At 37.2% G+C, this 72,089-nt stretch overlaps 4 protein-coding genes across 5 annotated transcripts; 1 reads left to right on the plus strand and 3 right to left on the minus strand.

Annotated features, from left to right (window-relative positions):
* Nucleotides 1-9,635: 9,635 nt before the first annotated feature.
* Nucleotides 9,636-12,940, minus strand: LOC145032896 (cucumisin-like). Its single transcript, XM_078981855.1, has 10 exons — nt 12,848-12,940; nt 12,622-12,716; nt 12,387-12,478; nt 12,027-12,267; nt 11,437-11,947; nt 11,257-11,354; nt 10,941-11,162; nt 10,593-10,704; nt 10,297-10,510; nt 9,636-10,220 (listed from the first exon to the last, which is right to left on the minus strand). Exons 1-10 carry the CDS (start codon nt 12,938-12,940, stop codon nt 9,697-9,699), a joined length of 2,202 nt encoding a protein of 733 aa, XP_078837981.1. The 3' UTR covers nt 9,636-9,696.
* A 13,758-nt stretch (nt 12,941-26,698) lies between these two features.
* LOC145030406 (cucumisin-like) lies at nt 26,699-29,987 on the minus strand. Its single transcript, XM_078978779.1, has 9 exons — nt 29,898-29,987; nt 29,698-29,786; nt 29,474-29,568; nt 29,149-29,389; nt 28,503-29,060; nt 28,074-28,295; nt 27,773-27,884; nt 27,386-27,599; nt 26,699-27,302 (listed from the first exon to the last, which is right to left on the minus strand). Exons 1-9 carry the CDS (start codon nt 29,985-29,987, stop codon nt 26,782-26,784), a joined length of 2,142 nt encoding a protein of 713 aa, XP_078834905.1. The 3' UTR covers nt 26,699-26,781.
* Nucleotides 29,988-57,028: 27,041 nt separating this feature from the next.
* On the plus strand, nt 57,029-58,480 carry LOC145032902 (ras-related protein Rab2BV-like). Its single transcript, XM_078981862.1, has 3 exons — nt 57,029-57,168; nt 57,309-57,501; nt 57,748-58,480. Exons 2-3 carry the CDS (start codon nt 57,337-57,339, stop codon nt 58,225-58,227), a joined length of 645 nt encoding a protein of 214 aa, XP_078837988.1. The 5' UTR covers nt 57,029-57,168; nt 57,309-57,336; the 3' UTR covers nt 58,228-58,480.
* A 118-nt stretch (nt 58,481-58,598) lies between these two features.
* LOC145032899 (protein DA1-related 2-like) lies at nt 58,599-61,989 on the minus strand. Of its 2 annotated transcripts, none has more exons than XM_078981858.1 (12): nt 61,588-61,989; nt 61,219-61,385; nt 60,911-60,998; nt 60,710-60,824; nt 60,500-60,620; nt 60,296-60,379; nt 60,063-60,182; nt 59,774-59,986; nt 59,612-59,674; nt 59,421-59,536; nt 59,280-59,338; nt 58,599-59,214 (listed from the first exon to the last, which is right to left on the minus strand). In XM_078981858.1, the coding sequence occupies exons 1-12, from the start codon at nt 61,634-61,636 to the stop codon at nt 58,910-58,912; spliced, it is 1,500 nt and encodes a 499-aa protein (XP_078837984.1). In that variant the 5' UTR covers nt 61,637-61,989; the 3' UTR covers nt 58,599-58,909. The 2 variants fall into 2 exon arrangements, with proteins under 2 accessions (XP_078837984.1, XP_078837985.1); XM_078981859.1 differs by having other exon boundaries at nt 61,219-61,361; nt 61,588-61,985.
* Nucleotides 61,990-72,089: the final 10,100 nt, after the last annotated feature.

A 72,089-nucleotide genomic window follows, 5' to 3' on the forward strand; every position in this document is an offset into this window, starting at 1 on the left:
TTCTATCTTACCAATAAGTAACTAATTCATGTTAAACCATGTATGTTCACACATAATTAAACACAGAACTAATTATGAATGTAGATATGCTATGTAAGATTTGTTGTATAAACGCAATTATGATCACAATTCACGTTCTCTAGCACAGCTAAGATTTATTTAGCCTAATTACTAACTAAGATTGGTCAATCCTAGCTCTAACAATTCAATGTTCACTAAATTATTAGGTAAAAAAGTTCATGTAGTTTCATGGTCACTAAGCTACACAGAACATGCAATCTAGCAATTAGATAAGCAAATAATAACATGCTAGGTTATACAAATCAAACACAAGCAACTCTTACCAACTTAAATTAATCCATAAACATATAACTATTCATAAGTTCAAAGCTTCATCTAGCTAAGCAAAAGTAGCTAGATTTAGCTGCTCATCATAGTAATTAAACTAACACAGCTAAAACTAATGAAAAACATGTTTATAATCAACTAAATATAAAACTTTACTTCTTTTGGTGTTGAAATCCCTCTTCCAGGACCTTCTTTCCTCTCTGAAACGTCTCCTGGAACTTCTTTTCTTCTGCCAAAAGTTCTCTTATTCGTAATAATAGAAGAACTTATATAATCCTTAAAAACCTGCGCCACGTCATGGGCTTTAAGTAATACGTATCCTTCAAGGAAATCCTCCGCGTCACGATGTTTATCTTCGGGAACACCCATGCCATGTCGTGGGCTTCACCACCACGTCGTGAATTAAGCTGAAATTACAAAATTATTATTTTCTTGTCTTCCAAGCCTCCCATGTTCCCCAATTTGTCACCTCTGGTCCCTCTCTTCGAAAATCCTTTGTATTGACTGAAAATATCAATTAAAACTCATAAGTATCACTATTCTGCTCATATTATCAATTTATTAATAAAAATGCACTCAAATACTGCCTAAAAATAAGTATAAATATGGCAATATCACTTGGTTTTCTTTAGTGAAATCGGCTAGCCCTTCTTAGTGTACCCACACTAGTGCCCATTTCACCAACCAAGGACATCTTTATATAATATGGAGACTAGGGTTAAACTCATGACCTTTCATTTCATATGATCCATGGGTTAAATACTCTATGGACTATCCATGAAAGCTTAGCCCAACCTAAATGAACTTGGCTCATTCCATATATATAAGAGTCCATATTTAATTAGTTCATTTTGATCACTTAATTAATTCTAAATTAAGTCTTGATCAATACTAATTAAATAATATGGTTCCTTATTAATATATTAGAACTTATAATATATTAATATAAATCATAAATATACTATTCTCAAAAGACTATCCATATAAATTATGTCGATGAAGTGCAACCCAAATGGACCATGCCGGGTCGGGTCAAGTACATACCAAATATATTTATGGACTTAGACATTAATCCAACAGTCTCCCACTTGGATAATTCTAAAACTATTATTGAGTATGACTTCAAAACCTAACTGGAAATCGTAGCTCTTAAAGCCGCTGTCGAACTCTGATCTTGTTAACGAACTTATACATTAGATAAGGGATCATATATTCCTCCATTCTAGATATCATATGGACTGAGACATGGATTATAATCATTCTCTCTGTCCATTTGTTGTTTCCCGATTTTCGATTCATGACGACTGACTAATTGAACAAATCAAATCAGTCATGGCCCGACCGAGCACTTCCATTTGTCATCATTAAATCATCGAGAGGCCCACAAATATCGTTTTTATCCCGAAGGTAAAAGGAATGGATAAACTTCGACTCATATGGCTTGTTCTACTACTTGTTGAATCATACACAAAGGCACGTTTTATAACACCGAGTTACCAAATGCGTTTTCGTGCAATCAATGTACAACCAACTCATAGTAACAACTCATATCTCTAGGTTTGAAGAATATAAGATATTATCATCTCATGATCACTCGTGATAAAATCCATGAAGTGATTCCAATGAGCGCAGATTGAATCCAATACTCAGAACTTATGAGCACTCATGAGTGTTGTAGCCCTTTGTCCAACACCTTAGACCTCTACAAGCTAACCCATGACAGTCTTAATTCATATCTACTTCCAACATATGACCGACTTTGGATGGTTTGAATAACTTAGTTATTCCGGAAGAATAACCTAGTTTATTCTGGAAGTCAAAACATGCAAAATGAAACACAAAAATAATTGAATTCAATATGGTTTCAGAACTTATGAATATAAATAAAACACCTTTATTTATCACCATATGATTACACATTATTCATTGTATACTGTTTCAGCTATCAACTTTATTCTTGAATTTAAAACAATAGTTGTCCCATGCTCCAAGCATGTACACTATGTTTTCTAAACACTAGTCATGCCACACACCAAGTATGCATACTATGTTTGTCTATGATCTTTACTTTGTCAAATAGATCAATTGAACATAACTCCAATGATCATCTTTCACAGTCCCAAATCCTTACTGTAAATGCAAGAATTCCAAATTCATGCCATTTACTGAAATCTGTTAGATTATAAACTTATATGCATTGACCCTCTTGTAATGATTATGCACAAATTCACAAAGACTTGGCACCAATCATTACAGATTATTCCAAAGGAGATCAGCTCCTTGGAAACATCCTTCTTGCATTAAGTTTCCTAATCTCACACAGATTGAATAATTTTTAACTTTGAAACATTTCCAGATTCATTTTGACTATCACTTCTGAACAAGAGTTGTCTCCTTACAGATTATGTTAATATGGTCCTTCCATAATTATCACTATCCTTCCAACTGTCCTTGAGCACCCAATCTTTGGTAAACCTTAGATCATCCTCGACAATTGTTTAATCCTTTTAGTCATATCCAATTCTAGACCGTTTCCCTTCTTAATGCCCCAGACATTTGGAAAATTTTAGAACGGATGCATATAGCACATGTAATCGATCCTATATCCGAAGCATATGGGACACGATTCATGATGTCTCACATAAAGACTAAACCAATCTTTTACTATACTATTACCATTTCAATTTGCCAAGTTCTCATAATTTAGATTATGAAAAGGGATGCCGTAATCATAATCGAATTTTAGAACGCAAATAATGGACCCATATACAGAATTTCCTTATGTTCAGCCATTCCAACATGAAATTCATATATGTTTCCTTGACTAAATAGCATTAAAACCTCAATCTAAGCTTTTAGATTTGAGATGAAGTATAAATTCCTCTCCCTTAATTATAGAAAAACAACTCTTTCCCAATTGAACCTTTTTGTTTTCTATAATTAACATTGCTAACTTGCAATATTTATCATAATTATCATGCTCCCACTAACATGATGATTATTAGCATAACACTTATGCTCCCAATTGACATGTACTCAGAAACTAGTTGGACTTCTAGAAATCAATACTTTATTGACTTTCTTACCAAAATTCAGATTTCTGATACTAGATTGCTTTGATAAAACTTTATCAAAATCATACACCTTGCCTTAGATAACACACTTGTGTGTCTAAAAGATTTTAAGAGCTATGAAAAGGGATGTCGTAATCATAGTCTCGATTGTTTAGACCTTTGCCACTTCTCACAAGTCCAGGTTAGTGTGTCGGTAAACCACACCCGCTCCACTAACGACTTTGAGAATGCAAATATTACAATTGCTATCTAGCTAAAATCTACTTAGTGAAAGTGTTTCCTCACCATCATTTTCATGAATCGGAGAGAAACCTTATGACACTTAGATTTAGTCGTGTATGTGTTCTTATCCTTGTGAATTGTCAAAACCATAGTCACAAGACAGAGATAATGACAAATCCAAACTCATATGGACTGAACTCAATCTTAATTTCTTGCTGCCTGGAAGCTCAAGGGCCTGCCATTACTTCCAAGTTGTTGTGCAACCAATTGAGAACTCTAAAAACTCATATACAAAGCCAACTTTAACTGGAATGGGCATAGAATAAGTAAACACGATGGTTATAAACCTCAAGTCATGTGCTAGTGAAGAACTTCAGGTTCGATTCTTGATTAGTTCTTGAGACTTTCAAAACCTTTAAGACTCCCACTGTCCTCTTGACCTATAAGACTCCCTTGTCAAATATCCAAGAGATAGTGTGGATTCTAATCAAGACAAACATTTCACACAATTGGCCTTAGTTGGTCTTTGTTTTATTCAAAACATCACAACTTACCAATGTCAAATGTACAAGAGTAGGAACTTTTACTCTTACATTTGATAAGTATTTTTAAACCTTCTTTAAGACATGTCACTCAAATTACAATCTTGGAGTATGACTCTAAGACTTGTATTGGAACGAAGTATGACTCATCTTCTTGATTTAACCATTTCAACAATTCAAGATTCCTCTTCTTAGTCATAAGAATGCACTAAGATTTCCTTAGAGAACTAATTGTGCTATGGTTTCTTAATCATTAAGATGATCACAAAACTGATACTAAAGTACTCTCCCATCTTTTCAGATTTGAGAAAATTTTATTCTTTTACCTAAGTTGATTCTTCTTATTCGCTATGCCTTACATTAGAACCTTTTCCAATGTCTCAGAATTACACTTAAGCTTGTAAGTATAACCATATTTACTGAGCTTTAGTAAAGTATGACGAATAATCTTATCGATCTTTTGTGGTGGACTTGACCGGTGCACAAGAATGTGTACTCGATCCCTTAGTCAGTTACTTGACTCACACATCCATGTGAACAAGTAGTTAGTCTTAATTTTCCAATACTTGAAAGTTCTCATTCATCATGCTATAAAACGTGCATGATTCCAAGTTCCGGTCCAATTGAAACTTGGGTGATGATAACCTTTCCTTATTTGGTAAAGTTAGACATTACCACACATGAAAGAATCAATTTCATATTTCCATTCTTGCTCTTAATGGAATCTTTATAAGCAACAATTTTTCCTCAAATGTCATTGTAAGGATATTTTAAAATAAATAAAATCAAATTTTTCCTTTTATTTTTAAAAACCTTTGCGGAAGAACTTGTCCTTACAATCCATATGAAAACTTGTTGTTATCTATTCCTAAGCAATATCTCATAACTCCTAAGAAGTAGCTCAAGAATCCGATCTTCAAACTACGCGATAGAAATCCATCTACATGATCAGATTCAGCATATTCTTTCATTAAGTTTCTTCACCTTTCTTTGATTCTTAAAACATCACCATGTGACCCAATCACATCATATATCAAGAATCTCAGAATAGAAACTTAGCAGAGTTAGATAGTGGACTTTACCTGAAGTAGAGTCAAACTAATTGACTTTAACACCCTTAGGTAAATTGGCAACTTCGCAACCAATGCCCCTTCCTTTGGCAATATAAACATATGGACCATTTGGTAATGGTACACGGGACTATCACAGACTTAGTTTTTCTTTTTACCATTTGGTCAACCGAGTTGGCTATGGTCGATCCCTTTCCATTGGGTAGAGAGAGCATTACTGGATATCCAATGTCATCATTGTCAATGTCCATAAAGTTTTAGGAAGTTGATCTTAACAAATGGATAAGATCATTAAGGGTCTGGTCTTAGTCTATTTCATAGGAGTCCTAAAGGAACTCACTGTGAGACTTAGAAAGTAGTTGAGCCACCAACTTTCTCAAAACTTTGACACTCAACTCTCCTGGCTTGTCAATATGTGACTACATCTCCAAGATGTGACCACACCTAGACCTTGCCTTGCCAATAGGGCTTGAGTGACCTTAAACTTGTAGGTTAGGGAGAATAATTGGAGGAGGTGAAAGAAGTATGATTTCCAAAGGACATCATCTTCATTTAAGAAAGCTTGTTTCAAGAGATTTGGGAAGATCATAAATGTCTAAACCAGACATCTTTTGGGAGATATTCAAGATAGTTGATCTTAAGTCCTTAATATGACACCCAATATGAAATATTAAGGCTAGGACCTAACAAAATATTTTATAACTTAGAAGAGGGATGCCGTAATCCAAGCTATAAAATATTTGAAGGTAGGTGAATGACGATTCACCAATTTCCACCAAGATAAACGAAATGAATCATTAGGTTTTAATTGGATTTGAAATTCCTAGATCTTTAAGATTCATTGAACTATTCAATGGCATGTTTCAATCTTGAGTGTGCCCTTGAAGTTTTGTGACTGGGATGCCGAGGATCACAAAACAAGGTGTGAAGTAACCATGCAAATTACTTGGTACCCTTAAGTGTTTACCCCTCAATCGATGTGCCGGTTAACCACACACGCTCCATCGATACTATGATAAACATTAAGTTATCCTTTGCCTACCTTGTTAAATACGAGTTAGTGTGCCGGTTAACCACACACGCTCCACTAACCGACTTAAACACAGTGCAAAGTGTAATTTCATGGATTAACACCTTTTTCACATTTTCCTAAGTAACTAAGATTGGGTATTTATAAAAAGGTTTAGTTACTTAGTATCTATCATTAATACTTTTAATGAAGGGAGAATTTTAGTCATTGTCCTACCCGTTCGGCTAACGACCCTCCACCGGTCAAGGAAGCGGTGGGTGAGAGTGGACACCCATTAAACTGCCATTTTATAGGCAGTAACCTTATACCCCTCTTATAGACTGGCTTCGTGAATGAGGCCTACTAACGGTAAGACTGACTTTACTCTTATATATATATATATATATATATATATATATATATATATATATATATATATATATATATATATATATATTATTAACTTATAATATTATAAAGTATAAGGGTTGAATTTTAACTTTTAAAATTCTAAGGGCTAACTTGGAATATTCTATATTTCTAAAGGAATAATATATTATTTAAAGGTTAATGCCGTAGAAATCATAATTTTTTTTTTTATCATTTGCCATTAGAGAAAAAGGAAAGTTTTAAATGGAAAGAGGAGAGAAAGAAATGGACAAAACTTCAAAAATAGTCTCTTTGTTTTTGAAAATCTGAAGTTTAGTCCCTAATTTATAAAAACCTCATATATGTTCCTTGTGGTTTCAAAATTTTTAACAAATGGTCATTTTCACTAACTTTGTTAGCTTTTGGTCGTTAAGTGAAGGGAATTTCTATCATTTTACTACCATAGGGACGATTTATGAAGTTTTTCCTTATTTAAAAAAATATGGATATTTAATATTAAAGGGTACCACCTCTCTCTCTCTCTCTCTCTCTCTCTCTCTCTACTTCAGTTTTCATTCTGTCTTCGAGCTTCATCAATCGAATGAAATGGCCCCTCGCCCTTGTCGGCTCCCTTCCTTCGCAAGCACTTGGAGAACAATATCCCTGAGAACGCAACACTTCGATCTGTAAATTGAGGTTATTCCTGGAGATTGAAGATAAAAAAATATGGTGATAACTACTGCTTTGCCAATGAACGGAAGCAGGTCGTTGAAGATACCCGGATGGATTTTGGGGATTTTCTTGTTTTTTGGCTCCTTGGTCGCTTCATCTTCAAGCTCTTAATTTTCTCATCTTCTTCCAATAACAATCTCTACACCTGTGAAATTATTATCGGAAACGTCGAGGAAAATCAAACTACAAAGTGAAAGCATATTACTTAATAAGTTACCCAAAAGCAAATTGTTCCCGAGTGATAATCTCTGTAAGTTGTTTAATCTTGTGAGTTGTAATGGTAGTTCTCCAGAGAATGTATTGGAGCTCAGATCAAGGACAGTTAAGGTGGTGATGTTGGAAAATTGTGTGGGGATTGGAGATGAAAGGTTGTTACCATAAATTATGGTAAAAGGTTAAAGATTTGACCATGTATTTGACGCCATTTTTGTCATTCCCTTAACAATCTAGAAGAACCCCAGAAAAATTATTGAACTATAGAGCAAGAATTATGAGGGAATTTAGTTTTGTAATTGGGACAGGGATTGAACCGGTTACAGAATTGAAAGTCAAATTGACCTTATAAAGCTCAGAACAATTAGCAAGACTTTCTGGGATTACACCCACCAAAGAATTATTACTCAAATCAATAGTTTGAAGCAATGCACATGAACCCAATACGGGAGGAATCGAACCAGTGAACATGTCGTTAAACAATTGAAGTCCTATGAGATTCGGAAGGAACCCTAATTCCATTGGAATCAAACTTCAATGGTGTTATCATGGAGGCTAAGATTTCTGAGAGCTTGAAACTGACCTATTTTCGATGTGATTCAACCACTTAATCCTTGCCATGAAAGTTATATCACGATAACTTGACCTTGAGCACATTTGATTCCTTGCCAACTTCAAGAACAAGCTTTATATCCGCTATCGTTCTAGCTTTTCAAGAACCCATTTGGGTCAATGAGTTCTTGTTTGAATGATTGGAGGTCTTGAAAATCAGATTCTGTAATAAAGATGGGTAGGTGGGTTTACTCAGAGAGAGAGAGAGAGAGAGAGAGAGAGAGAGAGAGAGAGGGGAGAGATGGGACCCTTTAATATAAAATATTCATATTTTTTTAAATAAGGAAAAACTTCATAAATGATCTATGTGGTAGTGAAATGACAGAAATACTAATCACTATACAGCCAAAAGCTAACGGAGTTAGCGAAAATGACCATTTGTTATAAGTTTTGAAACTACATGGATCATTTGTGAGGTTTTTATATATTAGGGACTAATCTTCAGATTTTTGAAAACCAGAGTGATCATTTTTGAAGTTTTGTTGAAAGAAATGGAAGAAAATTGAGGTGGAAATCTTTCTTTCTATTCCCTCAAAGTGAATAACTCATCCGCCTAAATTTGGTTTAAACCATTTTCTATTTTATCCTTCGTTGGCAAAAAAAAAAAATCCTTTTCTACGATTCCTTGATCTTCCATCTCCACATGCATCAACTTCGTAGGTATCAACATCTATTCTTCAGTGTGTCGTCTTCTCGGATCATTTCAGGTACTAGTCGTTTGTTTTTGGAAAATCCATTTTTGTATTCTTCTAATCTCGATCTCGATCACGTTGCATATCGAAGCAATAAATTTTAATTCCTCTTTCCAGGGTTCTAATTTCCCAAAAAAAAAAAAAAAAAAAAAAAAAAAAACCTAATTTTCATTCTGGTATCTATGACATCTTCGTATCTCTGGACCTATGCGTTTATTTGATTTTTATCATGTGAAGCCCATAAATCGGTAGTAAATTGTCTTGGGTAATTTGGTTTTATTCTTTCTATTCATGTAGGTTTTGTAATTTTGTTCATCCAACCGGAGTGAAGTGTTGTAAATTTGCAAGCTTCAGCAATTTATCTATGAATAGTTTTTGATTCGCCAAGTTTGTAGACGAATCATCCTGCATAACTAAATAGGGGTGCTAGAATTTGGCAATTCCTTGTCCCTATTAAATTCAACCCATTATTACTACAACTTCTTTACTACATTACTAAGACATCAAACAAAAGCCATACCCTTAATCATGATATAGATGATAACCCATAGTAGAAAGTCAAAGATGGCATAGAGCAAAAAATAACGTTGCTGACTTTTTCAGTAAGTTTAAATCATCACAAAAAAATTCTTAATGCATATTCCTTTCATTGGAAAAAAAAAAAAATACAATCTTGATCCTTCAATACAATATCAGGATTTTTGATACATCAAATGTAAAAAAAAAAAAAAAAAAAAAAAATGATACCAGGTGACCAAATGTCAATAGGAGGTAATTATTTGAGCAAAACAAATGAATGAAATAAAGTGCCTTTTAGGAGGAAAGAAACGCAACAATGGGGCTCGTAACCTTGTGAACTCCATCACTCCAAACCAAGGAACCCGAAAGCATCTTTGACCCAATTGTGGCGCCAACTGTGACCACAAAAGATTGCGTCTCCCCCACTGATTTGAACGATATACTGATCGGGTCAACCTTGACCGAAAGCCCTGATGGTGCAACCATACTAGCCTGGTACGTCGATTCTGCTGCACCCACGTTAGTAACCGTCCTGTTAAAGGTCCGGACGATGCTGCCTGATTGTGGAGCCGAGAGAGCGAAAGAAGGGTAGTTCAGGTCCCACACGGTTGCGTTACTGGCCGCCAAGCAAGCACTAGCATCGCCGGTGACAATTTTCAATGTTGTGGCGTTGTAACCCTGCCCACATAAAAATGAAACGAAATCTGATTCTCCGGCGTCATACACCAAACCTGGGTCGGTTGCCTTTAATGGATCGATATGTCCAGAACCATATGCAAATTCAGCGTCTAGGTTTTTGATTGGACTCATCGTTGCAGCTGCCACAAAAATCAAAATCTTTCATCTTCGTTAAATGTCATAAACTTTTTAGGGTTTTAGGTTTTATAATCATACCTGTAGTCATAAGGGCCGACTTTATCGCAGCAGGAGACCAAGTCGGGTGGAAGGATTTAACATAAGCTGCAGCACCAGAGGCGTGAGGGCAAGACATGGAAGTTCCGGAGATGATACTGTAAGGGACAACACGGGTGTCACCTTCTTCTCCGGTCACAGTTGTACCCATCGACCATGCAGCTAAAATGTCCACTCCAGGCGCGGTTAAATCCGGCTACAAAAAGGTTAATTATAAAATGTCTGTCTGGGGGAAATCATATATTTATTTCTTTTTGAATCATATATATGCTACGTACCTTGAGAAGGTCTAGAGTGATTTGGTTGGGGCCTCTTGATGAGAAGGAAACCACAGTTGGAGCTGCTTTGTCCACAGGTTCATAGGACTTGAGGATACTTGCACTTGGTGTCCTTCAAAACACAATAACAAAAAAAAAAAAAAAAAAAAGGTTCAAAATGCATCCCACGCTTGTGATTATTTAATATGTGCATTGACAAATGTAAGCAATATATATATATATATATATATATATATATATATATATATATATATATATATATATATATATATATATATATATATATATATATATATATATATATATATATATATATATATATAATGTTAATTAGCTAGCTAGACTTACGTGGTGGAGTTTAAGTAACCTAGAACTGAATTGCCATCTTTGCCGCTCAAATATGTGGTTGGTAAAACGAAAGAGAAGGCTAGATCTTCGTAGCCGAAATCACCTTCAATCACCACACCACTTGCACCTGATAACAACGCATTCTCTGGTCCATCAAAATCTTCACAAACCACAATCTTGTCTTTCACCAAAGTTGGGTCCAAGGAATCTTCTTCGCAGTATCTGCATTTCGTACATTGTTCATCAATATTAATCTAGATTGTATATATATCTTCACTTCGATTGTAACTGATCGAAAATTAGATTTTCTTGTTACCTAGAATCGTCTGATGTAAATCCCTTTTTGGTATTCGGCACTGATCCGCCATAAACTATTGGATGAATTGCACCATCGAATGTGTTTACCGTTGGCCCCTACACAACATTTACTTTAGAATCATATGGATCAACAATATAAAAGTGAAAAAAAAAAAAAACAAAAAAGTTGAATTGTCACCTCATAAGTTGCATTGTTACCCAACACAATCTGAGTTAAGAACTTCCGATCAATGCTGCTAGCGGCAACAGACAACGACCATGGTGAAAGATTAGTAATTGATCCAGCTCCCGGACCATCGTTTCCAGCGGAATTGGAAGTAAGAATTCCGTTCTTCATGGAATGAAAAGCTCCAATGGCGATGGGATCCTCAAAATATTGTAAAGGGAAAGAGCCTCCAACGGAAAGAGAAATGATATCGACTCCATCAGCAATCGCATCATCAAAAGCCGCCAAGATATCGGCATCTGAACAACCACCCGTCCAACAGATCTTGTACACTGCTATACGTGCGGATGGAACACCGCCTCTAGCCGTCCCTGTGCCAAGACCTAACATGCTCGCGTTGGTCACTGCACGTCCGGCTGCAGTGGATGCAGTATGTGTGCCATGGCCCTCGGTGTCTCTTGCTGACAGCTCCTCATCTCCAGCACTCCCGTCGGTGTTGTAGTATTTTGCTCCGATGAGTTTGCTGACATTAATTAATGTTAATTAATAACGCCACAATCATAAGAATAAGCATGTAAATATAAAGTGAAATTATTAATTACTTGTTGCAGGTGAAATTTTTTGAAGCGCATGAGCCCTTCCATTTGGCTGGGGGAGCACCAAATCCGTCGTCCTTGAAACTGTCTGACTCCGGCCAGGCGCCGGTGTCTAGCATACCTACGATGACGTCGCTTTCAAGAGGTGCCCTTTTGACATCTTGAGGGAAGCCCATGAAGTCCCATGATCTGGTCGTGTGAAGTTTCTTGTTTTGGCTTCGGAACACAGACACCACTCCCTCCATTTCTGCATGCAAAAGAATGTACGGCTATTATAAATAATCATATATACTTTTTATGTAATTTGGGAGATGCCATGTACATGTATTAATCTAATAATTTAATTGGTCAAAAAAGTCCACTCACGAGCTAATTGGTTTTTTTCATCTTCGGTTAGCTTGGCAACGAAGCCATTAAAGCTCCTTTTGTAGCTATGGAGTAACGATTTTGATGCCCGGCTGCATGAAAACCATCAAGACGTAAGTAACAATTAAACCAAATTAATTAATTATACAAGAAATTAAGAAAATCTTTAAAGCTCAATGTCGCCATAGAAGGAGCTTTAAAACCATCACATATACTAAAAATTAAAATAATCAACCTGCCAATAACTTGTTGTAGCATGTTTGAATGGACTGCTGCCACAGAGAAATCAGTCTTAGTCTTAGGAAGGTCACCCATGTACACAATGTAGGTCTGCAACAACATATAAAACAATTATTTATGCTGAAAATTTTCGAAATATGCATGCTTAAAATGATATAAACTTATATAAAACTAGATAATGAATTGATTGTTTAAACTGTGTTTTTAAACAAAAGAAATGCCTTGAGATCATTGGAATCAGCTGCTTGAGTGTAGCTAAAGATGAGAGAATATGTGACAGTTAGTAAGAAGAGCAGCCATAATGGAGACGCCATTGACATTGACTTGATTGATTTCAAGATGATTAAGCAGATAATAACTAATTAGAGTTGTTTGTATGTATATATAGCGAACTCGACCTCATTGGTTTCTCAAAAATAATTCAATGTTGTTAAAATCGACGGACGTTGTACAAATGCCGGCTTCTGGCGAGGTAGACAATGTTAAATTTAGAATATGCACGTTATCATCCGTTTGTCTTTGGATTTAAATTGTTTTATATAATATAAGAATTTTTGTTTTTTTTTTTGTTTTTTTTTAAATTAAGATGAAATACATCTTCACCTTCCAACCAAAACTCTAAAACAATCATGACCATCACCATCCTTGCAAATATTTTTACTGAATTTTTCTAAAATCATTAATTTATCCAACTTAAATATTAGAGCTGGGTATCTGCAAATTAAACCAGGCTATACTACAGAAAATACTCACACCAACTAAAAATTAATCAAAAACATAATTAATTATATTTATTTTATCTATCATTCAATTCGCAATAACAAATCTTCAAAAAAGAAAATCGCTTATATCCTACCTTGCTTTTTCCAATTAAGTTATCCCAGTAGTGAGATATATATCATCGATGGATTAAATATTGGAATTCGAAAATATTCCCGTTAATCCAAAGTTTGGGAAACTCATTGAACCCTACTCCCATAGCTATTTGGTTCCTAAGTGCATCCTTAAACTCAATAGAGTTCAATTGACACATCAGTGACACATCAATATTTCACTTTTTATTCAACTATACTCTTTAACATCCACACTTCTACTAAATTTTACAAAGTTTAATCGATTTCAATATTTCACTATTTCACTTTTTATTCAACTATACTCTTTAACATCACACTTCTTTCATGCACTTTTGAAATTTCATACTCTTCAAAATCTCATCAAGCCTCGTGTTCCATGCTTGAGGTGCTTGTCTTAGACCATATTGTGATTTTGTAATGTGATACACTTATACTCGGTGTCTTTCTTTATATAGCCTTCTGGTTGTGATACGTAAACGGTTTCCTTCAATTCTCCATGTAATAATATTGTTTTAACATTTATATGGTGAAGCTCTCACCCATGAGTAGCAGCTCTGGCTATAAGAAACCAGATAGTTTCGATTTAAGCTACCGGAGCAAATACTTCTTGGAAATCAAGTCTAGGACTTTCTCCAAGGAAGTGACGATATGGATGAAGGCAAATAGGTACTCCAATTTGTATCTTCACTTAGTCTAGGACTAGTTGAGTGAATCTTGCTTGTCGGGCAAGCAAACAAGCAAACAAGAAAGTCATTCCTGACAAGGAATGACTTTCTTGTTTGCTTAACCGATTGTCTTCAAGTCTAGGACTTTCTCCAAGGAAGCGACGATATGGATGAAATTTCTTGGTACTGGTTTTAGAAATTTCTTAGCTATCTTGGGTTCTTCAATCGATTCACCAAGGGATACCACTTTAGATGTGATTCCATCTAGTTTCCTTGCTAAAGAGTCGATCGATTCCGAGTCAAACATCCTTAATCGGTTGAATTCTGCCATCAAGGTTTGTAACCTTGCCTCTTGTACATGATCTGCACCCTCATGTCTCGTTTTGATAGCTTCCTAGAGTTTTTTTGCAGTCTCGACATCTTTTATTTTGCATAATTAAGTTTTCTGGTATTGCCTAATAAAGTAGCCCCACTACAAGGTAATCCTTCACTTCGTGCTTCTCCGTTCCTAGGTCAATTACACTTTATGCCTTATGAATTCTTAAGACAACCTTCATACGCAGGGACCAAACTATGTAATTTGTGGAATTGAGCATGGGACATTGAATAAAGGTCGATCCAATTTCCTTCACACTCACCGGTGCAACTCCTTCATCTCCCCTACATTCGACATGGTGACCTAACTCGTCAACAGGTAAGTAATTCGATCTCAAAGCTTCTTTTCTCAAGCTATGATACCAATTCAACATCAAATTATATAAATTGAAACATTGTTAATCAAACAAACTCTTTGATTAAAAGGAAAATAACTCAAAGCCTTTGTGTTACCATTGTAAATTCTTAATCCTGAAACTCAATTAAGACATGTATATATAAATCTAATTACTCACTTGTATTAGAATATAATTAGGAAATTATAACCCGATCTGTCTTTGTTTCCATATTTTTGATTGCTTGGATCCCAAGACTTAGGATTCCAATAATGGTTCCCCCACACGAGTCTCTCTCTCTCTCTCTCTCTCTCTCTCTCTCTCTCCCCAATGGCTAGAAAAAATTAACTTTTATCTTTGTTTTATTTTTGAAAGTAACAATAAAAAAAATTATGTGTGTGTGTGTGTATATATATATATGTATATATATATATATATATATATATATAGAGAGAGAGAGAGAGAAAGAGAGATAGGTTCAACTATTCTAACTAGTTATTGTGTGGATGTAAGAATGATTGTGGACCAATCAAAATTTAAAAAAAAATTAACTAAATCAATAAGGGTTATATAGTAATTTGGTAAATGAATTCCATAAATAATCCCTATAATATTTATAGCATTGACTATTAACCTAATTAAATAAATCACATTTTCCTCCTTAATAATTCCACTCTTCCACCCGATAAAGCCATCCCTTTTCCAATTTGTCTATCATACTAATGCTAGCCCACCACTTCTAAACGAATTTTGTGATTGATCTTCACCGAATGGTTTGATTTTGATTTCTCTGGAGCAATTACAAGGGAGCTATGAGCTTCACTTACTCACTTGTCCGCAACTGATGAACATAGCATTGTCGCAGTCGACCATAGCACCACCGCCGCAGATCCAATCCTTTGTGCCTTGTTTGCACATCTCTACTCTCCATCTGTCTTACGGGTCATCAACACTACCATTGACTCTACCAAGTATCCCTTAGTTTTCTCCAATAACGAACCCTAATTTCCAGAACTATGGGGATTAAGGTCATGCCCAGGTTCAAGGTAAATTTATAATATCTTAAAGAAAACAATCTAATTTTGTAATCAACTTCTAATAAATTTTCATTTTTTCAGATTCTTTAGCCCTATTTTGTATGGTTCTAATGATTGCATTGGTTGGTTTTGGTGTATTTGACGAAGGATTTCCTGTGGTATGCTTACTTTACTAGTATTAGATTGAATTTTGGAGGTTATATAGACACGTTTTCATCTTTGAAATTCATATAAATCATTCATTTTTTTAGTAAAATTTGATAACCCAATAGGTATAGAAAAAGAAAATTAATTGAAAACATTAATCAATAAATTTTTATAAACTGTTGCTTATTTCTTGTTTGCTTTTTTATATCATGAAGATTTGGTTATGGAGTGCACAATTATGCTAGCAGAATGGAATGCTACAAATGCGAAACACCAAAGGGATGATTAAGGTAATTAAGTAACATTTCATTTCTCTTAAATGTGCATGGTTGTTTTGTTAGTTATTTTCATTGTTGATCAATATATAAAGATTTGGTTGTGTTTTTTTTTCAAAAAGAAAATGAATCAAGGAAGAGAAACTTTTCCTTCAACAACCATCTATTTGAAGCTATGTATTGTACTACCAACCATTGTTTTGCAATCAATGGGACGTAAGTTTCTTAATGCTGACGGCATCTAGTTGACTTGACCTGTTTTGACATTTCACTATTTCCTATTTACTTTGTGTCATTGAATTTCGAAACTTTCTTTCTTTAATATTTTTCTTCTATTATAAAGTTTGGATTTTTATCAATTTTTTTTTTTGGAATTCGTAGGCAAGCAAAAGAAGAAATCAAATTTCCTTCAGTAGCTATGCATAAAAATGAAGCACTATGTGTTGGTATGCATTCTGTCAGAATGAGGAAAGCCAATAAATATTCTTTAAGAATAAGGAAGGACGATATTCTATTGGTTCTCATAAAAAGGTCTTCGCTTATGACCATGTGGTATTTTATCATAGGATTTAATAATATGTATTTTTTCACTCAATGATACCACAACATCCTTGTCCGACATGCACTTTTACAACTATGAAACATGGAAAGTGCTGTGAATTTGAATGAGCTCCTCCAGGAGACCCAGTCAATAGGCCGCCTTGCCAACCTTGGCAAAACCCAAAATGGCCCGAGATATCGGGAACCCAATTTCCCTTCTTCCTAAAGCGGATCACACCCTAAAAACCTGAAATTCTCACTAGAACAAAATCATGGATCATACGCGACTGCTAATAATTCTTTATTAGAAAAGAGATTATATATTCTTTCAAGAAAAATTTCATTCAGTGACCGACTTTCCAAGGATAAAATGAACAACGAGAGGCAAACTGGGTGATGAATCTTCTTGTATTGATAGGATAAGGCTTCCTTTAGCTCCCGAACCAATGTACATAAAATAACCAACTAACAAACACAAACACTCATACCTAGCCCAATCAGCCTTGAGCTGGAATACCAGGAATGCCTACAACAGGTCCAGTCATCCCTAGGATGGAATACCCTTGTATCCTGCACATGTTTGGCCTGATCAACCCTTGGGTTGGAATACCAAACACGTCAGGTCCAATCAATCATAGGGTCCGGTTATCCTCATTATCGAATACACTAGATTGGAATACAACCATATACAAAACTCGGGTCTAAACCTATAACTTGAGATCCAAGGGCATATCCTTGCATCTCATCCAATTCGTCGCAACCGATTACGACTCGCCGAACCTCAATAATACAACCATTCCGAAAGCGCTTGAAAATGAGAAATGAACCATTACAATCTCTAAGCCCATAACTTATGACTAGAATACTCCTATGTGGTCCTCAGCATAGTTCTGGATTACCAATGAGCCCATGGCATGAGTCTGGTATGCCCTCCCCTGCCCTCAAACCATGACTGGAATGCTCCCTATAACTATCAGTAATGTCGCTAATCCATCAGTCGCCCTGCATTTCGGGCCTGCAGGTACTCACCATCCTCCATTCCCCAAAAAGGCCTAATCAATGTCCTTCACAACATTAAACAAGCACCACTATACTGAAACCCTACCCTACAAGATTGCCTTATAGAATGAGTTGCTACCCAAGAGTTTCCAGGCTCTCCTACCTGATCACCGATAATCCCTAAGGGCACCGAACCTAGATCTAACATAATACATATAGAGTCTTCAGTGTGACTGGACTGCCTCACCGGGCCTTCAACCTATCTGGACCAGTCTCAGAACCTTCAACATGTTTAGACTGCCTCTCCAGGCCTTCAGCATGTATGGACCGTTTTCGGGCCTTCAGCCTGATTGGTATGCCCTGTTAGGACTTTAGTCTATCCGGGCCACCCTAGGTCTGTTGATCCAACACCCTAGACCCATCCTGGTTCTTTTTCCATAAATAACCAGCTCTCCCCTACTTGGGGTTCGAACTCTTGATCCAATTTGCATACTATAATCTCGACCTAACCATACATGTAAGTCGAACGAAACCCCAATGCTACCTTGAACACCTGCAGATACACTCGAAATGTCGCCTACATGCACGTACTTGGGGAAACCCTTGACCTCATGTATGATCGACCAACCACTCTAGAAGCCATCATCCGAACAGCAATAGACAAGACCTTCGATGGCTGACGCTCGATCTGAGAATTCTCAATTCTCCCCCACTTAGAGTTCTAACTACCATTAATTGGATTGAAACAAATTCGTAACTCAAACTGGCTCAACCAGGTATGATCATTATTTACCCTTGAATGAATAATCATATGTAGAATGATCCTCGTAATACAGACCAATAAAATCTCAAAAGAAACCTGAATTTCAGATAAAGGTGTTCGACATGTAGAATGGCATATAACGACCCTAAAAACCCAAAATAGCAGAAAGTCAACCTTCGATATAAGTTACCAAATCCAACAAAATTCCAACTTAATACAATTCCGATACCTCCCCAGAGAATACAGGAAATGACACCCCTCAAAGCATTCAAAGAATCCTGACCTCCTCCTCCTGAGTTACCCTAACCAACCTGAGAGTACGCCAAAAGACTTACCTTCGATTCCAAGTGACATGAACTAATCAACAGGATTCCCTTCCCTGCTTGCAATCCCAATGACAATCTGAAGCCAAAATTTCCTGTCTCCTGAGATTATGGCACTTACTTGCCTCACAAGATACTCATACCATATTAATCCACCAACGCTCATCAGTGCTGAAATACTACCACCAACTACGACGATCAACAGACCCTAAACTGGAGATACAACCTGACCCTAGGGTCACAAGCCCGATCACTTCTTCGAACTTGGAAAACTAAAAGGGTGCAACCCTTTACATAAATGATTAAATTCCAATCAATCAATCAACCATTCTACTTCCAGCTGCAAAACTCATCTGATAAGTGTCAAAAATGACTTTTTTATAGATGATTAGTTATAATAAATAATCTTAACTAAGTTTTAGTATATGTCACAAGGTTTCCGTACATATAAAGAATGCTGAAATCCAAGTTATAACAAAGAAGTAATGACATGTCGAAGTTTTGCAACAAAACTGAAACGACACCGAGAATCATAAAAAGTGAGTCTATGATAAAGTACTTTTTAGCCTTAGGGATCTAAATTAAAGTTGTAGAGTACGTTTCCACCTATGTGTGGATACAAAGAACGTCAAAATGGAGTTTCTATGAAAAAGTTATAACCTTCCGAAGATGCAGTTTTCTGAGAGCATGACACGTGTCAGAAACCCTAATCTTACTGGACTCATGATGTGAGCATTAATTCTCACGACATGAGTAGTCAAACAAACATAAATCGAGCCTATCAAACACCTGAGAGGTCTATGGGATGACTCTTGCAAGCTCACAACGTGAGCATATCATTTACATGACGTGAGAAGTCATCCGGATACCTTTCGACCCTTGAGTATAGTGAGGAAAACTCAACTCACAGTAGGGCTGCAGTGATCATATCCAACTCCCGACTCACAGCTACGAACTCAACCGCCTGTAACCACCATATGACTAATTCCATTAAAATCCCAAATTACCAAAACACCCTCAGAAGTCAAACATTATAAACCCTTCGTCAAAGTCAAAGTCAACGGTCAATGTCAACAGTCCATGTTGACCCAAATCGTCGAGTGCAACTTACAAACTCGTCGAGTTCCTTCAGAACTCAAAAAAACCGCAAAAACTCGATTCAACTCGCCGAGTTGCCAAACAATTCGTTGAGTCCATGCACTGTCCAAAAGATCGGGAAAACCTTAATCAACTTGTCGATTTATCTCACCAACTTATCGAGTTCACTCGGAATCCAAAAAAGCGGGAAAACCCTTATCGAACTCATCGAGTTGGCTAACCAACTCATCGAGTTCCTTCAACCCTTTTCTCATTCAGATGCTTTTAAGCGAAAACAATGCTCCAAACTATAGATCCAGCCCCTAGGGTGTAGTTACTATGTAAAATTTCCAACTTTACATGCATGTGAGGCTTCAAGAGACTAGAATACTAAAACCAAACTTGATAATAGGTTTATGGCATGGAGAAGGGCTAAAGCTTGATAAAGTCGATAACTTTATGACTACGGGGGCCTAGAGGAGTCCAAATCTGAAGTTACAACTTCAATTCATGCCCAACTTCCAAAAATGGATCCAAAGTGGGCTAAAAAGACCCTAAACTCTTGAATGGAGAGATCTAACAAGAGAATGATCAAGGTAACACCTTTTTACCTTCAAATGGTTGCTATATCTGAGTAGATGCTGGATCTATAAGCTTTTTCTCGTTCCAAGCTCTTTAATCTTCGAGTTCTTCAAGAAGTGCACCAAAGACACACTATTTAGCCTTACACACACTCAATATGGAAGGTTAGCTCGATTAGGGTTTCCTTCTGGATGATAAGGTGGTAAAGGAAGCTGGAGAGAAGACTTAAGGATCTTTAAATAGGGTGCAAACCCTAAAAATTTAGGGTTTTCATAATCAGCTCCAACTCGTCGAGTGGGGTCCTCCAACTCGTCGAGTAGGTTCTCCAGAATACACAACTCTTCTTGGTTTCTACACGATGAGTTGGGGTCTCCAACTCGTAGAGTAGACTTTCTAAAGTGCACAAATCCCTAAATTTCATTCTTGGAAATCGGGATGTTACATCTATGTTGATACATTTTTTTGATGTTTTATAACGAATTTTAGGATAATAAAGGCACTTGGATATTCTGAGAATTATAATTTCACTATCAAATCAAATCATTGAGTGGTACTCCCTAATCTTTGATTGGATAAGACTCATAAGAGAAAAGAACAGAGAATGAGATATATGAATTTTGTAAGGACCAGAGAAACAGACCAAAATTGGTTAAATACCTCATTTGTCCAAAAACTGTCAAAACTATCATAAAACAGTTTGACAATAGTTAAAAATATTGTCATAAATCCAGGTTTTCTATAAAGATTAATACCAAGCCAAAACACGGGTCAAATATTCCAAATTTGGATTTCTTATGCATTTTTTAAATTTGCAGCTCGATCCCAACCAGGGGCTGCCACCCCTTGGACCCCGCTCCTAGGAGCGCTGCCCCCAGACCCCCGTTCGTTCAGGGGCTTAGCCCCTAAATGATAGTCTACTTTTAACCTTGAATAAACTTAAACAAGTGTGCACTCCACACCTTCCTTACTTGGTTAATGTTTATCAAGATCACTTTTGGTCAACAAAGTAATCCCATTACACTTAAATCACATTAGTGAAACAAATCACCAACAAACCTCCCCCATTTAAGTGTAATCTTGATTAATTTAAAACAAAAACCATAACAACAAACTGATTCATAAATGAAATATCGTGACAATTGAATTTCACATTAGTATATTACTCATTCCAAATATTCGAATATCAGGGTGTCACTAAGGATTGAACCCTTTCTATTCTAAGTGGATACATGAAGATAATATACACAACAATTTACATTCTTAAAGTTCTAACTTGACACTATATTTTACTAGTTTGTGTCCTATCCTTCTATAAGCATATTAAAGTCACGTCCCAACTTCTTGATGCAGCTAAACTTCATGCTTGTATAGGTATTTCCTTTGTTCTTGCACCTGCAAATGCAATTTTTCAAAGAACTATAAAGAAATAAAATTCCAACCTCCTTAACTTGCAGTACTGAACACATACCTTGGGATGATGATAAAATGTGTTCCAATCTTCAAATATCAAGCTTTCCACATTGAATTCAACATCTAATATTGCATTAGATGGGAATTAGGTATCTCAATATAAAAGATTTTAAGTGGACTTTAAACCCATCCTTATAGCCACCTTGTGCACAGGATTTCTTGCTAACCCTTTGGTTAGATGATCGGCCAAATTCAATTGAGTTCTTACAAACTCCACAGATATCACACCAGTCAAGATGAGCTCACGAATCATGCTATGTCTAACACCTAAATGTCCAGACTTCCCATTGTACACTTGACTATAAGCCTTAGCCAAGGTTGCATCACTATCACACCTGATAGAAATTGTAGATATCAGTTTTGGCCAGAGTGGAATTTCATAAATCAAATTCCTTAGCCACTCAGCTTCTTTACCAGCAGCAGACAATGCAACAAACTCAGATTCCATGGTTGAGTTTGTAATACAAGTCTGTTTCTTAGATGCCTAAGAAATGGCACCTCCTCCAAGAAGAAACACCCAACCACTAGTGGATGAGTGATCCTATAAGTTTTTAATCCAGTTGGCATCTGAATAACCTTCCAAAACCGAAGGATATCCATTATAAGTTAAACCATAATTTATAGTCCCTTTCAAGTACTTGAATACTCTACTCACAGCTTGCCAATGATGTTAACTAGGATTGCTACTATATCTACTAAGCATTCCCACAACATATGTTATATCAGGCCTAGTACTAATCATGGCATACATTAGATAACCAATAGCACTTGAGTATTCAAGTTGAGACACTAGAGATCCTTTATTAGGTAGAAGCTTAAGACTAGGATCTATAGGAGTGCTAACAGGAGAACAATTCTCAAAGTTAAACTTTTTCAATATCTTCTCAATATAATGAGATTGAGAAATTGAAATCCCATTGTTTCCTTTTCTAATTCTTATACCAAGAATTACCTCAACATACCCCATGTCTTTCGTATCAAAACTGGATGATAAGAATTTCTTGGTTTTATCAACTTCTTCTAAATCAATACCCAAAATCAACATATCATCTACATATAAACAAATCATGACTCCTTTACCAGAAGTATCAAATTTGCTATATACACACTTGTCATCTTGGTTTAATGCAAAACCATTAGACAAAAAAACATTATCAAACTTTTGATGCCATTGTTTTGGTGCTTGTTTCAAACCATATAATGATTTCTTCAACTTGCACACTTTGTGCACATTTCCATGCATAACAAACCCTTCGGTTGGTTTCATGTAAATTTCCTCATTTATGTCACCATTCAAGAATGCAGTTTTCACATCTATTTGGTGAATCACAAGATTATTTATAGCTGCAAGAGCTAACAATAATCGAATAGTGGAAATTCTAGCAACAAGAGCATAAGTATGAAAGAAGTCAATGCCTTATTTTTGCCTAAAGCCTTGAATAACCAATATGGATTTATACTTATAAATTGTGCCATCCACCTTCATTTTCCTTTTGAGGATCCACTTACTTCCCACGGCCTTGCAACCAGGAGGTAAATCTGACAATACCCAAGTATTATTATGTATGATAGAATCAATCTCATCCTGAATTGCTTCTTTCCAGAAATAAACATCCCTAGATGTCATAGCTTCACTAAAAGTCTTTGGATCCTCCTCAATATTAAAACAATATTGATGTTGAGATATAGTCTTATTCTTGTTACTTCAACTAGATAAAGTTGAAAATCAGATCCAAAAAAATTAGCTTTTATAACTCTTGTGTTTTTCCTAGGTTCAGGTACAGAACTTGCTCCACCAGAAACATCTTTAGCTTGATTAGTACTCTTTCTAGAAGATTGATGAATCATGTCCCTTGGTCTAGGTATAGATGTAAATCTTTCTTTATCAAAAATAGCATTTCTTGACTATATCATAGTGTTTACAGATGCATAGTCATTAGATTCTATACCATAGAATCTATATGCTTTGGAATACTTAGCATATCCAATAAAGATACAATCTACACCTCTCTCACACAATGTTTTCCTTTTTGGTTTAGTGAGCCTTACAACTGCTCTACAACCCCAAACTTTGAGATAACTCAAATTTGGTACCTTTTTACATCAAAGTTCAAAAGGAGTATTCTTACTCCTTTTATTTGGAGTTCTATTGAAAATGTAACATGTAGTTAACATTGCCTCACCCCAAAACCCTTCACTTAATCCAGAATAGGACAACATGGAATTAAACATTTCTTTCAAAGTTTTATTTTTCCTTTCAGCTACACCATTTTGTTGTGGTATATAAGGAGCTGTGGTTTGATGCATTAGTTCAGTTGATTCAAAATAAATTGGATCATAATACTCACCACCTGTATCAGTACGCAAGACTTTTATTAATTCATTTTTATGAAGCTCAACTTGTTGTTTATAAATTTTAAATTTATCAAATGCTTCATTCTTAGAATGTAGCAACTAGACATAACAATATCTAGATGCATCATCAATAAAAGTAACAACATACTTTTTGTTTCCAAGAGAAGGTGTTGCATGGAAACCACATAAATCACTATTGGTTGACATTCCTTGAATCCCGGTACATATAACCACAATTATTTAAAACAATTTCAAATACAAGATTCTTTCAAATCCTCGGTACATATAAAACATTGTTTAGACATAAACACTTTCCAAAAGTAAAGTAAAGTGAAACATATCCTAAACCCTTGATTTGTTCAGTTGCAACATTTCCTATTTTCACCACAAATTCATCTTCAATTGGTTGACATTCCTTGAACCAACGAAGATCCTTACATATATGGCTTGTTGCTCCAGAATCAACCCATCATGCAAAATCATCATCCTGCACATAAAATGCTTTAGAAATCACAGAAATATAATTATAAACATATTTTGAATTCTACATGGAAATAGAAATCTGACCTTGTTGCTGTTCTGGATCCTTGGATCCACTTGGTCCAACACCATCCTTGTTCACTTTGCGAAGACGACAATCTTTCTTGAAGTGACCCGGTTTGTTACAGTTCCAACAAACCAACTTAGCCTTATTGTTTTAAGATTTGTCATCCTTTCCTTTAAACTTCCTTTTTCCATTAGACTTTTTGGGATTAATTGAACTTTCTCCTTCCACCATGTTCACAGAAGAGGAACTAACTTAGTTCTTGCCTTTAGGATTGTTATCAAGTTCTCGAGTCCTTATGGACTCTTCAATCCTTAAATGGCTTCCAAGTTGAGTCAAAGTCAATTCCTCTTTGTTATGTTTCAGATTGTGTTTAAAATCCTTCCAGGAAGGGGGCAGTTTGTCAATGATCACAACTACAGAATTGGCTTCATCCATTTTCAGATTGTGTTGAGAAAACTGTCCCAAAATCCTTAACATTTCATGGAATTGTTCCATAACAAGTCTGAAGTCAACCATCTTGTAACCCATAAAATTACTGACAAGAAACTTCTTGTTAGAAGCATCTTCAGCCAAGTACTTAGATTCAAGAGAATTCCACAGTTCTTTTGTAGATTCGAAATTTTGATAGATATAAAAAAAGAGTCAATCATACCATTAAGAATATGACCACTACATATGTAATCATCATTTTCCCACTTTGATCTCCTTCTTATTGCCTCCAAAGGTTCATCTTCAACAGATTCTAGCAAAACTGACATGGGTGTACTCAAAACATACCCTACTTTCAGAGTGGTAAGGAGAAAGTGCATCTTCTTCTGCCATCTACGAAATTCTTTTCCTTCAAACTTGTTCAATTTGTCAAACTTTCTTGTCATATCCTTCACAGAATCGTCACTTACCATGATCACATAATACTTTGATTTTTTTTTTTTAGATTTTAGGGTAATGAAGGCACTCGGATATTCTGATAATTGTGATTTCACTATCAAATCAAAGTATTGGGTGGTACTCCCTAATCTTTGATTGGATAAGACTCGGAAGAGAAAAGAACGGAGAATGATATATATGAATTTCGTAAGTACCAGAAAAACTGACCAAAATTGGTTTAATACCTCCTTTGTCTGAAAATTGTCAAAACTGTCATAAAACAGTTTAGCAACAGTCAAAAAACCTATCATAAATCCGGGTTTTCTATAAGGATTAATACAGAGCCAAAAAACGAGTCAAATATTCTAAATTTAGATTTCTAATGCATTTTCTAAATTTACAGCTAGATCCCAGCCAGGGGCTCTGCCCCCTTGGATCCCGCTCCTAGGGGCGCTGCCCCCGAACCCCCGTTCGTTCAAGGGCTTCGCCCTAAAAGACAGTCTACTTTTAGTTTTAAATAAAATCAAACAAGTGTCCAGTCCACACCTTCCTTACTCGTTTAATATTTATCAATATCACTTTTGGTCAACGAAGTAATTTCATTACACTTAAATCACATTAGTGAAACAAATCACAAACAATTTAGTCTATGAAAATTAAAGTTTTCGTACTACACTTTTATATTTTTCTCATTAGTCGCGAATTAAATAATATTATTTAATTTTAGTAAAAATTTAAAATATTATTTATACATAAAATTACCAATATACATCAATTATTATATATAAATATTTGTGTATGATCATATTATTAAATAAATTATTTTTTTATTACATAAATTATTTACTATCATCCGTATGATATGGCCGTAAGAAAATACAACAGGGCCGGGTCCATTATCTATATAAAGATTATCCACTAAATACAATAACTAATAAAAGCCATTAATTCTTGAAGGCAACAATCGGACTCCTGACATTATGAACTCCATCACTCCAAACCAAGGAACCTGAAATCATCATTGACCCAATTGTCGCTTCAACAGTCACCACAAAATATTGCTTCTCCCCCACTGCTTTGAACGCAAGACTGCTCGGGCTAACCTTCACCACAAATCCTGATGGCGCTACCACATTAGCCTGGTATGTAGACTCCGGTGCACCCACATTAGTAACAGTCCTATTAAAGGTCCTGACAATGGTGCCTGAATGATTAGCCGATAGTGCAAACGAAGGATAGTTTAGGTCCCAAACAGTCGCGTTATTCCCCGCCGAGCAAGCACTTGTATCCCCGGTGACGATTTTCAAAATTGTGGCGTTATAACCCTGCCCGCATAAAAATGACACGAAATCTGCTTCTCCGGCGTCATACACCAAACCTGGATCGATGGCTTTTAAGGGGTCGATATGGCCTGAACCATACGCAAATTCATGGTCCACGTTTTTAGTTGGACTCATTGGTGCAGCTGCCATATATGAAAATAAAAACACCCATTGTTATTTCAAATATGGAATTATTTCTCGTGCTAGGGTTTTATAATAGTGCTACCGGTGGTCATAAGGGCGGACTTAATTGTGGCAGGAGACCATGTAGGGTGGAAGGATTTTACATAAGCTGCTGCGGCGGAGGCGTGAGGGCATGACATGGAAGTTCCGGAGATGATATTGTATGGTACAACACGAGTGTCTCCTTCTACTCCGGTGACAGTCGTATCCAGCGACCATGCTGCTATGATATCCACTCCAGGTGCAGTTAAATCGGGCTACAATTAACAATATATATATATATATATATATATATATATATATATATATATATATATATATATATATATATATATATATATATATATATATATATATATATTATCATTCATAAATAAGATATACATGCGTATATTGTATAAATACTAAGACCCGTTATACAGAAATTTACTTTAAGGATGTCGGATGTTATTGGGTTTGGGCCCCTTGATGAGAAGGAGGCAACAGTTGGAGCAGCTTTGTCTACAAGTTCAATACTCTTAAGGATGCTAGCACTTGGAGTTCTATATATATATATATATATATATATATATATATATATATATATATATATATATATATATATATATATATATATATATATATATATATATATATATATATATATATATATATCAAGCAAAATCGCATGAAAAATAATCAGAAAACTGGTCATTAGGGGGGAAGAAATCACAAGTAAGCAATCGACTTACGTGGTTGAGTTTATGTAGCTTTGAATTGCACTGCCATCTTTGTCGTTCAAGTATGTCGTTGGTAGAGGCCAAGAGAATGCCGTATCTTCAAACCCGAAATCACCTTCGATCACTGCACCACTTGCACCGGATTCCAACGCAGTTGGGGGACCCACTGTACTATCGCAAACGACAATTTTGTTTTTAACCAATGTTGGGTCCAAGGAACCTGGTTCGCAGATTCTGCGTTTCGTGATCATTGATGATTAGTATTTTTCTTTAAATCTTTGAATCGGTTCTTCATGTTGATCGTAAATTAGATTGATTGATAATTACCTTGAATCATCTGATGTAAATCCTGTATTCGTCACAGAATCACCATAAACTATAGGATGAATCGCAGCATCGAATGTGTTTATTGCCGGCCCCTAGCACACAAGATACAATTACAAAACCATCCATGATCTTGTTGCGATGTCTGAAAGTGAAAGAGAATTTCTCACCACGAAGGTCATATTGTTGCCCAACACAATCGGAGTTACAAACTTCCGATCAATGGTGCTAGCAGCAACCGTTAACGACCATGGAGAATAATTAGCAACTGTTCCGGCTACAGGTCCGCTGTTTCCGGCGGAATTGGATGTGAGAATCCCATTCTTCATGGAATGAAAAGCTCCAATGGCGATAGAATCCTCAAAGTAATCGGAAGGAAAAGGACTTCCGACGGAAAGAGATATCATGTCGACCCCATCAGCAATTGCATCATCAAAAGCTGCCATGATATCGGCTTCTGTACAACCACCCTCCCAACAGACTTTGTACACAGCTATGCGAGCCGATGGAACACCACCCCGAGCCGTCCCGTTAGCTAGACCAAACAAGCTTGCATTGTTCACTGCACGTCCGGCCACCGTGGAAGCAGTGTGAGACCCATGGCCCTCGGTGTCTCTTGCTGAAAGGTTGGCGGCTCTCGGGTCACTCAGGTAGTATTTTGCTCCGATGAGTTTGCTGAAATATTTCGTAATGTTAATTAATCTCTCCTTATCAATATTATAATCAAGAAACTAATATGTTCGATCGAGGTGGATTTATCTACTTGTTGCAGGTGAAATTGGTGGAATCGCATGAGCCCTTCCATTTGGATGGTGGGGGGCCAAATCCATCGTCCTTGAAGCTATCGGATTCCGGCCAGGCGCCGGTGTCCAGCATTCCGACGATGATGTCGCTTTCAAGGGGTGCTCTTTTGACATCTTGAGGAAAGCCCATAAAGTCCCAGGACCTTGTTGTATGCAGTTCCATGATTTTGCTTGGAAACACTGACACGACTCCCTCCATACCTACGTACATGCAAGCGTATATACATACCTAATCATAAGTAAATAAGTATTTTAATTTAGTTTGATTTCTAAAAAAAATCTCACGAGCTATTTTGTTTTTTTCGTCATCTACTAGCTTCGCGGCAAACCCATTAAAGCTTCTTTTGTAGCTTCGGAGCAACGCAGTTGATGCCCGGCTGCTTGAAATGAAATCCATTTAAGATTAATTAGTGATGATCAACTGATCACTAATTGCATCGAACTATACATACAAGAGATAATATCGATATTTTCGACTGTAGATGTAGTTTAATGTCGCGAATTGTTACCTCCCACAAACTTCCTGTAGCAAGTTATGGTGGAGTGACGACACTGATGAATTACCCTTTGGAAGGTCACCCATATACACAATGTACGTCTGCAAAACAAACAACAATTGTATCTCAAAACACAATCTTATAGTTATACAAAAATGTTGATATATTTATCTTGGTGTGATCAAAACTCGAAAACGAGAAATATTGAATGCCTTGAGATCATTGGAGTCGGCAGCAAAAGTGTCACCAAAAATAAGAGAACATGTGACAGTAACCAAGAAGAACCATAACTGAGACGCCATTAATTTGAAAAACACAATGGAACTTGTTTATATATATATAGCAAACGTAATTCATTGGTTACTCCGAAGTTAGCCGATGTTGGTGATATCGCAGCAGTGGCGGATCCCTTAAGGGGCTGCGGGCCCAGCTTTTTAGCCAATGGCCATATCCAGTAGCACACGCATATCGTATGATTCTGGAATAAATTGTGCTTGGAAAACTCTATGTTTTTTAAGAGGAAAAGTGAGTAGGAGTTTGTTGAATTAAAATCCAAATAAACACTAACAAAGTTTGGCGTATCTAATTTTTTTCATTAAATATGTATTTAATGTAAAGAAAGAGAATAAACAATGTCTCCAGTAAGTTACATATTACAACCTACAAGCTGTCAAAAGATAAGAGGCGATAAAAGAGGAGTACGAGTAAATTTAAGACTAGTTGCCTAACCGTGCAAATGCAGGGGAGACAAATTCTTTATTGTAAGAAGTTAAAACGTTATGGTATTAAAAGTTGAGACATTTGTTTATTCAATTTGAAAAAATATTCCTAAACATTCGGTTTTAGATATCTGGGTAAATGACTGTAGAAACCACACTGTGGATAGACTCCAAATTATGTAGAATAGCAACATATTTTTCCAATTCCATAAGAACATCATGCTCCACAAGCTGCTTCAGATCAGTCTATCTGTTAATGTCCATATAAAGAAAAATAGGCAAAAATATGCAGCCGTACGGACAGAGTCACATGTTCAAAACAAGCTGAGGGTTAAAAGGATAAATTCTTACCATTTTGACCACCTTATCTTTATCAATAACTAATACGTTGAATACATTGTAGAAGCTATTATTACAATAATAATTCAAACTTTGGTAAAGCAATGTATAGTGTTTTATATATTAAGAGTACATTTTCAACAACTTTTATATATTATGGGAAAAAGAAAGGAGACTAATGTGAAGTGTGGTGTTTGGTGGAGATCCTTCGTTGGTTCTTGAGGGGGCTGATAAACTTAAATATGAATTTGAGAAAATGATTTGAAGTGAAAAGATAGTAAAATATCTAAATTTGAAGTAGAGATTAACTGAATATATACTAAAATAACTAATGCGTTAAAATATCTAACTTACTCTCAAGTACTGATTAAGGATACTAACTTTGCTAAATGCAACGACATACAAATTTTGTAACAACCTAAAACTCGTGATAAAATATTTCATTTAAAAATCAATAGTTTCAATCACCAAATAGATCCAAGTCAACAACAGTGTACAATATCCAAAACATCCGACTAATAGTATAAAAAAAATGTGGAAATCATGAGGAAATGATGTTGTGTCATCACGTCGGACTCTTCCCTTTTGTATCGGAAGTAATTGAAATCATAAACATAAACTGTAAGCATAAAACTTAGCGAGTTTCCTCAAAACACCACATACAAAAAATATAAACTAGGTCTAGCCCTGGTATAATGCCTCAAATTTCAACCCAATTTTTTTTATTAAAACTTTAAGTGTTTAATTAAATCACAACTACAAGATCTTAAAATATTATGTAACACCCAAAATCAGAAAGTCCAAGAAAGGAAAGAAAAACCCTAAAGTAGAAGGGTCGACTTGTCGAGTCCAGGGAGGAACTCGACGAGTCAGAGCGAGATCTGGGTGTAGAAAAAGTGACTGACTCGGCGAATCGACGAGTGGACTCAGCGAGTCTGGTCTGAACGAGAAAACCCTAATCCGGGGGTTTGCACCCTATTTAAGGAACATTACACCCATTCCCCAGCCTCTTTACTCCTCTTTGAGATCCAGAAGCCCTAGAATCGTGAGTGAGAGCCATTGGAAGCAAATTGGGGCATTGTAAAGTGTTTGTGAAGAAATCTTGAAGATCAAGAAGCTTGGACCAAGGAGGTTCGTGGAGATTCGGAATCCTTTTCAGTAGGAGGATGTTTTGGAGGTAATGAATCGTTATCCTTGGCTTTCCCCTTGCTAGATCCATCTTTCATGGAGTTTTAGGGTTTCTTTGAGGGTATGTGATGTGAAATAGGTGCACAAGTTAGATCTGGAGTTGAAACTCTAGATCTGAGCTCTATTTGGATCATAGTTGCATAAAGCCCTGTTAGTTGCTATGCAAAAGCCATTCCACATGAGTTAAGTTCCTTTCTAGCTTGATTTTTGGCATTAGGGGTCAAGAAGCACGTAAAGGTAGCAACTTTATGTTGCTAATGGACTCTAGAAACGTAGATCTTTGATTTGGAGCAAAGGAGTAGCTCTGTAACTCAAGATTATGGGAAAGCACGTATGGACTCGGCGAGTCTGGGACATGACTCGACGAGTCGGGCTAGATATCAGTCTTAGAGTCGCGTTGGAACTCGGCGAGTCACATGGGTGGACTCGGCGAGTTGGATGAAGTTAGGCAGCAACTCGGCGAGTTTGTTGAAGATTGTCTTGGACTCGACGAGTCAATTCGCGAAACCCCAAACCCTTCTAGTTAAGACTCGGATCAGTGAGTTGGGTGAAGACTCAGTGAGTTGGACAGGTCAGAACTCGGAAATCAGTAGACTCGGAGATTCATGGTCTGATTCAGCGAGTCGAGTCGCGAATGAAAGGGGTTTCAAAGCTTATGAACTCGGCGAGTAGGGTTAACCTGGAAGGTTGACTGTGACCAGGACTTTGACTTTGACCAGAGTTGACTTAGTTGACTTTTGAAGGACTGTCAGAATAAGTATCATTTTGATATTGGTAGCTCAGAGAGCTGGAGGAGCAGCGACTCAGAAGGTTGTTGGTTAGCAGCCAGAGGGTTAACAGCAGAGCTCAGCAGTTCAGGTGAGTTTCCTTCCAGTAGGAACGGGTCTAAGGCCACAATGTTGGCCCGTTTAGCTAGCAGTAGTTTTCGGACTTCGGTCTGATGCAGTAGTTAGTATGTTTGATGCCTTCGTGGCTCAGACAGGATTTATGTGTTATGCATTCTGGGCTATGGCCCGATGCAGTATGTACTATATGTGCATTCATGCTAGTTGATATGTTTATGTTATGTTATGTTCAGTTAGTTCCGGACTTCGGTCTGATGCAGTTAGTCCGGACTTTGGTCCGATGCAGAGGACAAGGTCCCAGTCAGTTTTCGGACTTCGGTCCGTTGTAGGGGCGAGGCCCCAGTCAGTCCGGACTTCGGTCTGATGCAAGGGACAAGGTCTCAGTCAGTTTTCGGACCTCGTTCCGATGCAGTGGGCAAGGCCCAGTATGTGCTTTATATGTTATTGTATGGTATTTGGTAGTTTGGGGGAGCTCACTAGACTTCGTGCTTACGGTTTCAGTCTTTGGTTTTAGGTACTCGGTTTTCAAGGGAGGAGCTCGGAGAGATTGCAGTACACACACCATAGTCAGCTAGCTTGGGAACGTTCACTCTGATAATAAGATTATGTTTTGGATTAATACTCGGAATTTATGTTATAACTTATGATGCAGTTTTTATAAATATGGTTTTAGTAATGTTTTAAAAGAAATTTTTAGTCGTGATTTTTGGGTCGTTACAAGTTGGTATCAGAGCCTTGGTTTGAGGGATTCGGACCTACTTGAGAGTGTGTCTGGACTCAAACTAAGGAAACGGTAAAAAGGGTTTTCAAAAGAAAGACATTTTCAAAAAGAATTTTGAGAAAAGAAAAGAGTTGTAGAAAAAGTGAGAGAATTTTAGAAAGAAAAGAACTTTGAAAAGAGAAAAAGGGTGTTGTGCATGCAATCAGCCGAGCTCAAGTAAGTACTCCCAAATTACCCATACAAGTTTATGATTATCAGTTTCAGTTTCAGTTTTAGTTCCAATTTCAGTTTCAGTGTCAGTAGAACAGCATGCTAGTATAGGACTAAGGATCTAGGAGGGTGCCTTATGTGCCTGCTTATGTGTTTTAGCCAGTTCAGTGTTTCAGCCAGTTCAGTGCTTCAGCCAGTTCCGTGTTTCAGCCAGTTCGGTGTTTCAGCTAGTTCAGTGCTTCATCCAGTTCAGTGTTTCGAGTAGTTTCAGTGTTATGGACTGTATTAGTATGTGTGTTGGAATGCAAGTGCTGACGGTATAGTTGGTTGATTTGGAAATGGCAAGTCCCTCTCAGCAGGATCATTTGAGTCTTCTGCCAAGTATAAGTAATCTGCAAGGATAATTAGGCAGGTAGCCTTTCTTTCAGGATGGAAGCTCGAGTTAGTGGAAGTTGAGTAGTTAGATGGGAGATAAGCAGGTTGGTTCCATCAGCATCGATTCAGTATGAGCGGCAGAGTGGATAAAACAGTTATAGATATTTGAAGTATCTTCAGTAGTCGTTGGAAACGACTAAGAGGTTGCGATGGGTTGTAGTGACTGGGGGGAGTCCGGTAACCTAGATATCGGCAGATTAGTTGGACTAGGGTGGTCTCAGTGCATCCGGTAGGCGGATGAGGGGCAACAAAATTTTCAGTCAGAGGTAGTAACGATAAGGGAAGTATGGTATGAGGCAGCAAGTTGGCAGAAGGTGTTACGCCTCTCACAGCAGGGTTGGATAATCTCTGAGGGGAGGGCTTGGCCTTGTTGTGCAACTCTCGTATGAGTCTTAACCGTTGCAGGGATGAACCTTTCACTGGAAGGATTATCTGATCCATTCGTTGGGACGGGTGCTTAGCACTAAGTATTGGAAATATGAAGCATTCAGTAAGTACCAGCAGTAGTGACCAGCGCTGAGAGTGGCTGGAGTGATGGACACCGTGAAGGGTATGATCTTCACAGTGACAAAGGAGGTGAATAGCTATAGAAGGCAGCCTCGAAAAGGCCAGAGAACGCATGAGGAAAATAGAGTATACCCCTAGGGTGTTTAGCATAAGTACTCGAGGAGTATCAGAAGGTTTGTCAGTCGAGTAAGTGGTGTTCCTAGAATGTTCAGGGTCAGGGTTGACCCGAGATTATTATCCTCAAGGATTAATGTTAGTCAGAATGGCCAGGAAAAAGGCCAGCAAAGGTGGCTAGCAGATGATAGGCCAACCAAGCAGAGTGTTGACAGCAGTTTGCAGGGCGATTGGCCGTAGAGAAACTTCGAGGATGAAGTTTAGTTTAAGTGGGGAGAGTTGTAACACCCAAAATCAGAAATTCCAAGAAAGGAAAGAAAAACCCTAAAGTAGAAGGGTCGAATCGTCGAGTCCAGGGAGGAACTCGATGAGTCAGAGCGGGATCCGAGTGTAGAATAAGTGCTCGACTCGGCAAGTCGGCGAGTCTGGTCTGAACGAAAAAAAACCCTAATCAGGGGGTTTGCACCCTATTTAAGGAACATTACACCTATTCCCCAGCCTCTTTACTCCTCTTTGAGATCCAAAAGCCCTAGAATCGTGAGTGAGAGCCATTGGAAGCAAATTAGGGAATTGTTAAGTGTTTTGTGAAGAAATCTTGAAGATCAAGAAGCTTGGACCAAGGAGGTTCGTGGAGATTCGGATTCCTTTTCAGTAGGAGGATGTTTTGGAGGTAATGAATCGTTATCCTTCGCTTTCCCCTTGCTAGATCCATCTTTCATGGAGTTTTAGGGTTTCTTTGAGGGTATGTGATGTGAAATTGGTGCACAAGTTAGATCTGGAGTTGAAACTCTAGATCTGAGATCTATTTGGATCATAGTTGCAGAAAGCCCTATTAGTTGCTATGAAAAAGCCATTCCCCATGAGTTAAGTTCCTTTCTAGCTTGGTTTTTGGCATTAGGGGTCAAGAAGCACGTAAAGGTAGCAACTTTATGTTGCTAATGGACTCTAGAAACCTGGATCTTTGGTTTGGAGCAAAGGAGTAGCTCTGTAACTCAAGATTATGGGAAAGCATGTATGGACTCGGCGAGTCTGGGAGATGACTCGACGAGTCAGGCTAGATATCAGTCTTAGAGTCACGTTGGAACTCGGCGAGTCACATGGGTGGACTCGGCAAGTTGGATGAAGTTAGGCAGCAACTCGACGAGTTGGAAGAACAACTCGGCGAGTCTATTGAAGATTGTCTTGGACTCCGCGAGTCTGTTCTTGGACTCGACGAGTCAATTCGTGAAACCCCAAACCCTTCTAGTTAAGACTCGGATTAGTGAGTTGGGAGAAGACTCAATGAGTTGGACAGGTCAGAACTCGGAAATCAATAGACTCGGCAAGTCGAGTCGCGAATGAAAGGGGCTTCAGAGCTTATGAACTCGGCGAGTCAGTAGGCTGACTTGGCGAGTAGGGTCAACCTGGAAGGTTGACTGTGACCAAGACTTTGACTTTGATCAGAGTTGAATTAGTTGACTTTTGAAGGACTATCAGACTAAGTATCATTTTGATATTGGTAGCTCGGAGAGCTGGAGGAGTAGCGACTCAGAAGGTTGTCGGTTCATAGCCAGAGGGTTATCAGTAGAGCTTAGCAGTTCAGATGAGTTTCCTTCTAGTAGGAACGGGTCTAAGGCCACAATGTCGGCCCGTTTAGCTAGCAGTAGTTTCTAGACTTCAGTCTGATGCAGTAGTTAGTATGTTTGACGCCTTTGTGGCTCTGACAGGATTTATGTGTTATGTGTTCTGGGGCTACGGCCCGATGCAGTATGCAGTAGATGTACGTTCATGCTAGTTGATATGTTTATGTTATGCTATGTTCAGTTAGTTCTGGACTTCGGTCTGATGCAGTTAGTCTGGACTTTGGTCCGATGCAGGGGATAACATCCCAGTCAGTTTCCGGACTTCGGTCCAATGCAGGGGGCAAGGCCCCAGTCAGTCCGGACTTCGGTCCGATGCAGGGCACAAGGTCCCAGTCAGTTTCCAGACCTCGATCTGATGCAGTGGGCAAGGCCCAATATGTGCTTTGTATGTTATTGTATGGTATGTGGTAGTTTGGGGATCTCACTAAGCTTCGTGCTTATGGTTTTAGTCTTTGGTTTCAGGTACTCGGTTTTCAAGGGAGAAGCTCGGAGAGATTGCAGTACACACCACAGTCAACTAGCCTGGGAATGTTTACTCTGATAATAAGATTATGTTTTGGATTAGTACTCGAAATTTATGTTATGACTTATGATGGGTTTTTATAAATATGGTTTTAGTAATGTTTTAAAAGAAATTTTTAGTTGTGATTTTTGGGTCGTTACAAATTATCAGAGCATCATTACAATTTGTCATGTATACAAGTCCCCTATTGATGTCATGTAATCGAGTAGTGACCCTCCTTTATTATAACAAAAAATGAAAACATTTAAATCACAAATCATAAGCACAAAGCTTAGTAAGTTCCCCAAAATACCACATATATCACAACACAAATAAATAGCTATGAATTATCAACAACCCTGGAGATTACCCGAAGTCTCAATGAGCAAACAGCATTCCATGTGGGTTATCAGCAACCCTTGTGTAACATTCGGATTCAGGTATGTTCCCTTTTGGTCATTAGAATGGAATTTTATTGCAAAAAGGGTCCTTTCATATGCTGAGCGTACGTCCATGTACGCTTAGCATACATGCGCATGGGAAGTCGGGCCAAGGGGTCCACGTACACTGGGCGTACGCATCGTATGTGGGACGAATGTAGCCTTCCACTGAACCCCTAATTTTAAGGCTTGAACCATATTTAATCTCACTTATGACCTTCGACTCTCTTTCTTACTAGCTTTCACTACCTTTGAATGTTCCTAAAACCCTAGTTACCATTGAGTGTGATCTTGGAGCTTAAAAGTGACATCAGTGGTCTTTCTTGGTGTGTTTTCAAGAAGAAGAAGTTGGTGAGCAAGCCTTGGATGTGGTTAAGCTTCAAGATCCTGAGTCTACATCATCTTGGGTAGCTTTTGGAGGTAAAAAGATTCTACCTTGTTGATCCTTTGGATTATTAGAGCTAGGGTTTGCTATACATTCATTTTTGGGTCCATGGAACCCCTTTTGTGAGTTTGGGCAACTCTAGAGGCTAGAAATGCTAGATCTTAGTCCGTTTGCCATGTTAGAAACATAATAATGTAATATTTTTATAGGTTTGAATCCATGCATGAGTTTAGGACCTTTAAGTAAGCTTTGATGGACTCAAATGGATATTGTGCTCCTATAAGTCATGTTAAAGCATAAAGTGCCAACATTTTAACCTAAGACCCTTATTCTAATCGAGATATGGTATTGGTATTGATTGTCTCCATGGGTTAAGAGACAAATGGTTGTTTAGGTTATGTTGGGCAGTACATCGAGTGTACAAAGGAGTACGCAGCGCGTATTGCATGGTGGGCTTATATGCTGTGCGTTATTGGGTTACACCTCATGTATACTCCAAATGAGATTTTGGGCTTGCATTGGGCTTCTAAGTCATTTGGGTCATATTTAACTTTTAGGCCTTGATGTGTTAGAGTGGATTGGGCCTTTGAACTTGCTATTGGACCTTAGGTGGCATTGTTAGGCCTTTTGGACCTTGTGGCCCGTTATCGCTTTTAGACCAGGGATAGTTAGGCCCATTAAAAGAGAAAGGCTTTTGGGCCTTATATAAGTAGTTTGGACTTAGGGTTTTTGGGCCCGTGATTTGGGTTTCTGTCATAATTCTAATGAGGGTAATTTATGTTATATTTAGTGTGAGATTGTCGGATCTGTAGTCGAGCAGTTAGTATTTATCAACAGACCGAAGTGAGTCTCTCAATATACCAATGGGCCGACGGCACCAATGCCGACCCATTACTTGACATGTGGAATTGATAGTTGTCTATGTGATTATTTGTCTAAAGACCCTGGGCGTAGCTTGTGGAACTTATATGGAAGACCATGGCGGTAACCCATGGCATAGAAGACCATGGGGGTAGTCCACATCAATTAGATATCATACCATAGGGTATCCATGGAAATCATATGTATGTTGTGTGGTATTTTGTGATTGTATGTTATTAGGTATTTTGGGGACTCACTAATATTTTACGTACAATTGTATCAGTGTTCCAGGTACTTCCGGTACTAAAGGGAAGGGTCCGGCTTGATGGCGCAACATTCACTCTCCACCATTTTTCCGCACTCATTAATGTTGCTACTCTGATAAATTGATATGGTTACTATGCAATGAGTTTTAGAACACAAATTATGACTATAATATCTATATTTAAAATGAAAAATTTTATCCAATTTTTAGGTTGTTACAAGTTAGTATCAGAGTCTTGGTTTTAGGATTCGGGCACATCCTATGGTGTGTCAGAACTCAAACTGAGGAAATGATAATCTTTTTAAAAGGAAAAGAATCAAATTTTTCCGAAAAAGGTTTTCTTAAGTAAAAGGGAGAGTTCAATGTGTGCGATCGGCCGAGCTCAAGTAAGTGTTTCCCAAAAATAAACCATGCATGCTTATGTATTGCAACTAGTATGTTGATATGTGAAGTGCATGCTAGAGTAGGGCTAAGGATACCTTCAGGGATTATGTGGTCATATAGTCTGATTTTTGTGATGCCTTATAGCCTAGGAAAATTCAATGTTATATATTTCTTGGAATCAATGTTGAATCTGTTATTTGCTAAGTGTATTCTTTCAAAGTTATATATGCTTAGGACTGCACATCCCTAGAATGATGGATTCTGCCTCATTTCTTGTTCCTTTTTTGGTTGTGGACTTGGGTGTGGAAATGGAAAGAGATGTCCATGGATTTTATTATCAAATTGCCAAAGACGGCTAGACAACATGATAGCATTTGGATAATTATGATCGACTAACTAAAAGTGCACATTTTCTTGCCATGCGGGAAACGGCTCCAATGGAGAAATACGCACAAGTATACTTAGATTAAATCGTCGTGAGACATGGTGTGTCACTAAAGATCATTTCCGATCGTGATACTCGTTTCACTTCTCACTTTTGGGCGAGTATGCAACGTGAATTGGGATCTCAAGTTACTCTCAGCACAGCTTATCATCCCCAGACAGATGGTCAGACGGAGAGAACAATTCAAATTGTAGAAGATATGCTTCGTGCATGTGTCTTGGAGTTTGGTGGTAATTGGGATAAGTATTGACCGCTTGTCGAATTCTCGTATAATAACAGTTATCACACTTCAATCAGAATGCTACTATATGAAGCATTATATGGTCGCAAGCGTCGTACTCCATTATGTTGGCGTGAAGTAGGACAAAAAATCCTTGGAGGCCCTGAAATGATTCAAGATACCACCGACAAAATTCAAATCGTACGTGAAAGAATGAAAGCGACCTAGGATCAACAAAGGTCCTATACAGAAAAGATGAGACGGCCCATAGAATTTTAGGTGGGTGATTTCGTAATGCTGAAGGTATCCCCATGGAAAGGTCTTATGCAATTTGGAAAGAAAGGAAAACAAAGTCCCAGATTTGTTGGTCCTTTCAAAATCATTCAAAGAATTGGTAAGAAAGCATACCACTTGGAATTACCTGAAGATTTGACAGGTATTCATGATGTCTTTCATGTGAGTTATCTGCGCAAATGCTTGAACATCTATGACAAAACGGTTCCATTATCCAAGGTGAAATTGGATAATAAGTTAAGATATATAGAAGAGCCTGAAGAGATCGTGAATGAAAGAACAACTATTCTACATAATAAAGAAGTAGAGTTGGTGCTTGTCAAGTGGAAACACCATCGAGGACCAAATTATACTTGGGAAAATAAGAGTAAGATAAAAGCAAAATATCCCCATTTTTTTTTAATCGCTGTAATTTCGGGGACGAAATCCTCAAAAGAAGGAGGTATTTGTAACATACACGTTCAGTTATCGTGTATTGTAAATTATAAAAGTGAATAATATTATGAAATATTATGTGAATTTGACTCTTGAGTTCTAACAGATGGTTCTTATTGGATAAGGTGTCTAAGTCCATAACTATTTCTGGTATGTACTTGACCCGATCCGGCATGGTCCATTTGAGTTATATGGTACCATGCAATTGGATAGACTAAATGAGAGAAATAACACTTGTGGTTTATTAATATATTATAAGTTCTAATATATTAATAGTATTCTTTAATTACTTTGATCAAGAATTAATTTAGAATTAATTAAATGATCAAAAGATAACTAATTAAATATATGGGTTGATTATGTAAATCATCCATAACTTGTATAATAGGCTAAGAGGCTCCATGGATTATCAAGTTGGGTTAAACCCATAGGATGCTCCATGGGAGTTACAAACCCATGGGTCATGGAAATGAAGATCCATGACACATTAGAGTTTACATGGTGTAACCCTAGATGTGTCACACTATATAAAGACCATCTCCTCCACCAAAATTGGCTACACTAAGAAACAAGAGGGCTAGAGACCATTTTGCAAGTGTAAGATTCTCTCAAAGTTTACTCCAAAAGCATTTGGTGTTGTGTGAAGCATTTGAGGCATCACACTTGGGGTGCTAAGCTCACAAGGTTTCAAGGATCATAATCAACAACAAGGTAAGTTATTCTATCTTTCATTCAAGTTAAAAATGTTCCCCATGTATGCTAGATAGGAATATAACCTTGGAATTCAACTTTGCATGATAATTAGACAAACATAGATCCAAGGTTATTAGGGTTGCATGTACACTTAGGAAGTGTTAGAATGCTCAAAACCCATCAGTGGTATCAGAGTCTAGGCTTGTTTGTTGATTTTTTGTGCAAACTGCTTGAAAAAATTGTTTTTCTGTTTTCTGCTCATATGAACTCGCCGATTTCATGAACAAATGCAAGCTACTCGTCGAGTATGTTCTTGCACTCGACGAGTAGAGGCGCCAGTTTTCAGAATTTCGACATTTGTTGCTGGAAATGAACTAGAAACATTACCCTAAACTGTTTTGGTGTTTTAAAAACTTGTTTTAGATGGTGTAATGTTTATGCTAATCCATTTACAACGGCAATTATCAAAATTACAAGTTTTTAAGTGTAATTTTTTATTCTTGAAAGTGTTCATATTCATGTTCTTGAACTTATGAAGATTAGATGATCATAGGAATTACTTGTAACCTTCATGGTAGTTTAATTCATGATCATAATGTGTTTTAATGGAGTCCATAACTTGTTCTCAAGTTATGGAAAACCAAAAGTCACACTTTTATTAAAGCCATTACAAGAACACACGTATTATAAAAATGAAGAGTCTTCATTTTATTACTCAATTAATTCATAAGTTATAAGAAATGAAAAGTTTTGAAAGTTTACAAAACTTGCCCTCAAGTTTTGCAACAAGTAAAGTCTTGATTAAAACTTTAGTTCCAACCCTTAGAATTTTAAAAGTTAAAATTCAACCCTTATACTTTATAGTATTATAAGTTAATAATATATATGTATAAGATCAAGTCGTCTTACCGCTAGTACGCCTCATTCACGAAGCCGGTCTATAAGGGGGTATAAGGTTGTTGCCTATAAAATGGCAACTTAATGGGTGTCCACTCTCAGCCACCGTTTCCTTGATCGGTGGAGGTTCGTTAGCCGAACGGGTAGGACAAGGACTTATAAACTCTCATTAAAAGTATGATGAATCTTATAAAGTAACTAAATGCTTTTATTAAATTCCTAATCTTAATTACTTTAGGAAAATGTGAATAAGGTGCTAACCCATAAAATTACACTTTACACTTTGTTTAAGTCGTTGGTGGAGCATGTGTGGTTAACCTGCACACTAACTTGGACTTAACAAGGTAGGTAAAGGGTGACTTAAGGTTTATCATAGTATCGGTGGTGCGTGTGTGGTTTACCGGCACATTGATTAAGTGATAAACTTTAAGGGTACCAAGTGATTTGCATGGTTACTTCACACCTCGTTTTGTGATCTTCGGTATCCCAGTCACAAAACTTGGAGGGCACACTCGAGATTGAAACATGCCTTTGAAAAGTTCATTGAATCTCAAAAGAATCTAGGAATTTCTAAGAACCAATTAAAAACCTAATAATTATATTTTGTTTTTCATGGTGGAAATTGGTGAATCGTCATTCACCTACCTTTCAAATATGTTATAGCTTGGATTACGGCATACCTCTTCTAAGTTATAATATATTTTGATTGGATCCTAGCCTTAATATTACATTTGAGTGTTTTATTAAGGACTCTCTTAATATATAAACTAATCTTGTTCTCTTCTTTCAGATGTCTTCAAACAATGCTACTTCTGGCTCTAATCCTAATGGCTCCTTTAACCTTATGAACTTGTGTGGGAAAGTCACTTTTGATGGATCCAACTTCAATGAATGGATCAGGAACATCAGGATGATTACCCACTATGAGGACAAAGAATATGTCTCAATAAGGAGCTTAAGGAGATTAATGGGACCACTGCAACTCCCCAGAAGATCGCTGACTTCCGGGAACATGAAAGGGATGCTACCAAAGTAGCATGCATCATGTCGGCCACCATGACAACAAAATTCCAAAAGTCCTATGAGGACTTCTACCCTTTTGAAATGCACCAAGATCTGATGGAAAAATACCATCAAAGTGCACCACAAGAGAGGTATGAAATCATCTGATCCATCATAACAACCATGATGAAGGACGGGGAATCTGTCACGAGCCACATGCAGAAAATGAAAATGTATGTGGATCGGTTGCTGAAGCTTAATGTGAACTTCCCTGAGGAACTTGCAATAGATATCATTTTGCACTCCTTACCATCATGATATGATCAATTTCGCTTTACATATCACATGAATAAGGAAGAGGTCACACTCAGCAAACTTCAGGGACTCCTCAAGACCGCAGAAACATGTCTTAAAGGTAAGTCAGTTGTTAACACTCTTACTCCAAACTCCGCCCCTGTCTTGGCAATCGGGAAAGGTAGAGGGAAGAAGAGAAAGAGCTCTTGAAAGGGTACCAAGGCAAGGACCCTTGATGGCTCTTCTTCAAGTGGAACCAAGAAAAGTTTCATCACTCCTTCTTCTGACCCAAAAGAGGTTAAATGCTTCTATTGTCATGAAAAGTCTCATTGGAAGCGGAACTGCCCAAAGTACCAGCAAGATATGAAGGATGGGAAAGTTAAACCCAACCATGCAGGTATTTACATTATCTTATCTAATAACTCACCCCATTCTAACTCTTGGGTCCTTGATACCGGTTGTGGTATTCATATATGTTCTGATTTGTAGGGACTAAGAAGAAGTGAGAATGTGGAGTATGGAAGAATAAACTTAATCATGGGGAATAGGAAAGATTTACCTGTCACCAAGATTGGAGTTTATACTTTATCACTAAGTAGTGGGTTTATTTTAGATTTGAATAAATGTTGTTATTCTCCAGAAATGGCAAGATATATTATTTCCTTTCATGCATTGTATAAACAAGGTTTTACCTTCTCATTTGATAATGAATTTGGTTCTATTAATGCTTTCTTTAATTATGTTCTTTATTTTAAAGCATTACCTTGTGATGGTGTGTATGAAACTATATATGTGGTTGATAACTTAGGAAATAATGTATTGTGTATTGATTCTGTTAAAAATAATAACCTGGATAAAGAGTCATTATGGTATTGTCGTCTTGGACATATAAGCAAGAAACGCATAGGCTAACTCCAAAAGGATGGAGTCTTGGAGTCATTTGACCTAAGGTCTGATGATAGTTGTGAATCATGCTTACTTGGAAAAATAACAAAGACACCCTTCACAGGTTCTTGTGAGAGGGGTGAAGGTGTGTTGGATCTTTTACACACGGATGTGTGTGGACCCTTCAAACATGCCACAAGGGATGCCAATCGATATTATTTGACTTTTAGTAATGATTACATTAGATATCGATATGTCTACTTAATCAAGCATAAGTCAGAGACTTTTGAAAGGTTTAAAGAGTTTAAACACGAAGTCAAGAATCAATTGGGCAGTAACATTAAGATTCTTCGATCCGATCGAGGTGGTGAAGATCTTAGTTCATAGTTCCTCGACTATCTTAGGGAATGTGGGATTGTCTCAGAATTGACACCTCCCAGGACACCGCAGTTGAATGGTGTGGCTGAGAGGCGTAATCGAAACTTGTTAGATATGATTCGTTCCATGATGAGTCGAGCTTCGCTACCAATCTCATTTTGGGGGTATGCCTTAGAGACTGCTGCCCATATCCTTAATCTGGTCCCTACAAAGAAAGTTGCCAAAGCTCCTCATGAGATGTGGACTGGTAAAGTACCCAAACTAGACCACATCAGGATTTGGGGTTGCGAGGCTTTCGTGATACGCGAGACTCATGATAAGCTCGAACCTCGAAGCGAGAGGTGTATTTCATCGGCTACCCACAACAATCCTTTGGTTACCTCTTCTACAGACCTAGTGAAATTGTGGTCTTTGTAGCAAGGAGGGTTGTCTTGAGAGAGAGAGAGAGAGAGAGAGAGAGAGAGAGAGAGAGAGAGAGAAAGAGAGAGAGAGAGAGAGAGAGAGAGAGAGAGAGAAAAAAAAGAGAGAGAGAGAGAGATAGAGAGAGAGAGAGAGAGAGAGTTCATAAGCCAAGGAAACAGTGGGAAGCAAGTTGACCTTGAAGAAATTCAAGAGTCAAGTGGTGAAGGAACTTCAAATCCTAGCACTCAACTTGAGGATGAAACTCCTGTTGAGCCAATTGACAAGTCTGTACCTCTGAGGCGTTCCACAAGGGTTAAGAATGCACCTGAGCATTACTATGGATTCCATATTACTGCAGAAGGTGATACACTTATCAGTGATGAGACACTAATAGGTGTGGATGAACCTAACAGTTACGCGGAAGCCATGGCAGGCACTAGGTCAACCAATTAGAAAGAGGCAATGGACAAGGAGATACAGTCCATGTATGACAATCAAGTTTGGAACTTGGTTGAGAATGTACTAGGTCATAAGATTGTAGGGTACAAATGGATCTTCAAGAAGAAAACCGACATGGATGGTAATGTGCACACTTATAAGGCACGACTGGTTGCAAAGGGTTTCTCAAAAACTTCGGGAATTGATTATGATGAGACTTTTTCTCCAGTGGCCAAGATTAAGTATATTAGGGTTCTGTTAGCCATAGCTGCATTTCATGACTATGAAATATGGAAAATGGATTTCAAAACTGCTTTCCTTAATGGAAAGTTGGCTGAGGATGTTTACATGAGTCAGCCAGAGGGTTTTGTCAATATAGAGTACCCTAATAGAGTGTGTAAGCATGAGAAATCCATTTATGGATTAAAGCAAGCACCTTGCAGATAGAATCTTTGCTTTGATGAGAAAGTCAAAGAGTTTGACTTTTCTAGGAGTGAAGATGAATCTTGTGTGTATGTCAAAGCTAGTGGGAGTATAGTTAGCTTTTTGGTATTATATGTGGATGACATACTACTCATAGGAAATGACATCCCAACTCTGTAGGAAGTTAAGTCCTGGCTTGGGAAGTGTTTCTCTATGAAGGACCTAGGAGAAGCTGCCTATATTCTAGGGATAATGATCTTGAGAGACCGGAGTAAAAGACTAATTGGACTTAGTCAGAGTACCTACTTGGATAAGGTGCTGAAGAGATTCGACATGCAGGAATCCAAGAAAGGAGAGTTACCCATTAAGAGTAACGCTAGATTGAGTAAGACACAAATCCCTAGTACTGAGGCTGAGATAGCATAAATGAGTCGAATACCTTATGCGTCGGCTGTAGGATCGATCATGTATGTTATGACGTGTACTCAACCTGATGTAGCCTTTGCCTTGAGCATGGTTAGTAGGTATCAGGGGAACCCTGAAAAGGTACACTAGACTGAGGTAAAGAATATCCTTAAGTACCTACGGAGGACTAAGGATTGGGTCCTTACCCTCGGTGGGAGTGATGAATTGAGAGTTATAGGGTATAGTGATGCTAGCTTTTAAACTGATATGGACAATTTGCGCTCTCAGTCAGGATAGGTCTTTACCTTAAACGGAGGAGCAATTTCTTGGAAGAGTTCCAAGCAAGAGACAGTGGCTGATTCAACTTACGAATCATAGTATATAGCAGCTAACGAGGCAGCAAAGGAGGCGATATGGCTGAAGAAATGTATTGGAGACTTTGGAGTTGTACCAGCTATTATGGAGCCAATGGAAATTTTATGTGATAGTGAAAGAGCAGTTGCCTTAACCAAGGAACCAAAGGATCACGGGAGATCTATACACATCGACAGAAACTACCATTTCATCAGACATCAAATAGAAGAAGGACTCCTCGTGGCAAAGAGGGTATCATCGGATGAGAATCCAGCAAATCCCCTCACGAAGGGATTGACTCGGGTTAAGCATCTCCAACATGCTCAGAGCATAGGGCTGAATAATGATATTAGTGATGGGTCTTATACAAACAATCCTATGTGTGCATGCAACCCTAGTATTGGATCTATGTTTTCACTATTAGTTATACAACTTTATGAACACAAAAAGAAACCTGGCATCCTACTATAATTTTCGAAATTCATATATAAAGCTAGAATACATACCTTTTGTTGTTATATAGCAATAACAACTAGTTCCTTGAATTTCCTTAGCTCTTGAAAGCAAGTACCACAAGTGTAGTACCTCTAATGGAGTCACAAACACCATATGCAACTTGGATGAAGAGGAGAAGAAAAAGAGGCACCAAAAACGGTTGGAAACCCTAATGGAAGTGTTGTTCACGTTTTTGGGGCTTAAGGGTCCCTTTTATACATGTAGGCTATTAGCGTTTACAACTAGGAAACCCTAATCTGACTGCTTAGGCCCTAAGCAGCCCATGGACTCCTTAAACATATCCCTTGGACGATTTCTAATGGGCTTCCCATAGAATTCGTTCAACCTATATATTATTAGGTGATCCATAGCCCAATTATAATTATATTATAATTACAACTTCAGTCCCCTAAGTTTAATTAATCTCTTTTAACCACAAAATTAATTCTTAATTAATTCTTGACCAATATTAATTAAACAATATGATTTCTCCTTTAATATATTATTCTCATAATATATTAACAAATCATATTTAAACCTTTCTCTCCTTAAATCATCCTACATATTGCTATGGTGAAGGCAACCCAAAAGGACCATGCTCATAATCGAGTCAAGTACATACCAAAACAGTTATGGACTTAGACACTAATCCAACAGTCTCCCACTTGGATAAGTCTAATAACTATTTTCCGTATGACTTCAGAACCTGATCAGCAATCGTAGCTTTCAAAAGCCGCTATCAACTCTGATCTTATCAGATAGCGTGTCCTCTAGATAAGGGATTATATATTCCTCCATTCTCAAGATATCATATAGACAAAAGACATGAATTTCAATCATTCTCTCTATACTATTTCCCGACTTCCGATTCATGACGACTGATAACAGACTACAATTGAACACATCAACTTAGTCCCGGCTTGGCCAAGCGCTTAGGTGTCATCACTAAATCATCGAGAGGCCCACATATATCGCTTTTATCCCACTTTGGGTAAAAGGAATGGATAAACTTCGACTCAAATGCTCGCTTGCATTTACTGATCGAATCACACACAACAATAAGTTTTATAACACCAAGTTACTGGTGCGTTTGCTTATTATCAATGTGTAACTGACCAACAAATAACAACTCACACGTCTCGGTTTCAAGAATATACAATATTATCGTCTCACTAATCACTCGTGATAAAACCGTGAAGTGATCCAAGTGAGCGTGGGTTTAATCCAATACTTTAATCTTATCAAAGCACTCACGAACTCTGCAGCAAACTTGTGCCATGTCTAAACACTTCAGACAATCTACAGACAGATTCATGACAGTCTTTATTCATACCTACTCCCAACGTATGACCAACTGTGCATGTTTGAATAACCTAGTTATTCTGGAAGTCAAAACATGCAAATTGAAACATAACAACAATACTTAATCCTATATGGCCCCAAACTTGTGAGAGTAAATAAAACCCTTCTATTTATCCACCATATTGATTACTCATTATTTATCATTTAATGTTTCGGATAATCAACTCATTACTTGAATTATACCAACAATTGTCCCATGCTCTAAACATGCACACTTTGTTTCCTATGGTTCATGCTTTGTGAAATAGATCACCTGAAAACTTTTCCAATGATGCTCATTTCACAATTCCTTAATCCTAATTATTAGTGTAAGAACACAAGGTTCTTGCCACTACTAGAATATGCTAGATTCTAACGTTTTATGCAACGATCCCTTTGCAAAATCATAGCACAAAAGTCACCAAGACGTAGCTAATGAAATTACAAAGTACTTTCTTAGAAATTGTTACAAGACAATTCCATAGATGTGAAGTTTCACATTCAAAGTACATTCCTTTGAACATCCTTCTTGCATAAAAGTTTCTAATCTAGGCATAGACTCTCAATATCCAACTCCCAATATGGAAACATTTCCACATTTGCCATATGACAACTCATTCTTAATAGAATCTTAGCTATTCATAATAATGTCGATATGGTCCATCCAATACCATACTTCCAACTACTTACAAGCGATCAATCCTCAGCGAACTTTGGATCGTCCTTTGATAGTTGTTAAATTCTTTCAGTCAAAACCAATTCTATTCCTTTTTCCCTCTTAATGCGCTAGACATTTGGAAAATTTTAGAATGGTAAAATACTATAGCATTTACAATCGATCCTATACCCGAAGCATATGGGACACGATGCATAATGTCTTACATAAAGATATGATACTTTACCAATCTTTTGCCATAATATTTTATGTGTCATGTTCTCACAATTCGAACTATGAAGAGGGATGCCGTAATCATAATTGAATTTTAAGAACACACAATGTATCCTTTGACTGAAAATATTAAAATTTCTTAATCTAAGCTTTAGATTTTTTGAAACGGAGTATAATATTCTCTCCCTTAATTATAGCAAAACAACTTTTCAACCCATGCAACTTTGCAAATGGAATCTTTGTTTTTCTATAGTTAATATTGTTAACTTGCAATACTCGCCATAACAATCATACAAACATAACACTTATGCTCCCACTATCATGATGATTATCATATAAGCATAACATTTATGCTCCCACTAGCTTTGACATGTATTCAGAAAACAAATGAACTTCCAGAAAACAATGCCTATTGAATTTCTGAAATTCATATTTCTAATACCAGATGCTTCGATAAGCCTTTATCTAAGCTTCTTAACCTTATACACCTTTGCCTTAGATAGCTCATATGTGTGTTTAAACAATTCATAACTTATGTTACTAAGTTCCAAATGTTGAAACTAATTGCCAAATCTCACAATTCGAACTATGGAAAGGGATGCCGTAACCATAATCGAATTTGAGAATACAATTTTCACAATTGCTATCTTCTTAAAATCTCTCTTAGTGAAAGCATTTCCTCACAGTCATTTTCATGAAGGAGGGAATCTTATGACACTTAGATTTTATGGTGTATGAGTTCCTATCCATGTGAATTTGCCAAAACCAAGGTTTGCGACAAATCCAAACTCATATGGACTGAACTTTCTTAATCTTGATTTCTTGCCTTATGGTAGCACGAGTGCCCACCATGCCTTCCAAGTAGTTAAGCAGCTCACCCTTTCTTATCAATGTACTTTCATTGATCAAGGTCCTTGCTTTTTATGCATTCAAATGAGAATTCATAGAACTCACATGCATAATTAACTCGATTGGATTGGCACAGAATCAAAATAATGTCAACACGATAGGTTGTAAACCTCAACTCGTGCGCTAGTGATGATCGATAAGGTTTATTTGATTTGTTCTTGAAACTTTTTCAAAACATTAAAACTCCCACTGACCTCTTGACATATATGATTCTCTTTGTCTAGAAACATTTCTTGACAATCAAATATTCAAGAGTCAGTGCAGTTATTATCAAGACAAGAACACTTCACAAGTTGGTCCTAGTTGGTCTTTGTCTTATCCAAGACATCACAACTTACTAATCTCAAATGTACAAGAATGAGAAAACTTTTCCAAGTTCCATATTTGATGAGTGTTATAAACCTACTTAAAACTTTTCACTCAATGTCACAATCTTGACTTTAAGACTTGATATTGGAACGAAGTATGATTGACTTCTATATTTAACCATTTCTACAATACTTGATTCCTCTTCTTAGACATGCAATTGCACTAAGACTCACTTAGAGGATCTATTGAGACATGGTTCTTAATCTTTAAGACTTATCATAAAACACAATAAAAGGTACTCTCCCTTCTTTCTAGAAGAGAGAAACTTTTATCTTTCTGCCTACTTGATTCTTCTTTATTCGTTCTACTATTCATTGAAACTCTTTCAATCAATCTCAAAATTACACTTAATCTTATAAGTATAATCACATTTACTAAACTTTAGTAAATCATGACGAATATCTTTGTCACTCTTGTGGTGGACTTGATCAACGCACAACCTAGTATACTTGATCTCCTAGTCTTTCAACTGACACTTTGCCAAAGAATTAGTCTAAGTTTCCCAAATGTGAAAGTTTTCCATTCATCATACAATACACATTGCATGATTCCAAGTTTCTGTCCAATTGAAACTTGGGCGATGAGAAAGTCTCCCTATTTGGTACACTTCTGACATTTCCATAATTAAGAATCAAATCCATTTTGCTAATAATAGAAGTACATGAACATCAATTTTTCATATATTTCATTGTAAGGATAAATAAATAAGACAAAATCAAAATTTATTTTATTGCGGAAAAAACTTGTCCTTACAATGCAATTCAACTGAAAAACTATGTTAACAATCTATTCTAACTCCAAGTTGTAGCTCAAGAATCCATTCTTCAAGTAATGCGATCGAAATCCATTTCTTCATGACCAGATTCAGCTCACTTCTTTTCTCAAGCTTCCTCTCTTTTCTTCGATCCTACAAAACATCAAAATGTAATATTATCACATCATGTATTAAGAATCTAGAATAGGAACTTAAAAGAGTCAGTTAATGGATTTTACCTGAAGCAGAGCCATACGTCTTGACTCTCCCATCTCTTAGATCTCTCAGGTAATTAGGGCAGCTTCGTCTCCAATGCCCCTTCTCTTGGCAATAAAAGCAAATAGACTCCTTTAGCACAACACATCGGACAATCACAGACTTAGTTCTTTCTGGACTTCCAATGTTGCCAGTGTCCATTGAAGTTTGGGAGTTTGATTCACTAGACAAATTTGCTTGACCAGCACGCCAAATCATTGCTGATTCAGCAGCTATAAGCAAATAGGTGAGTTCAATTAGGGTCACGTCGTGGTCCATCATATAGTACTCTCTAACGAACTCACTATATGATTCAGGAAGTGACTGAAGAACCCATTCAACAGCCAACTCACTTGAAATCTCGACACCCAACATGTTTAACCTATCAATGTATGACTTCATCTCTAAGACGTGCGCACACACAGGTTTCCCATCTTCGTGTTTACTTGCCAAAAGGGCTTGAGTGAGCTTGAACTTTTCAAGCCTTTGAACTTGTGGGTCAGGGAGAATAATTGGAGGAGGTGGAGGAAGTGAAGCATGACTCTCATTTCCTTGATCGTATCTCGGAACGTCATCTTCATTTGGAAAGCTTGTTCCAAAGGATTTGGGAAGACCATTGTAAGATTCAGACATCTACAAAACGGGAGAAAATTCAAGTTAAGTTGATTAGAATTCTTGATGCAACACCCAAATGAAACATCAAGCTAGGATCCAACACAATACTCTACAACCTAGAAGAGGGATGCCGTAATCTAGTTGCAGAATATTTGAAGGTAGGTAAATGACGATTTACCAATTTCCACCATGAAAAACGAAAAAGAAGTTTAAGTTTTAAATGAATTGAAACTCCTAGATCTTTTGAGACTCATTGAACTCTTCAATGGCATGTTTAATCTCGATTATGCCCTACTATTCGTGACTGGGATGCCGAGGATCACAAACAAGGTGTAAATAACCATACGAATCACGTGGTGCACCCAATGCTACTATCACCTAATCAATGTGCCGGTCAGCCACACACGCTCCATTGATCTATGATAAGCATCGAGCCACCCTTTGCCACCAATGTCATCCCCAAATTAGTGTGCCGGTTAACCACACATGCTCCACTAACGTTTGACAAGGGTACGAAGTGTAATTCCATGGGTTAGCATACAATTTCACATTTTGCCTAAAGTAACTATGATTTGGGAATTTGAAAAAGCATTTAGTTACTTTGTACTTCATTATACTTATAATGGAAGGTTTCTGTCCTATTCGACCCGTTCGGCTAACGACCCTCCACTAGTCAAGAGTGCGGTGGGTAAGAGTGGATACCCATTCAATCGCCATTTTATAGGCAATTTCCTTAAACACCCCTTATAGACTAGTTTCGTGAATGAGGCCTACTAACGGTAAGACTGAATTTTTAGTTATACATATATAATATTAAACTTTTAATGTTATATATAGTATAAGGGTGTATTTTACACTTTTAAAATACTAGGTGGTTTAAATTATACTTTTAATTAACCAAAATCATTATGGATTTATTAAATCTCTTTTAATTATACACTTAATTAATTTAATAAAACCATAAGGGTTTAATTTGAACTTTTCAAAATCAGGGTTTTGGAATTTAGACTTTCAAAATTAACTTTTAATCAACAATTTAAATTCCAAAACTTGAGGGCAAGTTTTGAAACTCTTCAAAACAATTAGGTTTTAATCTCACTTAAAATTTTCGAATTTAAGACATTTAAATTAAAATTTTAAATATTAAAACTCTTGATTTAATAATTACCATAAATTAAACAATTAATTTAAATTATTAAATCACAAGGGATTATCTAGATCATGAGGATAATTACCAATTATACATCTAAGATATCCTAATCCCTTGATCCCTCTCTAAATCTCGAAAATAAGGGATGGGATAATTCAAGATCTTTAATTACCATATTTAACAATTAAAAGATAATTACAAGATATGGGATTATCCAAATCCCTAAAATTTAGGATCTAACCTTGGGGAAGGAGGTAATTTCGAAATCCAAGGGTTGGATAACCCTAGATTTCAAAATCTTGGAGGCTAAGGAAAGGATTTGGGAAACCCTAACAAAAATCGCCATCTAGGGTTTTGCAACCCTAATTGCGAAAATTACCTAGCCTTTAGGGTTTATTAGCCATAAACCCTAATATGTCAAGTTCACAAATTTGAATAAAAGCTAATTGAAAACAAAAACCAATGGCTCTGATACCACTGATGGGTCTTATACAAACAATCCTATGTGTGCATGCAACCCTAGTATTGGATCTATGTTTTCACTATTAATTATACAACTTTATGAACACAAAAAGAAACCTGGCATGCTACTATAATTTTCGAAATTCATATATAAAGCTAGAATACATACCTTTTGTTGTTATATAGCAATAACAACTAGTTCCTTGAATTTCCTTAGCTCTTGAAAGCAAGTACCACTAGTGTAGTACCTCTAATGGAGTCACAAACACCATATGCAACTTGGATGAAGAGGAGAAGAAAAAGAGGCACCAAAAACGGTTGGAAACCCTAATGGAAGTGTTGTTCACGTTTTTGGGGCTTAAGGGTCCCTTTTATACATGTAGGCTATTAGGGTTTACAACTAGGAAACCCTAATCTGACTGCTTAGGCCCTAAGCAACCCATGGACTCCTTAAACATATCCCTTGGACGATTTCTAATGTGCTTCCCATAGAATTCGTTCAACCTATATATTATTAGGTGATCCATAGCCCAATTATAATTATCTTATAATTACAACTTCAGTCCCCTAAGTTTAATTAATCTCTTTTAACCACAAAATTAATTCTTAATTAATTCTTGACCAATATTAATTAAACAATATGATTTCTCCTTTAATATATTATTCTCATAATATATTAACAAATCATATTTAAACCTTTCTCTCCTTAAATCATCCTACATATTGCTATGGTGAAGGCAACCCAAAAGGACCATGCTCATAATCGGGTCAAGTACATACCAAAACAATTATGGACTTAGACACTAATCCAACAATTAGATTTAGTAGTTAGATAACCTCGAAATTTGTAAAGTGTAATTGACATTAGATGATGAATAAAAGGTGTTTTATTTATGAGTAAAGTGTTTCTATCTCTTGTTGATCGTTTACTATATTTCTTTTGCATGTTTTGACTTCCAGAATAATTATGTTTGGTATATCATATTATTCGAACCTCCACAGTCGGTCATATGGCGGAAGTAGGTATGAATCAAGACTGTCATGATTGGTTACAGAGGTCTAAGTTGTTGGACATGGCTACAACAATCATGAGTGCTCATAAGTTCTGAGCATTGGACTCAACCCACGCTCGCTGGAATCAATTCATGGAATTTATCTCGAGTGATCGTGAGACGGTAATATCATGTAAGTCTTCAAACCTAGAGATATGATTTGTTACTTATGAGTTGATTATGCATTGATTGTACGAAAACGCATTGGTAACTCGATGTTATAAAACATGTTCTTGTGTATAATTCAATGAGTAGTAGAACAAACATACGAGTCAAAGTTTATTTGTTCCTTCTTGGATTAGAAGCTGATATCTGGGCCCCTCGACGATTTTGTTTTGACCTATGTACTGGGCCCGGTCAGAACTAAGTTGATGCGTTCAATTAAGTTCTTTGTCAAACAAATCGGAAATCGGGAAACAAATTGTTGGACTTATGCAGTTATATTTATTAGACTTATGCAAGTGGGAGAATGCTGGATAAGGTTTCTAAGTCCATAACTATTTATGATATGTACTTGACCCGAACCAACATGGTCCATTTGGGTTGTATGGCACCATGCAATTGGATAGACTAAATGAGAGAAATAACACTTGTGGTTTATTAATATATTATAAGTTCTAATATATTAATAGTATTATTTAATTAGTTTGATCAAGAATTAATTTAGAATTAATTAAGTGATCAAAAGATAACTAATTAAATATATAGGTTGATTATGTAAATCATCCATAACTTGTATAGTGGGCTAAGAGTCTCCATGGATTATCAAGTTGGGTTAAACCCATAGGATGCTCCATGGGAGTTATAAACCCATGTGTCATGGAAATGAAGAGCCATGACACATTAGGGTTTACATGGTGTAACCCTAGATGTGTCACACTATATAAAGACCATCTCCTCCACCAAAATCGGCTACACTAATAAACAAGAGGGCTAGAACCGATTTTGCAAGTGTAAGATTCTCTCAAAGTTTACTCCAAAAGCATTTGGTGTTATGTGAAGCATTTGAGTCATTACACTTGGGGTGCTAGACTCACAAGGTTTCAAGGATCATAATCAACAACAAGGTAAGTTATTCTATCTTTCATTCAAGTTAAAAATGTTCCCCATGTATGCTAGATATGAATATAACCTTGGAATTCAACTTTGCGTGATAATTATACAAACATAGATCCAATGTTATTAGGGTTGCATGTACACTTAGGAAGTGTTAGAACGCTCAAAACCCATCAGTTTTTACTAGAAATAAAGTAAAACTATGCTTAGAATCATTCAGAAAGTATTAGACGTCTTACGAGATTACAATCAAATGTCATATAGTTAAATTTAGCAAAAATATAAAAGTTTTGAAACCATAGGGACAATCTGTGAGATTTTTTGATTTTTGAAGTTCTGTCTATATTTTAATAGAAATATGTATTTTTTTTATAGATAAAGTGTTTTGATATATAATTTTTTTGTTTGAATTGTAATTATTAGTCATACGGCTTTTATCTTACCTATCTAGACAAACTACGTCGTTGATCTAGTATATTATATGGCAAATTTCTTGATTGCATACCGATTATAATTTTTTGTTTGAATTGCAACTTGTTATGTTAATAATACCAATGATATTTTTCAAACAAAATTTAAACTTTAATAGTCGTATACACATGTATACAAAGTCTATAGTTTACTAATAATACGTATACAAAGAAAAGTCCAATGGTTTTTTTTTTTTTTTCAATTGGATACTTTGTTACCCGTACAAATTATTTTCTCTTAAACAAAGAGGAACAATGGCTTTTGAGGGAGAAGATTTGTTTTTGGCATCTGTATCTTTGTTTGTTTAGTTACATGGTTCTTTTTGGGAAAATATAATTATCTTGCAGGTCTTTTCTGTATTTCAAACATAAACTAGAGGGTGTTAGTGAATATTTTTAATTCAATACAATTTCGTGATTGTTCCCCCCGTTTAAAATTCCTGTTCATTGGGTTCCTCTGTTTTGGGATCCTCCTTCTCCACCCTTTCTCTCTCTCTCTTTCTCTCAATCGTCTGGAAATCTAATCTTTTTTTACTGTTTTTCTTCATCGCACGTTCCTGCATGGTAAGCTTCTTGAATTTTCTTATCATTTTTCTTTACAAAAACTGTGGGTTCCAAGGAAGAAAAGACCGATCCCACTATTCTTGCTTTTGCATATGGGTTTCTTTTGTTGATTAACTTTTTCTATTTCCCCAAATTTCTAGGTTTGTGACGAGTACAAACAGAGAAGGAATGGCGTATAAGGTGGATCACGAGTATGATTACTTATTCAAGATTGTCTTAATCGGGGATTCGGGTGTCGGAAAATCAAACATACTGTCTAGATTCACCCGGAATGAGTTTTGTTTGGAATCTAAATCCACCATTGGTGTTGAATTCGCTACCAGGACTCTTCAGGTTTGTTGCTTCCTCCCAAGTTTGTTCAAATTCTTTCATGGAATCCTACATCGACATTAATTTCTCTTTTATATCACGCTTACACCAGAATAGATTGTTTGCAATGTTGCATTTCATTGCACGAACATCTTTTACCATAAGATTGGTCTTAATAAACACCCCAAAAAAGTAAAATCGATGTATATTTTTATAGTGCCCGAAAGATGTTTGTTGAAATGACCCAAAGAGATTGCTAATACGATGCAGGTCGAGGGGAAGACAGTGAAGGCACAAATATGGGACACAGCAGGTCAAGAGAGGTATCGAGCAATCACAAGTGCTTATTACAGAGGAGCAGTAGGTGCTCTTTTGGTTTACGACATTACAAAAAAACAATCATTCGACAACGTTCTAAGGTGGCTTCGTGAGCTTAGGGAACATGCAGATTCCAACATCGTCCTCATGTTAGCTGGAAACAAATCCGATTTAAACCATCTTAGAGCTGTTTCAGAAACCGATGCTCAGCAGTTAGCAGAAAAAGAAGAGCTCGCATTTCTAGAAACTTCTGCACTTGATGCAAATAATGTGGAGAAGGCTTTCCAAACAATTTTACTTGATATTTATCATATAGTAAGCAAGAAAGCCTTAGCTGCTCAGGAAGCAGCTGCTTCTATTCCTACGAAAGGTACTACCATTAAGGTTGAGAATAGCGCGAAAGATTCAAAGGGGAATTGTTGTTCTAATTAAGTCATGTGTATGTTTTTGTTTAACACGTTAATTTGAGTACTCGAAAAGACACTCAACGTGATGGCTTGAACGTTCAAGCTTTTCCCATTGATGGGACGCAAGAAAATGAAAGAGGGAAAGTAAAGGAGATGAAGAATCGTCTAGAGGATTTCGTGTTCTTGTATGAGACAAAAATAGGTTGAGAGAACAGAGAAGACCTGTGTATGTATTTTTTTGTTGTTTAGATTGTGGTTAATTATCAGTTATTCAGTTATATGTCAACTGTTGGAAAAAATTGGTTTACACCCAAGACGGAATTTTAAAAAACCCAAATGCAATCAAATATTTGGAGTATGAACTCAAATGGATGCTATACTCCATTCTTTAATAAATTGTGTGTTAATTTCTCAAGTACATTTTTTTTGTGTGTTAATTCCAAATACAAATACGAATACAAATACAAATACAATAACCCAATATCAGTAATAGAAAAAGGAAGAAAACACTTTGAAGTTTATTGAAAGATAAATAAAATAAAACACTTATTTGTCCTGTCATCTTCCTCGTGTGTGTGTATGTGTATTCCCCAAAATGACCCCACAAAAACTTGGGTTCCTTGGTCAAGCCTCCGTTAATAACTCAATCCTCGAGGGACAATTTAGTAAACCTCCAAATACAGGAGTGAACTGAATCTTGAAGAATATCACAGGGGAAAGCTTCTGGTTAGCCAAATGTGATCAAGCGTACGACGGAGGCCATATTTATTCACGGCGGCATTAGCAGCCCTAAATCCTTCTCCGTATGCCGGCGAAGCATCATGTGTAATCTGATGCATAAAAAATTCACCCAATTTATTTTCAACCCTTGATTTCCCACCTTTCTTTGAAACCGAAGAAGATGACGACGGAGCTGATGAAGTCGATCCGGGCATAATCTCCGATTCAAGCCACATATACGAAAGCATCTGACAGATACCTTCTTCTACATCCGGATTAAGGTTCCTATACCCTGCCAATTTCAAATAAACTCATAAACCCTAAGTATTTTTCAATAAACAAATGTTTTCTGATTACCTTTAAGACGTAACCAGCCGTGCATCAACTCGTGAGCGAGAATCGCACCGGTAAGTAATCTGCAATTTGATTTCGTGACATCAGTTTCAAAATCTAGTCGATCGTTCATAGAAAAGAGAAAAAAAAATCATGAAACGTTACCTCGGGAGACCATAAAGAACAAGAATCGCTGTTACTTCACATTTTCGAGTCAATTTCTGATGTTGAGTTTTCATTCCTATCACCGCGTGACCCCCAATTTTCGGTCTTTTCTGTATCTGAAATCAAACCACAAAACTCAGACGATATAAAACCACGTGAAGACGATAGATCAAGTACATGACTAAACTTACACTTGCAACAGTCTGCTCCTCGGAAAGACAAAGACCTCTTGTTTCAGGCATATGATGGAAGCCCTGAAAAAAAAAAAAAAAAAAACCATTTTTATGTCAGAAGATTTGAGATGAAAAAAAGAACTCGAAACTGGAAAAAGGAAAAAAGAATGATCTTTTTACATGTTTTTCCCCAACAATAGCTTCATTAAGAGCTTGTCTTTCAACAAGTAACATGGGAATTTGTTGATCAAGTCTCATGTTCATTCCTTCATAGTAATCCCTAATTGTGTGGTAAAGTGGTTGGCAGTCACCGGTGTCCATTATTGCAGATTCCATGCACTCCAAACATAAACTCCGGCCATCTCCCAAAGATATGTATCTCACATTCACAGACTATATACAAAATTCACAAATATTAAAAATAAATAAAAATGTGAAAAGATTGCTGAAATTAACTATATATATATACCTCCAATCGTTCACAACTACAGCATCTTGCTGTGTTATCATGTTCATGTACAGGACAGTATTTCTGGGACCAGAATGGGTGGCATCGATACTCAATCAACCCAGCTCCATTTGTGGGAATCTTTATAATTGAAAAAGTTAGATTCACAATAATTAGCATTTGATTCGAAATCTCAAAAAATTAGTTAAGTGGACAAATTAAAGAAAGGGAGGGTTTTATGTATAATTCATTACAAATTGAAAGCAGACTTCACATTTGGGATGCGTAAGCTCTTTGAAACAAGACTTGTGGTATGCATCCTTCCCTGATAAAGAGAACTTGAATCAAAAGAAAAAGAAACTAATTAATAAGAAAACATTCAACACCATCATCATCATATTTGACTTGTGAAAACCAAATCATGCATTTGACCAAATGGGAAAACTAATGTTAATCACCTCATGTTCTGTGATTGGGTAACGACAAGCACGACAACAAAAGCATTCAGGGTGGAAAAATGTTCCCATGTATCCCAAGTAATTTCCATAACCAATGTCACCGTTGCAACCACCACATATTCTGCAATATAAACATATATATGAAAAGATTTTAAAGAAATCACGATTGATATGATTTGATGAAAAGGAATCATAGTTAATTAAGTATACCTATATCCCATTGGCTGATATTCTCTATGAACATATGGAGGATGTGATGAATGAAGGTCATCTTGAACTGATTTTGCAAGATCATCATCATCATTTTTAGCTCGCCATCCATATCCTGTACAAATGGAGGAAATTTATAATTACATGTGATCAATTAATTAACAACATTGATGATTTGAAGGAGAAGATTAATTAAGATACCATTTGGTTTCTTTAAACCTTCGGCTAAAGAAAGTGAAATAGCTCGATCTAATTCTTCCTTCTCTTTATCGGTCCTTGAGCGATTGTCCTAATAGAATTTGAGGCATTTAGAAACGTATGACGTAATTTCAGGGAATTAAATAAAAAAAGAGCATATATGCTTCTATGCACTATGATACAAAAACAAACTTTTCTACTTTATGCTACCAGATGACATTATTAGAGTTCACGCAAAGTTTTATTTTTGTTGTCTTTTTTGCATCAATATATAAAATGAAATATATAAACAAGATTGTATATATGTTTACCAAGGATCTAACAGGAGCACGTAAAACCATGTTTTCGTCTCCTATAAAGTGTGGGGGAGGATGTGTAGTAGCAGCCTGCCTGCGATTATTAGAACCACCTTTGAAAAGCTTACTCAGCCATCTCATAAACCAGGATTTCCTCTCTGCATGTGAAGAAACAAAGTCACCTGCGTTAAGTAAACCCCCAAATTGGAAAATAACAAGACCCAGAAGGTAATCATGCAAATGCTAATTCGGGAAGTATTACATTTTAAGATTCATATAGGCATATCATCAAACAATTTAATTTCCTGATGTTATTTATAAAACGCAAAAAGCAAATGGATTTATCCATGATCGAAAAATGAAAAACTCTTGTTTTCTCCATACCGTAAATACAGCGCTGAGAAAGGTGGTTGACGTTCCCTGAAGAAGACATAAATGGTGGGGTTCGGGGAGGTATGTATAGATTTTCCACCGGAGTTCCAAGAAGGCAAAAAAGCGAAGGCGTAAATGAAAAGGACTAAGAGAGAGATAGACAGAGAGAGAGAGAGAGACAGAGAAAGCGTCCTCTGAGAAAGAAAAAAGAACGGTAGCAGAGAGGTAGATAGATAGATAGGCAGAAGAACAAAGGCATCATTGCTGATAAAGCTTGTGTTTTTGAGAAAGTAAAGAAGTTGGGAATCTCTGATAGGGAAAGGAAAGCGATAGTTTTCATTGAGGGAGAATGGAGAGAGATTCTTCGCTTGGGAAAGCAAAGAACGGAAAGTGGAAGAGATCGGAGCAAGAAAGATAGCTAGAGAATCTTCATAACAAGAAAGTTAACGGTTATTGGAGACCCCATAAAAAGAAATCGATCAATCAAGCTCTCCGACGTTCTATACGAGAGAGAGAGAGAGAGAGAGAGAGAGAGAGAGAGAGAGAGAGAGAGAGAGAGAGAGAGAGAGAGAGAGAGAGAGAGATCGTGATCTTGAAGCTTAGCATCTTCAAGAAAATGCTTGCTGTGTTTTCTGTGTATTAAACTAGTTTTTTTGAAAGACAGTTTTGCCGGTAAAAAGAAACCACTAAAATCATAAAGGTCCTTGATGATTTACATATATATATATTTTACCCCTGCTTTAACTTTTTCATACTCTTCATGTCAACGGCTCATCAAGTCTCATGCTAAAAACGTTAAAAATGACGAATCTTTTCCCTTTTGAGATGTGAGAATATGGTTTTTGAGCATTAAAAAAAGATGGTGTTTGAGGTCATAAATTCGAAATTTTAGTGCTAGGCGCATTACAATAAACTAGGTTTGAATTACAAATTGTAAAACAACTAATCATTGTAGGAAAAGTATAAACCGAATATAATGACGTTTGACAATTGTTTAAGTTTTGAAAAAAAACACAATTATTATACATTTTTTTTAAATAAATCCTAGTTTGATCTTGAATTAGAGTGGGGTTTAGCTCAAATATGATAGTGAGAGAATGGGATAAATGATCCACTTGAATATTATTGATCATTGAATGATAATACATGATACAACATGATAGAAGATATACAGGGAAAAATAAAGAATTATGGAAAACAAATAAACTAATTATATATGAGATTTATCTCCAATACCCCTCCCCCCTCCCCCTCCCCCCCCCCCCCCCCCCCCCCCGGCGCCACAACCGAAGCATACAGGTGGTGGGCGTACTCGCAATTGATCATGAAACTTTTCAAATAATGGTCTAGACAACGGTTTGGTGAATGTATCGACCACTTGAAGCTTAGTAGGAATAAACTTTGTATGCAACTTGTCGGATAAGACAAGTTCACGAATGAAGTGATAATCAATGTCTATATGTTTAGCTCTTTTATGGGCTACGAGATTTTAGCTTAGAAAAATAGCACTCAAGTTATCACAAACTAAAGTAGGTCTATCAGGTGGCAATACATTTAGATAACAAATTAGATGAATAATCCAAACGAGCTCTGCAGCGGTATTCGTCATGACACGATACTCGGAGTCACAACTTGATCGAGAGACGGTAGGCTGTTTTTTAGCACTCCAAGATACGAGATTTCCACCAAAGAAAATGGAGTAACCATAAATGGAACGCCCCATTTTAATACAACAAGCCTAATTTGCATCGAAATAACCAAAAAGCATGGACTTCGTAGGAACGAAGAAATGAAGACCATGAGTAAGCGTGCCTTTGACATATCATAAGATCCTTTTAACAAATGTAAAATGTTGAGTAGTGGGAGCATGGAGAAATTGAATTGCTTGATTCACAACATAGGAAAGATCTGGTGTGGTAATTGTCAAGTATTGAAGTGCTCCAACAAAGGATCAATATTGAGTAGAGTCATGGAAAGGAGCACCAATAGTAGTAAAAACATCATTTGTAGCAAGTGGTGTAACGACTGATTTTGAATCAAGAAGTCCTGCCCGACTCAAAATGTCATGAGCATATTTACTCTGACTAAGAAACAAACCATCAGAAGAATAAGTGACCTCTAGCCCAAGAAAGTAACTCAATTTGCCTAAATCCTGGATAGCAAATTCAGCTTTCAACCAAGTCATGAAGTGATCAGTTGATGGTGAATGATTTCCGGTTAAGCTGATATCATCAATACAGACCAAGAGATACAAAAGACACGAGCCTTAATGAAAAATAAAAAGAGATGTATCGGCTTAACTACATTAGAAACCTTGGGAAATCAAGAAGGAACTAAGACGTTGAAACAAGGTGCATGGTGCTTGACAAAAACCATATAAAGCCTTATTGAGACGAACACATGATTTGGATGTTGAGAATCAACATAACCTGGGGGTTGCTCCATATAAACCGTTTCGTGGAGATGACCATTTAAAAATGCATCCTTAACATCAAGTTGATGAACAACCCATCGATTTATAACAGCTAAAGATAAAACAATGTGAACAGTTGTTGCTTTAACTACCGGGCTGAAGGTGTGGGAAAAATAAAAACCCGGAATTTGAGTAAAGCCTTGTTCTACAAGACGAGCTTTATGCCGATCAATAGACCCATCGGCATGGTATTTGGTACAGAATACCCACTTAGATCCAACAATGTTTACATTTGACAGTCGAGGTATGAGAGTCCAGGTATTATTATCATGGAGAGCTTGAATTTCTTCAGTCATGGCATGGCACCAATGATCGAGTTTGGAAGCGGATGTAAAACCCTTAGGTTCTTTGGCAGCAAACATGGCAACGTGCAAATGGTTTGGAGAGATAGCGAGAAGATCAAAAATATGGGAAGGTTTAATATTATTGACTTTGCCTCTAGTAATCATGGAATGTCCTGACGGTTAATTAGGAATGGGTGGATGTGGTGGCAACGGCTGAGGTAGGGATGGCGGTGGTGGCAAAGGCGGAGGTGAAGGAGTTGGAGATGGTGAAGGTGACATAGTCTGAGAGGATGGTGGCAAAGGTGAAGCAATATTGGAAAACAAATCGTCATGTAAGCATGGAATACATGGTTGCGAAGACAAGCTGGAAGTTGATGATGAAGGTATTGGTTGGGTGGCAGTGTTGTTGATGGCAACAATGTTGGATTAATGTCTAAGTCCATATCTATTTTGGTATGTACTTGACCCGATTGTGAGCATGGTCCTTTTGGGTTGCCTTCACCAAAGCAACTTGATAGGATGATCTGTAGACAAAGAGATTAATTATGATTTAGTAATGTATGGCTAACATACACAAGTGTTATAAGGTTGGTGGAAGTTTCATGGATGAGTGGTCTGGGGTCAGTCATCCTGTTTTGAGGTATATAGCCTTCCTCTAGGGTGTGAGGAATGAGTATATGAACATGTAAGAGAGTATTGTTAGGGTGTTGTGATGATCCTCTAAGAAAAATACAGGTAGGTGTGGAAGGTAGTATGGGCACGTACTACTGAAAGCATAGGACACATACGCATAGCAAGGAAGCCACAACCCTTAGGGATATGTTGGGAGTTGGTTCCCCGTTTTGATATGTGTGTTATCTGATATCCTCCTGGTTTATTTTCAGTATGGTGACTACACGTCGAGTTGAGGTAGGATTCGGTTCAGTATCAGGAGCTGACCGCCAGGATGAGTCAGCTGCATTGTATGACAGGATCATGGAGATCCCACAGGAGGAGGTTGTTGCTTTTTTTCGAGCTCTGGTGTCGGTGATGTTTGGGTCTATCAAGACCGCCATGGTTGAGTACTTTGATGAGCACTATGCTGCTTTGTCTGAGACTGTTGCTTCTGTAGCCTTAACGGCTGCAAGGGTTGGATCAGGTCGTGCTTTTCAATATTGGGACTTCAATAATATGAAGCCCATGGCTTTCGATGGGGCGCAGGACCTGATCATCGCCATGAGGTGGTTATCCGATGTGAAGGGGTGTTTCTTCACTTGTTTGTGTCCAACTGACCAGAAGGTCAGGTGCGCTCTGAACCTTTTGAGGACCGGAGCGAAGGATTGGTGGAGGCTTGCTACTAGTTCTTATTCTACTGAGCAAAGAGCTGATGTGACTTGGGAGCAGTTATCTAAAATGTTCCACTCCTGATATGTGCCGCTGGTGTAGCGTGAGAGGTTGGACCAAGAGTACCTGGATTTTAGGCAGGGTACTGAGATGGTGATAGAGATCACCAAGATGTTTATAGAGAGAGCTATGTTTTTCCCTGAGTTTGCTGCATCTGAGCAGGCTCAGATGACCCGTTAATTGAGCATGATCAAGACGGAGATCAGACAATTTGTTTCTACTCAGCGTTATAGTACATTGTGGGAGATGCAGGAGGCCACCAGGCAGTGTGAGATTGAGATTGATCTACAGACTCGGGAGCAGAGGCCAACCTCGGTGCAGTCGCAGCCTGCGCCAAAGTAGTGGAAAACTACTGATGTCAGATATGGGGACCGGAAGGTCCACACTTGTGGGAAGTGCGGCAAGGCGCATGATGGTGTTTGTTGATCGTCTTCTAGGCGCCACAATTGTGGCCGGCAGGGCCACATGGCGAGCGATTGCCACCAACAGGACCTAAGACTCGGTTCCAGGATTTGTTATCATTGCGACCAAGTTGGTCATGTGAACGCCAACTGCCCATCTATTGTTGCTAGGCCGGCGTAGGTTCTGGTGCCGGCTACTTTGAGGATCATGGATGGGAGTCATGGTAGGGTGGAGCCCCCGAGGGCTCGAGGTCGTGCTTTCCACCTTACTACCGAGGAGGCCAGAGTAGCTAGAAATGCTGTGACTGGTATGTTTCTATCCCTTAGCCTATTGATTTTGTTTTGTATAATGCTTATGTTTGTACCTCTGTTAGGTACATTCCTAGTGAACTCTTTGTCTGCTCTAGTGTTGTTTGACTCGAGTGCGAGTCGGTCTTTTATGTCTTGATCATTCATTTGGGAGTTTCATATGCCCATTGGGGAGTTAGAGTATCCGTTGCGAATCTCTATCGCCAATGAAAATGGGGTTTCTGCATCATCAATATATCAAGGTTGTATTCTGGAGATCTTTGGGGTGCCTTATTCGATCAATTTGATCCTTATCCCCATAGGGGTTGTCTACGTGATTATGGGTAGGTATTAGTTGAGTCAGTTCGGTGCTATGATTGATTGTGAGGGCCAGTACATGGTAGTTTGAACCCCAAGTGGGGAAGAAATGGTTATCTATAGAGAGGGCACCAGGATGGGTTCAGGGTTTTGTCTTGTAGCCAGGGCTCGATGGTATATTCAACATGGGTATGCAGGTTATTTGGCTTATGTGGTGGATATGCATGTTGGGGAACAAATTTCAGTTTTAGAGGTCCTGATTTTCACGGAGTTTCCCGATGTATTTCCGGAGGAGTTTTTTGGTGTGCCTCCTGAGAGACAGGTCGAGTTCAGGATTGACCTCGTGGCAGGTGCGGCCCTAATTACCAAGGCGCCATACTGCTTGGCACTGCCTGCGATATAGGAGTTGTCATCTCATCTGAAGGAGCTACTATGCAAGCAGTTCATCAGACCGAGTAGTTCTGTATGGGGAGCATCGATTTTGTTTGTCACGAAGAAGGAGGGTTCACACTGGATGTGAATTGATTACTGGGAGTTAAACAAGCTAATGGTGAAGAAACGTTATCCCCTTCCACAGATTGATGATATCTTTGATCAGTTGCAGGGTGCATCTTGGTTTTCCAAGATATATCTGAGGTCCGAGTACCATCAGGTCAGGGTGAGAGAGGATGATGTGGAGAGGATCGCGTTTCGGACTCCTTATGGGTATGATGAGTTTGTGTGATGCCATTTGGTCTCACCAATGCGCTTACGGTATTTATAGATTTGATGAATCGAGTATGCAGGCCGATGCTCGATTGTTTAGTTATCGTATTTATTAATGATATCTTGGTATATTCCAAGACCAGAAAGCAGCATGAGGAGCATCTTCATAAGCTTCTGGGGATTTTGAGGCGAGAACAACTTTATGCTAAGTTCTCGAAGTGTAATTTTTGGTTACGAGAGGTTCAGTTCCTTGGACACCTCATTAACCAGGATGCGATAATGGTCGATCCAGCCAAGATCGAGGCGGTGATGTAGTGGGAGATTCCGAAATCTCCCTTGGATATCAGGAGTTTCTTGGGGTTGGCAGTGTACTACCGGAGATTTATTCAGGATTTCTCTAAGATTGGAATACCCCTCACTCATCTGACGAGGAAGCGGGTGGATTTCTAGTGTGGCCCTGAGTAGTAGTCAACATTTGAGACCCTTCGGCGAAGATTATGTAAGGACCTAGTTTGACCCTCCTAGAGGGTATTGAGGACTTCGTGGTATTATGTGATGCTTCCATCACTGATTTAGGGGTGATCATCATGTAAAGAGGATGAGTGATAGCATATACTTTGCTGCAACTGAAGCTACACAATACGAGGTATCCCACGCATGATCTGGAGTTAGGGGAAGTGGTTTTTGCCCTCAATATTTGGAGGCATTAAATTTATGGGGTCCGTTGTACTCTCTACACATATTACAAGAGTTTGAGGCACATTATGAATCATTCGAACCTAAACATGAGGCAACGTATATGGTTAGACGTAGTCAAGGATTATTACTGTGAGATCCTTTACTATCTGGGTAAAGCGAATGTGGTTGCGGATGCTTTGAGCTGCAAGTCAGTTGGATCTTCAGATAGGGTATCGTGTATGAAGATATCAATGGATTCCTCGCTTTTGGGATTGATTAGGGAGGCTCGGGTTGAGGGTGTTTGGGAAGTGAACTGGAAGATTGAAAGGATCAGGGGTGAGATCACCATATTTGTTCTGGATAGTCATGGATTGTTGGCCCTTTGTGGTCGGGTATGGGTTCTTATGTTTGGTGGGTTCGGACAGATTGTGTTGGAGGAGGCTCACAAATCTCGCTTTTCTATCCATCTGGGGGCCACCAAGATGTATCGGGATCTGGGATTTTGATATTGGTGGTCGTGTATGAAGAGGGAGATCACCTGGTACGTGGAGAGGTGTAAAGTGAGGAAACTCACTTCACATGGTATATATATAATAGATCACTACAATACAACAACATCCTATACATAAGAATACATAGTAAAATCTAGTGGGTTGCCATTGGTACCTTCGACCTATGTGTAAACTGAGGAAACTCACTTCAACCTTGAAGATAAGATAAACCACCCAATCGAGCCAACAATATCAAGCCTCCCCCTACCAAACAAATCCACAATAGAACCCTAATTAACAATTAAGGAAATGACTGACCCATGAAAGGTTTAGGCTCACAGTTAAACCTCCTTTGGGAAAAACACCATTTTTCCCTTCACATACTAAGTCCCAACATTATTGGTCAAAATTCAACAATCGACACTCAGTTAACTTCTGCCCTTCATAACTAATATACACCCTGTGTAGAGCCCTGGTCCAAAAAACTTATATTAAGCTCTTAATACACCAAGCCAAACTCTCAAACTTCTAGATCTGAAAGTGCTTAACCAACTTACCAAATATAAATATACATGTAATACGTACAAGTGTATTTGTGTTTACTTATCCAATACGTTACAAAATTACACTTGTAAACATTTTTATCGTTCAATTCTTAAGTTCTTTTACCAACTTATATAAATATACTTGTCTCACCGTACAAGTATTTGTTATTTCAGTTAAGTTACATACAAACTTAAGTTAAGTTACATACCAACTTAACTTATTTCTTTTAGAGTGTAATATAGGATTTTTCTATGATTCTATAATCGAGCTAACATGATGCACAAGCCTCCTCTGACACTATAAGGAGAGTGCTAAAAAATTAAGATCGACGCTTTATTATCGTCGAGAATACACAAAAATAATAGTTATCTCCTGAGATGACCATCGAAGAAAGGGTTGTAGCTAGCAATCATAGGAGGGACTATCTATGAAATCCCTAATTTCACAGGATGTACTTGACCCAATTATAGCATGGTCCTTTTGGGTTGCCTTCACCAGTGCAATTTGATAGGATGAACTTTTGAGGATAAGGTTATTTATGATTTATTAATATATTATAAGTATAATATATTAATATGAAATCATATTATTATTTAATTATTATTGATCAATAATTAATTTGGAATTAATTTTGTGGTCAAAAGATACGAATTAGATATATGGGGACTAATTATGTAAATCAATGATTCTTAAAGTGTGGCTTAATGATCCATGATTATGTAGATGGGCTAAACCAATGAAATAATTCATGGATAGTCCATGGAGGTTAAACACATGGAGCATAATAATGTGAAAAGTCATGGAGCATTAGGGTTTACAAAGTGTAACCCTAGCATTTGCAACACTATAAATAGAACCCCCATGAAGCCAAAATCGGTTGCACCTTCTTTGTAAGCTAAGCAACATATTCTCTTAAGACACCTTTTTCATATTGGTGTTTGTGAACCATTAGAGGCATCACACTTGAGGTGCTCAAGCTTCAAAAGCCAAGAACTACAAGTCCTTCATAAAGGTATGTCACCAAACTAGTTGTATCATTCAATTGTTTAAATATATGCTAGTTAGGACAATGCTTTGGAAAAAATTGAAAATGCATGTATAATTAGAGAAAACATAGATCCAAAGTATTTAGGGTTGCATGTGCACCATAGGAGTGTTATAGTGCTCAAAACCCAACAGTGGTATCAAAGCCTAGGATTGTTTTCTATTATATTTGATGCTCACTAATTTTTCAAAGCTGAAAAATTCGAATTTATGGCCTCTGACTGATGAACTCACCGAGTCCATGAACTGAATCGACGGGTGCACTTAGTAACAAAGCAACTCGCCGTGTCTAGTTCATGCACTCTACGAATTGATGGCTCTGTTTGCAGATTTTCGAGTTTCTTAGCCTGGATTGGATTGGGAACACTACCACAAACTATTTTGGTTCATTAAAAATGTTTTTTTTTTCTAATATGGTAGTGCTAGTACTCATCCAACCACAAGATAATTGTCAAAAGTTTTGAGAAAATTGTTGTTTCATATGATAAACAAAATTGCTTGTAAATTGTTGACATAGAATTATCTTGTTTATGACTTTAGTTTGATCATGAATTATGTGATGATTTTAGTTGTTAGAAAATGATCTAAATGAATTTTAATGACCTCCATAACTTTTCCTCAAGTTATGGAAAATGAAAGGTCTCTTCATTAAAATTCAGTTAAACTCATAAGTTATGCATATGAAGAGTTTTGATTTCAAAACTTGCCCTCACGTTTTGGTATTTGTAAAGTCTCATCAATGAAACTTTAATTCCAAACCATAGAGTTTTAAAAGTTAGAAGTCAACCCTTATACTTTATAATATTATAAGTTTAATAATATATATATATATATATATATGTGTGTGTGTGTGTGAGAGAGAGACAAGTCAGTCTTACCGTTAGTAAGCCTCATTCACGAAACCGATCTATAAGGGGGTATAAGGTTATTGCATATAAAATGGTGGTTTAATGGGTGTCCACTCTCACCCACCGCTTCCTTGACTGGTGGAGGGTCATTAGCCGAACGATTAGGATAGGACACTAATTCTCTCTCATTAAAAGTATAATGATAAAAAATAAAGTAACTAAAATTTTATTAAATTCCCAATGTTAGTTACTTTAGGAAAAATGTGAAAATGGTGTTAATCCATTCAATTACACTTTTCACATTGTTAGGTCGTTACTGGAGCATGTGTAGTTAACTGGCATAGTAATCTAGGACTAACAATGTGTGGAAAAGGGTAGCTTAGTGTTAATCATAGAGTAATGGAGAGTGTGTGGTTAACCGGCACATTGATTAGGTGATTTGTAACATTAGGTGTACCAAGTTAATTTGCATGGTTATTCACACCTTGTTTGTGATCCTCGGCATCCCAATCATAAACTTGAAGGGCACAATCGAGATTTAAACATGCCATTGAATAGTTTAATGAATCTCAAAGGATCTAGGAATTTCAAATCGAATTAAAAGTTAATAATCTATTTCGTTTTTCATGGTGGAAATTGGTAAATCATAATTTACCTACCTTCAAATATTTACAGTTGGATTACAGCATCCCTCTTCACAATTGTAGAATATGGTGTTGGGTCCTAGCCTTAGTATTTCATATTAGGTGTAATATTAAGGATTATCATTTAACCTAAAACTTGTTCTTTTCTTTTTTAGATGTCTATCCCAAACAATTCTTCCACACTGTTTCCTTCATACTCTTTATCCCTCATTAACCTATGTGGGAGGGTCATTTTTGATGGTTCGAACTTCAATGATTGGATTCGAAATATAGCATCCATAAAAATTCAAACCAATTTAAAACCTTTTAAAACATTTAAAATGATTAAGTTATTACAGTTTGTTTTCAAAATAGTTTAATCATCAGTGTATCCCCAGAATCAAATCATAAAATCACAAAATATGAAGAGTT

Source organism: Lactuca saligna, chromosome 2 (assembly GCF_052625555.1).
Source record: "Lactuca saligna cultivar CGN05327 chromosome 2, ASM5262555v1, whole genome shotgun sequence".
NCBI lineage: Eukaryota > Viridiplantae > Streptophyta > Magnoliopsida > Asterales > Asteraceae > Lactuca > Lactuca saligna.

Bases quoted from the DNA above. Each gene is read 5' to 3' on its own strand.
- LOC145030406 (XM_078978779.1), bottom strand. From the start codon at position 29,987: ATGGCGTCTCAGTTATGGTTCTTCTTGGTTACTGTCACATGTTCTCTT. The intron at 29,569-29,697 runs GTAACAATTCGC...TTTCATTTCAAG, and splicing joins CTACAGGAAGTTTGTGGGAG to CAGCCGGGCATCAACTGCGT. The intron at 27,303-27,385 runs GTAGCACTATTA...CATATATGGCAG, and splicing joins GTCCGCCCTTATGACCACCG to CTGCACCAATGAGTCCAACT.
- LOC145032902 (XM_078981862.1), top strand. From the start codon at position 57,337: ATGGCGTATAAGGTGGATCACGAGTATGATTACTTATTCAAGATTGTC. The intron at 57,502-57,747 runs GTTTGTTGCTTC...AATACGATGCAG, and splicing joins TCGCTACCAGGACTCTTCAG to GTCGAGGGGAAGACAGTGAA.
- LOC145032896 (XM_078981855.1), bottom strand. From the start codon at position 12,940: ATGGCGTCTCCATTATGGCTGCTCTTCTTACTAACTGTCACATATTCT. The intron at 12,717-12,847 runs GCATTTCTTTTG...ATGTTGTTGCAG, and splicing joins CTGATTCCAATGATCTCAAG to ACCTACATTGTGTACATGGG. The intron at 10,221-10,296 runs GTATGATTATAA...TTTTTGTGGCAG, and splicing joins GTCGGCCCTTATGACTACAG to CTGCAACGATGAGTCCAATC.
- LOC145032899 (XM_078981858.1), bottom strand. From the start codon at position 61,636: ATGTCTTCTTCAGGGAACGTCAACCACCTTTCTCAGCGCTGTATTTAC. The intron at 60,825-60,910 runs GTATCTTAATTA...CCATTTGTACAG, and splicing joins AGGTTTAAAGAAACCAAATG to GATATGGATGGCGAGCTAAA. The intron at 59,537-59,611 runs GTAAGTTTAGTC...GTTTGATTTCAG, and splicing joins AGGAGCAGACTGTTGCAAGT to ATACAGAAAAGACCGAAAAT.